Genomic DNA, 72,089 nt, shown 5'->3' on the forward strand with positions numbered 1-72,089 from the left:
TTTCTTTAGGTGTTTGTCAGCCATTCGGCATTCCTCAGCTGTGAATTCTTTGTTTAGTTCTGAACCCCATTTTTTAATAGGGTTATTTGGCTCCCTGTGGTCTAACTTCTTGAGTTCTTTGTATATTTTGGATATAAGGCCTCTATCTGTTGTAGGATTGGTAAATATCTTCTCCCAATCTGTTGGTTGCCGTTTTGTCCTTCCTTATCTTTTTTGATGACTTTTAGTTGAAAATTGATTTTATTTGATATTAGAATGGCTACTCCAGCTTGCTTCTTCTGATCATTTGCTTGGAATGTTGTTTTCCAACCTTTCACTCTGAGGTAGTGTCTGTCTTTGTCTCTGAGGTGTGTTTCCTGTAGGCAGCAGAATGCAGGGTCCTCACTGCGTATCCAGTTTGTTAATCTATGTCTTTTTATTGGGGAGTTGAGTCCATTGATGTTGAGAGATATTAAGGAATAGTGATTATTGCTCCCTGTTATATTCATATTTGGATATGAGGTTATGTTTGTGTGCTTTTCTTCTCTTTGTTTTGTTGCCAAGACGATTAGTTTCTTGCTTCTTCTAGGGTGCAGCTTGACTCCTTATGTTGGGCTTTACCATTTATTATCCTTTGTAGTGCTGGATTTGTAGAAAGATATTGTATAAATTTGGTTTTGTCATGGAATATCTTGGTTTCTCCATCTATGTTAATTGAGAGTTTTGCAGGGTACAGTAACCTGGGCTGGCAGTTGGGTTCTCTTAGGGTCTATATGACATCTGTCCAGGATCTTCTGGCTTTCATAGTTTCTGGTGAAAAGTCTGGTGTGATTCTGATAGGTCTGCCTTTATATGTTACTTGACCTTTTTCCCTTACTGCTTTTAATATTCTTTCTTTATTTTGTGGATTTGGTGTTTTGACTATTATGTGATGGAGGAGTTTCTTTTCTGGTCCAATCTATTTGGAGTTCTGTAGGCTTCTGTATTCTCATGGGTATCTCTTTCTTTAGGTTAGGGAAATTGTCTTCAATGATTTTGTTGAAGATATTTACTGGTCCTTTGAGCTGGGAGTCTTCACTCTCGTTTATACCTATTATTCACTTTTTAAAATGTATGTTTGCTGTAAGAGAACCTGTTCCATAGCCATTTATGTTTGCCACCAAATTAATTATTTTTGATAGACATACAGATATGCACATCTGGCACAGAAGAAAATACATGAAAAAGACGTTGGTACAAACTGTCCTCTGAACTCCAAATCACTTGTTCCATCACAGAATACTGGAAATGGCCAGCCATATGTGATATTCTACAATAGAGAGATAGGAGATGATTATTGCCCATGGTATGCAAAAGATTTCCTACTCCATGAAAGCTTCACATTCTGTCCACAGAGGCAGCACTATGTGGTTCAGCTTTGCCCTCATTATTCTTGAGAAAATAAGGGTCTCCACAGAGGAATGTGGTTACTTCAATTAGGTATCAACTTGATTATGAATTGTTTTCAGGTTTCCTTTTTTATTTTTGCAACAGTCATTTCACCAGTAGATTTTCCTAGTAGTGTTTGTTACCAAAATTTGATCTTGGCCGTCAGAGTTTAGGATATAAAAATATTTAAGAATGGAAGAAGTTAGAAATAGAGAATGTGAAGTAAACTTAGACATACCCAGAGAACCAAGTTAATGCTTTACTTTGAATGAGTTGATGAATACATAAGTTTCATGTGTGAATAGAAAATTCCTTCTAACATGTTTAGCAAAAAGAGGATCCTTCACTTCAGGCATCTTGAAAGGCCATTTTGGAAACACACTTTGCCTTCACCTGACTCCATAGTTTCAAATAGCTTATCTCAAAGATAAACATGATCACACCAAAGAGTTATAGGGTCATGATCATGATCCCTATGGGGAATAATGCATTGCAGTGTTTGCTTCTCAAGGATATATATATATTTAAATTTGCTGATAAATGTCTTTTTTATTGGCTATTTTCTTTACATTTCAAATGATATTTCCTTTCATGATTTTGCATCAATAAGTCCCCATTCCACCCCCTGCCTTAATTCTATAAGGGTTTCCCCCCTCTCCAATTACCCCCCTTCCAGTCTCCCCTCCCTGACACTCTGCTACACTGAGGGGGTCCAGCTTTGGTGGTACCAAGGTCTTCTCCTCCCATTAATGCTCAACAAGGACATCCTTTGCTACATATGCAACTGGAGCCATGGGTCTGACCATGTGAAGTCTTTGTATAGTGGTTTAGTCCCTGGGAGCTCTGTTCGGTTGGTATTGTGGTTCTTATGGGGTTGCAAGCCCCTTCATCTTCCTCAATACATTCTCTAACTCCTCCAATGGGGAACTTATTTTCAGTACAGAGATTAGCTGTGAACATTTGCCTCTGTATTTGTCACACTCTGGTTGAGTCTCTCAGGAGACAACTATATTGAGATCCTCTCAGCATGCACTTCTTGGTTTAATCAATGTCGTTTAGTTTTGGTAGTTGCATTTATGTGAGCTGGAACCCCAGGGAGGACAGGTTCGGAATGGCCTTTCCTTCAGTCTCTGCTACAAACTTATCTCCATGTCCCATCCTATGAGTATTTTTTGTTCCCCTTTTAAGGAGGACTGAGACATCTGCTCTTTGATCATCCTTCTTGAGTTTCATGTGGTCTATTGATTGTATCTTGGTTAATTCAAGCTTTGGGCTAATATCCACTTATTAGTGAGTGCATACCATGTATTTTTTGTGATTGGGTTACCTCACTCAGGATAATATTTTCTAGTTCCATCCACTTGCCTATGAATTCCATGATGTCATTGTTTTTGATAGCTGAGTAGTACTCCATTGTGTAGATATACCAAATTTTCTGTATCCATTTCTCTGTTGAAGGGCATCTGGGTTCTTTACAACTTCTGACTATCATAAATAAGGCTGCTATGAATGTAGTGGAGCATGTATCTTTCTTGTATGTTGGAACATCATTTGGGTCTATGCCCAGGAGAGGTATCGGTGGGTCTTCACAGAGTTCAATGTCCAATTTTCTGAGTAAACTCCAGACTAATTCCCATAGAGATTGTACCAGTTTGCAATTCCATCAACAGTGGAGGAGTGATCCTCTTTCTCCACATCCTCACCAGCATCTCTTTTCACCTGAGCTTTTGATCTTAGTCATTCTGACTGACATGATATGAATCTTTTGTGTTAACTTAAGTATACTATGCTATCATCTGCAAATAGTGAAATTTTGACTTCTTCTTTCCCCGTTTGGGTCCCTTTGACCTCCTTTTGTTTTCTTATTGCTGTGGCTAGGACTTCAAGGACTATATTGAATAAGTAGGGAGAGAGTGGGCAGCATTGTCCGGTCCCTGATTTTAGTGGGATTTCCTGAAGTTTCTCTCCATTTGTTTTGAGATAGGCTACTGGTTTGCTCTATATTGCTTTTACTGTGTTTAGTTATGGTCCTTGGATTCCTTATCTTTCCAAGACATTTAACATGAAGGTGTCCTGAATTTTGTCAAATGTCTACCAAGATGATCATGAGGGTTTTTTTCCTTTGAGTTTGTTTACATAGTGGATTGTGATGATGAACTATCCTGATATCTGTGAGATGAAGCTTACTTGATCATGATGGATGATCATTTTGATGTGCTCTTGGATTCAGTTTGCAAGAATTTTATTGAGTATTATTGCATTGATATTCATAAGGGACATTTGTCTGATGATCTCTTTCTATGATGAGTCTTTGTGTGGTTTAGGCAAAAGAGTAATTGTGATTTCAGCGAAGGAAATGGGTAATTCTTCTGTTTCTATTTTATGGAATAGTTTGGACAGTATTGGTATGAAGGCTTCTATGAATGTCTGATAGAATTCTGCAAGAAACCCATTTTATCCTGGGCTTTTTTGTTTGGGAGACTTTTAATAACAGCTTCTATTTCTTTAGGAGTTTTGGAACAGCTTAGATGTTTCATCTGATCCAGATTTAACTTTGATACCTGGTGTCTCTCTAGAAAATCAGTCATTTCATCCAGATTTTCCAGTTTTGTTGAGTATATGCTATTATGGTAGGATCTGATAATTTTTTTGAGTTTCCTCAATTTCTGTTGTTATGTTTCCTTTTAACTTTCCTTATTTTGTTAATTTGGATACTGTCTTTGGGCCCTCTGGTTAGTCTGGCTAAATGTTTACGTACATTATTGATGTTCTCAAAGAACTAGATCCTGGTTTTGTTGCTTCTTTGTATAGTTCTTTTTGTTTCTACTTGGTTGATTTCCTTCTACTCTGTTTGTAGGCATTTGCTTGATTTTGTTCTAGATCTTTTAGGTGTGCTATAAAAGGTTAATGTATGCTCTCTCCAACTTCTTTTTAGAGGCACTCAGAGCTATGAGTTTTCCTCTTAGCATAGCTTTCATTGTGTCCCACAATTTTGGGTATATTGTGCCTTCATTTTCATTAAATTCTAAACAGTCTTTAATAACTTTATTTCTTTCTTGACCAAATTATCATTGAGTAGAATGTTGTTCAGCTTCCATGTATATGTTGTTATTGAAGACCAGCCTTACTTCGTGGTGATCTTACAGGATGCATGGTATTATTTCAATATTCTTGTATCTGTTGAGGCCTGTTTTGTGAGATATTATTTGGTCAACTCTGGAGAAGGTACCATGTGGTGCTGATAATAAGGTGTATCTTTTGTTTTAGGATGAAATGTTCTATAAATATCTGTTAAATCAATTGGGTTCATAATTTCTGCTAGTTCCTCTATGTCTCTGTTTAGTTTCTCTTTCCATGATCTGTCCATTGATGACAGTAGGGTTTTGAAATCTCCCACTACTATTGTGTGAGGTTCAATATATGCTTAGAGTTTCAGTAAGGGTACTTTTATGAATTCTGGTGCCCTTGCATTTGGTGCATAGATATTGAGGATTTAGAGCTCAGCTTGGTGGATTTTTCCTTCGATGCATATGAAGAGTATTTCCTTTTCTCTTTTGATAAAATTTGGTTGAATGTCGATTTTATTTGACATTACCATTGCTTCTTCATGTTGTTTCTTTGGACCACTTGATTGGAAAATTGTTTTCCAACCTTTCACTCTGAGGTAGTATCTCTCTTTGTCACTGAGGTGTGTTTCCTGTATGCAGCAAAATGCTGGGTCCTGTTTACCTGTCCAGTCTGTTAGTCTATGTCTTGTTATTCGGGAATTGAGTCCATTGATGTTAAGAGATATTAAAGAATAGTAATGGTTGTTTGCTTTTATTTTTCTTGGTAGAGGCAGAATTATATTTGTTTTTCTCTCTTCTTTTGGTTTCTTTGCAAGGAGATTATTTTCTTGCTTTTTCTAGGGTGTTGGTTCCCAACTTGTATTGGAGTTTCCATCTATCATCCTTTGTAGGGCTCAATTTATTAGAAATGTATTGTGTAAATTTAGTTTTGTCATGGAATGTCTTTGTTTCTTTATCTACGTTAATTGAGTGTTTTGCTGGATATAGTAGCATGGACTGGCCTTTGTGACTTCTTACTGTCTGTATGAAATTTGCCAAGGATCTTCTGGCTTTCACAATCTCTGGCGAGATGCCTGTTGTTTGTGTTTTCTAGCAAATCTTTAAGGGCTTCTACTTTTTACCTGTGTTGGTCCATATTTCTTAAAATGAGTTATTTATGTCCTTCTTAAACTTCTCTATCATCATCATGAGGTGTTATTTTAAATTGAAATCTTTCTTTTCTGGTGGCAGAACTGGTCTCTGATGGTGCCAAGTAGTCTTGGTTTATCTTGCTTAGGTTTCTTTGCTTTCCTCTCCCTATCAGATTATCACTGGTGTTAGCTTGTTTTGCTGTCTCTGACATTGGCTTGACTCTTCTTGTAGTTTTTGTGTCAGCACGCATGTAGACCTGTTTTCTTTGAGCCAGATCTGGGAAAGGAGTACTATTCCTGGGTTTGGGTGACCAGAAAGAACCCTTCAGGCAGGTTGCTTGGAGCAAAAGATCTGGTCTTATCTCTATTGTAAGGTATGTCATAGCTCTAGGTGACTTTTGGTGCAGGCAGATACCACCTCATGGAACATTCTCCAAAACTGACCCTATAATGAGTCATAAAGCAAGCCTCAATTGATATATGTAGATTGGTATAATCCCATTGACCTTATTATGTCACCATTGATTAAATCTGGACTTCAACAAGAAAAGAAACAACAGAAAGTCCACATTCTTATGAAAACTCAACAAGTCCGTACTCAATTATGTCAGGGAAAAAATTGAGAAAGAAATTAAAGACTTTCTAGAATTCAATTAAAGCCAAGGGAGAACATACCATAAACTATTAAGACACTATGAAAGCACTGCTAAGAGGAAAGTTGCTAGCACTAAGTGCCATCATAAAGAAATGGGAGATTTAACACACTAATGAATTAATAGTAGGCTTGAAGGATCTAGAAAAAGAAGCAAATACACCCAGAAGGAGTAGACAGCAGAAAAAACTCAAAAGACAGAGCTGAAATCAACTAGAAAAAAGAACAATAAGAAGAATCAGCAAAACTAAGAGCTGGTTCTTTGAGAAAATGTCCAGGCCAAGAATACTGACAAGCCCTTAGCCAAACAAATGTAAAGGCAGAGAAGTAGTACCTAAATTAAGAAAGAAAATTAGAAGAGAAAAATGGAGTCATAACAATATACACAGAGCAAATTTAAATAACTAGCAGGACTTACTTTAACACCCTGCACTGTACAAAATTGGAAAAGCCAAGTGAAATATATGATTTTCTAGACAAATACCAAATGCCAAAACTAAATCAACATCAGGTAAACTAACTACATAGTTCTATTTCTTATAAGTAAATGGAAGCACAGAAACACACACTGATATTCTCTCAAGAAAAAAAAATGTCCAGGCCGGATCATTTTAGTTTAGAATTCTACAGACTTTCAAAAAAGAGCAAATATTAATACTCCTCAATTTTTTCCACAAAATACTAACAGAAGTAACACTGTAAAACTCATTATGAGGCCACAGTCACACTTATACATAAACCTCACAAAGATACAACAAAGAGAGTATATTTAAGACCAATTTCCCCTATGAAGATTATTGTAGATATACACAAGAATAGTACAAAACTGAATCCAACAATATATCAAAGACACCATCCAACATGATGAAGTATGCAAGTGTGGTTCAATATACTTCATCATGTTGTAATCCATGGCATAATTAAAATGAAACAAACAACAAAAAATACAACATGATCATCTCATTAGATTATGAAAAAGCCTCTGACAAAATCATTCATTGGTTTCATATTTGTGGGAGTCTAAAAGAGAATGTCACCAGGAAAATCCTCTGCAAGTTCTAGACATCAAGAACTAAGCATGATTTTAAGATAGTTGGAGTTTGAGGCACTACCCATGGAAATCCAATCCAGGTGTGCAGCAACAAGTAAGGGGCTTAGAATGAGGAAATGAGGCTGTAGAATTGCACTCTAGAGAGATCTCTAAGAAAAGCTGGTGTTAGGGGTTGGGGATTTAGCTCAGTGGCAGAGCGCTTGCCTAGCAAGTGCAAGGCCCTGGGTTCGGTACCCAGCTCAGAAAAAAAAAAGAAAGAAAGAAAGAAAGAAAAGCTGGTGGACAATCTGCCTATCTATACATATGCCTTGATATTTATTGAAGGCCATAGAAGGAAAGAGGAGGGAACTCAGAAAACTGCTAGAAATGGATTGATCTATCCAACATATGTCTGGACATTGTGACGAGGGTTCAAGTGGGCCTGGTTGAGTGTGTAACAAAAAGAAACAGATCTAGGAATTACAGGACTGGAACTCATCTTTCTATTGTAGATACTGTACTGATTAGCCTTGTTCTCAAGAAATCAACAAAGAATTCACCTACATAATATTATTGACAGGATACTAAGTGTCAGAGTGTAAGGATGGTGGTAGTAGCCAATGTTCCTGAAGGTGTCCCAGGAAAAGATTAGTCTGATCTCTGCTTCTAGTACTAGGACCTGCATAGCAAAAATAAACAGGTATCTGTGGGCCCGGGGCACTGGGAAGTCAATGCTACTATGTGCCCAAAGCTAGGTCTGGAGCTGCAGAGATTTTTCTGAGAGAAAATAATATTCCCACCTCATCAGCCCAATCTACTGAACAATGATTGACTGCAGAAGTAGGTTTCAGATTACAGAAATTATGAGGTAGTCTAATTATGTTTGTTATCAACAGATAAGTCCAGTTAATAAGCTTTGTCAACAGAGCAAGGCCAGGGAGTATGAGCATGTCACTTATGTGAGAGGTTCTGGGGAAGTATCATCATACCAATTAGTTCATAGTCTGTGCCCACAGAGTTATGACATAGAAGTGTAGCAATGGCAAAGTGAGTCATTGTTTTATAAATGAATAGAAAAACAGCAAATGAGTTACCTTGAAATCTAATCCTTGGACAGTGGGTATGGCCCTGTCCAGTTAGGTTAGCTTTAGTGAATGTGCCATATCTGATGCCTCTTCCAATGTCCAAGACATTGGAGGGTGGACACAGTTCAGAGGGTATTGTGTACAGTGTTATTCAACATGGAGAGCCAGATATGCTGGTGAGAAGAATGATTATGGTAGGCTCAGAAACACAAATTCTGTCACCAGGTTGTGGCATTATTAAGAAGTGTAGATTTCTTGGTGTGAGTGGTCTTGATAGAGTGAGTGTGTAACTTTTAGGTGAGCTTCGAGGCCTCACATGCACAACCATGGAAATTGTGACATTATTCTGCTGCCTGGGGATCAAGATGCGAAATTCTCAGCTTCTTCACCAGTAACACATCTGCTTTCATCCCATCCTGCTTTCTGCCATGATAATCATGGAGTAAATGTCTGTACTGTAAACCAGTCCAAATTAAATGATTGCTTTATAAGATTCATTACAGTTGAAGGGATCTCTAGCAGACCCAAACAGTACTGAATGGTTTTGCCATTTCCCATAACCTCTCTTGTTAAAGCATTAAATTGTATTCCTAAAGCTAGTCAAAAAGTTATAGTCCTTAATTTTGCCACTGGCTTGCTCCGGAAACTGATCCAGCAATCAAAATTCATTCTTTGGATACACTAACTAACAGTCCAATCAGGATTTACCAACTCAACCTAGGGAAAAAATGTCTCCTTTTGGACTTAAACTCATCCCTGCAGAAAAATACACCTGCCACATACTCTTTGGCATGTCAGCTCTAAAAGCATTCAACTCCCCTTTTCTCTCTGTGGTAACAAATCTCCTTTTTCCTGAGATTTTGTATGTTTTAACCCTACACAGGCCCCCATCCTTTCCTCCTAAGGTGAGCACAATTTTCCCAGCAATAAAGATTGACTAGAACACCAGCTACTGTCTGTCAAGACAGGATCTGTACATGGGACTATGAGAATGGGTTATTTAAATTTTTCCTCATGTTATCATTCACGTTTGATGCCCAAAATGGAACTGAATTTGACATACAATATTGGGTATGTCTGAGGCAGTCTGCTTTAGGAAAAAATCAGGGAAATGATGCTGTAGAGCTGAATGAGCAGGCCTTGCCTTGGGAGTGCTGGGATAGAAATCATGGAAGACTTACAGTTGATCTCAAAGGAAAAAGCAGGAGTGAGATTTTGTGACTGGAAAGGCTTGAGAATTTGGGGACAGGGGTAAGTATGAACTGCTGGAGTGGTTGAGACATATCCACATCCCCAAAAAACTGTTCCTGAGATAAGCAGGATTAGGACTGTCTTCTTCCCAATTCTGGGCCAGGATATCTTGGCATACATGGCCTGTATGACGCCCATATCCAATACCCTTGAGGAATTCTGTGTCCAAATTTCAGATAAAATTTTCTCCCTCCCTATAAAGGTATGTCCAGAAGTACCTGCAATTCTGCTTCATTACAATATAACATTTGATCAACTTAGCACCAGCCATAATATACCCTCTCCTCCAAAACCTCTCTCTACTCTCCAAGGTTTAAGTAGCCTCCAGTAAAAGAGATATCTTTCATTGAAAACTGTCTAGAAAAATGGCTGTTTCTCCTGGAACTGGAAGCCTACCAACATCTTGCAGAACATATGTTCCTGGTTAACTTTTATTCCTTCTTGCTTAGGCTGATGAACAATATTGCTTGACACCTCATAGGATAGAAGCAGGTCCCAGGCCAGCATTAGATCTACACATGTAGAACTAAGTTTCAAAATAATGAAATGGATCTAGTCAGACTGTTTCTGAGGGCACTTAACAAGTTACCCAGTGCAGGAATTTGCCAGTCAGAGCTATAACAGAGTGTAACTGGTTGTGTAGATCTCATCAAACACAAAGGCATATAATCACATTGACAACTAGAACTGTATATATATATATATATATATATATATATATATATATATATATATAAAGTGAATGTAGGATGCATACTAAGGGCAGAAATCATAGAAAAAGCAGCTATCTGCCTTGAATGACTTGAGCAAAGACAGACAATCTCAAAAGAAAGTAAGAGTGTGGAAATAGAGAATACTAACAAGGTTATGAGGCACTTACCAGATGGCTTGGGTTTTTATTGTAGTATCTAGAAGTACAACAAAAACTGTGTTTGTATCAGAAGCATGTTCGACTGTGAGAATACTTGCCAAGAAGTTCCATTACAGAAGTAGGTGGCTAGTAGTAGTTGCAGAGGTGATGGAAAGGACTAGGGGTGGGGTTGCTTTAGAGCCTTTGAGAAAATGTTAGGAGATCTTCAACCCATACTACAACACTAGACCAGGTAGGAGGTCTGGGTAGCTTCATTAGGCATAAATTATGTGTTTTCTATGCTTCCAGTGACAATGAAGATGGAACAAGTGTGCTTTTTTTCTTCAGAAAATCACCAGGGAAACCTATTGCAGGACCTGAATCACCACTGCTAAATATGGGAAGATGAGAAAGGTGTTGGTATATAAGAATTGGGAGAAGACAAAAGAAAAGGCTGTTGTTCAATATATGTAACCACAGTGAGTACTTAAAGTGTATTGACCACACAGCTAGGTTTTCTTTTGTAAGAACTTCCAGTAATATCTAGCATACTAATTGCATGACCATAGCTAGCATTGAGAACATAGTTATGAGGCTGTACAATGATTTTATGGAAACATCAGAAAACCAAATTATTGTATCATTTACCTATATAGAGGTAGGCTTGGATAAGGCAAAGTCTCTAGTGAGTAAGATACAGGGAGTTCGGCAGATAAAGCTAATATACTACATGTGAACATAGAAGAAGGAAGTTTAGACACAGAGTAAATTGTGCAGGTACGATTAGTTTTGGAGGAAATCATCAGGAAAATGTGGTTCAGGATGCACAAGCCTTCAGATATGCCTCCTGTTGTGGAGATGATACACTTTGGTTTGATGCTTTGGAAACTCACCTCATAATTTTGTTGCAGTTTGCATCCCAGAACGCTTTGTCTGGAAGAGAGAAAATAATGCTGGCATAATGCTTAAGAACAGTATCATAGAAGCTGCTATTTTACCTATTCATCCAAGTTCAGACCCTAAATTGTGGAGATAGAAGGTATATGCACTTCTTGGGATACTATCAAGTAAAGATGAAACACATCCAGACCTTGGAATTTGGACTTAGTTCTGACAGTTATCTTTCCTGCTCATCATATGCATCTATTAATCGATTTTCACAACTGGAGTTATGTTTTATACTGTTGTAGCCTTGGAGCAGGTTGTGTTTTGAAAACAAAAGTGTATTAAATAAAGAATGCTAAGGAAAGATATATGTCAATAGAAGAAAGCCAGGACCAATGTGCATGGCACTCTCAGGAGGGGAAATGTAGAGTGTGGAGTTAGCACAGACAGTCATCCATTCAGGGCCAGATGTCTTTAATTCTAAATTCTAGTAGACCTTCAAAGAAGAAATAATATTAATATTCCTCAAAATATTCTATAAAACAGAAATAGAGGAACATTACCGAATTCACTCTATGAAGCCACAATTAGACTGATACCTAAATCACACAAGGACCCAACCAAAAAAGAGAACTTCAGACTAAACTCACTTATGAATATCAGTTCAAAAATACTGATTAAAATTCTTGCAAACTGAATAAAATAACACATCAAAACCACCATTCACTGTGATCAAGTAGGCTTCATCCCAGAAATGCAAGGTTGTTTCAACATATGAAAATTCATTAAGGTAATCCACTATAGAATCAAACTCAAAGAAAAAAATCACATGATGATCTCATTAGATGCCAAAAAAATTTTGAAAAATTCAACACCCCTTCATGTTAAAATTATTGGAGAGATTAAGTATTCAAGGCCCACACCTAAACATAATAAAAGTAATTTACTCCAAACCAACAGCCATTATCAAATTAAATGAAGAGATACTTGAAGCAATCCCACTAAAATCAGGCACAAGATTAGCATACCCACTTTCTCCATATTTTTCAATATAGGGTTCAAAGTGCTGACTAGAACAATCAGACAACAAAAAGAGATCAAGGGGTTACAAATTGGGAAAGAAGAAATAAAGGTATGACTACTTGTTGATGACATGATAATATATATAAGAAACCCCTCAACCAGAGAAATTATCCAGCTAATAAACAACTTCAACAAAGTGGCCAGATATAAAATTATCTCAAATAAATCACTAGCCTTCCTTTCCTTTATACAAATAAAAAACAGGCTGAGAAAGAAATTAGGGAAACATCTCTCTTCACAATAACCAACATAATATAAAATATCTTGGGGTTACACTAACCAAACATGTGAAAGATCTGTACGACAGAAACTTCAAGTCATTCAAGAAATAAATCAGCCCACAGCTCCCTGCTCCCAAACCCCGAGGGAGAGAGAGCTTACTGCCCAGAGAGGAGGGCACTCCTGAGACTACAGGGCAAGAGAACCCCAGTACTGCCCACACTTGCCCACATCCCTGGTCCAAGAAGAAACTGTATAGGGCCTCTGGGAACAGGAAGATAGGGGCACTCAATGCTCCAGTCCAGACACCGCCCGGATATGAAGGGACCTGGTCAAACAGCTCCCTGCACCCAAATCCTGTGGGAGGGAGAGGCTAGACTCTCAGAGGGGTGGACACACCTGGGAAGCCAGAGAAGACTACTCTCTGTCCACATTTCTGACTCTAGAGGAAAATGCCTAACGCCACCTGAACCCCGTGTGAACAGGGTCCCAAGCATAGGCAGAGACAATGTGATAGCAAGAGGCAAGCACAGGAACCAAAGCAACAGAAACTAAGATTACATGGCATCATTGGAGCCCAATTCTCCCACCAAAGCAAAAACTGAATATCCAAACACAACAGAAAAGCAAAATCAAGATTTAAAATCACATTTGATCATGATGCTGGAGGATTCCAAGAAAGTCATGAGGAACTCCCTTAGAGAAATGCAGGAATACACAAATATAAAAGTCGAAGCCTATAGAGTGGAAAGGAAAAATACCTGAAAGAATTCCAGGAAAATATAATCAAACAGGTGGAGGAATTAAAAATGGAATAGAAGCAATAAAGAAAGAACAAAGAGAGACAACCCTGGATATAGAAAACCAAAGGAAGAGACAAGGAGCCGTAGATACAAGCATCACCAACAGAATGCAAAAGATAGAAGAGAGAATCTAAGGAGCAGAAGATTTTATAGAAATCATGCACACAACTGTCAAAGATAATGGAAAATGGAAAAAGATACCGGCCCAAAACATACAGGAAATCCAGGACACAATGAGAAGATCAAACCTAAGAATAATAGGTATAGAAGAAAGTGAAGACCCCCAACTCAAAGGACCAGTAAATATCTTCAACAAAATTATAGAAGAAAACTTCCCTAACCTAAAGAAAGAGATGCGCATAAACAAACAAGAAGACTACAGAACTCCAAATAGATTAGGCCAGAAAAGAAACTCCTTCTGTCACATAATAGTCACAATACCAAATGCACAAAACAAAGAAAGAATATTAAAAGCAGTAAGGGGAAAAGGTCAAGTAACATATAAAGATAGACCTATCAGAATTATACCAGACTTCTCCCCAGAGACTATGAAATCCAGAAGATCCTGGACAGATGTCATACATACCCTAAGAGAGCACAAATGCCAGTCCAGGTTACTGTATCCAGAAAAACTCTCAATTAATATAGATGGAGAAAACAAGATATTACATCACAAAACCAAATGTACAGAATATCTTTCTACAAACCCAGACCTGCAAAGGATAATAAATGGTAAAGCCCAATACAAGGAGGCAAGCTAATCCCTACACAAAGCAAGTAACTAATCGTTTTGCAACAAAACAAAAGAAGACAAGCACAAACATAATCGCATATCCAAACATGAATATAAAAGGAAGAAATAATCACTATTCCTTAATATCTCTCAACATCAATGGACTGAATTCCCCAATAAAAAGACATAGATTAACAAACTGGATACACAATGAGGACCCAAAATGTTGCCGTCTACAGGAAACACACCTCACAGACAAAGACAGACCCTACCTCAGAGGAAAAGGCTGGAAAACGAGTTTCTAAGAAAATTGTTTGAAGAAGCAAGGTGGAGTAGCCATTCTAATATTGAATAAAATTGATTTTAAACAAAAAGTCATCAAAAAAGATATGGAAGGACACTCCATATTCATCAAAGGAAAAATCCACCAAGATGAAATCTCAATCTTAAATATCTATGCTCCAAATACAAGTGCACCTGCATACATAAAAGAAACCTTACTAAAGCTCAAAGCACACATTGAACCTCACACAAAAATAGTAGGAAATTTCGATACCCCACTCTCATCAATGGACAGATCATGGAAATAGAAATTAAACAGAGACATAAACAGACTAAGAGAAGTCATGAAACAAATGATTTAGAAGATATTTATAAAACATTCTACCCCAAAGCAAAACGATATAACTTCTTCCCACCAACTCCTGGTACTTTCTCCAAAAGTGACCATATAATTGGTCATAAAACAGGCGTCAACAGACACAGAGAGATAGAAATAATCCCATGCATCCTGTCAGACCACTACATGCTAAAGCTGGTCTTCAAAAACAATAAGGAAAGAATGCCCACATATACATGGAAGTTGAATAATGCTCTACTCAATGATGACCTGGTCAAAGAAGAAATAAAGGAAGAAATTAAAGACTTCTTAGAATTTAATGAAAATGAAGGTACAACATACCCAAAATTATGAGATACAATGAAAGCTGTGCTAAGAGGAAAACTCATAGATCTGAGTACCTACAGAAAGCAACAGGAGAGAACATATATCAGCAGCTTGACAGCACACATAAAAGCTCTAGAACAAAATTAGACAAAAACACCCAGGAAGAGTAGAAGGCAGGAAATAATCAAACTCAGAGCTGAAATCAACCAAGTAGAAACAAAAAGGACTATGCAAAGAATCAACAGAACCAAAAGCTGGTTCTTTGAGAAAATCAACAAGATAGATTAAACCCTTAGCCAGACTAACCAGAGGACACAGAGAGTGTGTCTAAATTAACAAAAGCAGAAATAAAAAGGGAGACATAACAACAGAGCCAGAGGAAATTCAAAAAATCTTCAGATCCTACTGCAAAAGTCTATAGTCAACACAATTTGAAAATCGGGAGGAAATGGACACTTTCCTAGACAGATATCAGGTAGCAAAGTTAAATCAGGAACAAATAAACCATTTAAACAAATCCATAAAACCTAAAATAGAAGCAGTCATTAAAAGTCTCCCAACCAAAAAGAGCCCAGGTACAGATGGGTTCAGTGCAGAATTCTATCTTACCTTCGTAGAAGACCTCATACCAATACCACCCAAAATATTCCATGAAACTGAAACATATGCGGTGCTACTGAATTCCTTCTATGAAGTCACAATTACTCTTATACCTTAACCACACAAACACCCAACAGAGAAAGAGAATTTCAGACCACTTTTCCTTATGAATATTGACGCAAAAATACTCAATAAAATTCTTGCAAACCGAATCCAAGAGCATATCAAAGCAATCATCCATCATGATCAAGTAGGCTTCATTCCGGGGATACAGGGATGGTTTATTATATGGAAAACCACCAACCTAATCCACTATATAGACAAACTGGAACATAAAAATGACATGATCATTTCATTAGATGCAGAGAAAGCATTTGACAATATTCAACACCACTTCATGGTAAAAGTCCTGGAAAGAACATGAATACAAGGCCCATACCTAAACATAGTAAAAGCCATATACAACATACCAGTAGCTAATATTAAACTGAGTGGAGAGAAACTCGAAACAAACCCACTAAAATCAGGGACTATACAAGGCTGCCCACTCTCTCCCTACATATTCAATATAGTTCTTGATGTTCTAGTCAGAGCTATCAGACAACAAAAGGATATCAAAGGGATACAGATTGGAAAGGAAGAAGTCAATATATCACTATTTCAAGATGATATGATTTTATACTTAACTGATTCCAAAAGTTCCAACAGAGAACTACTAAACCTGCTAAACTTCAGGAAAGTGGCTGCGTATGAAATTAACTCAAATAAATCAGTAGCCTTCCTCTACACAAAAGAGAAATGAGTTGAGACAGAAATTAGGGAAATGACACCATTCACAATAGTCTCAAATAATATAAAATACCTCGGTGTGAATTTAACCAAGCAAGTGAAAGATCTGTATGATAAGAACTTCAAGCCTCTGAAGAAAGAAATTGAAGATCTCAGAAGATGGAAAGATCTCCCATGCTCATGGAATGGCAGGATTAATATAATAAAAATGGCCATTTTATCAAAAGAGATCTACAGATTCACTGCAACCCCCTTCAAAATTTCAACCCAATTCTTCATAGAGTTAGACAGAACAATTTGCAAATTCATCTGGAATAACAAAAAAGCCAGGCTAGCGAAAACTATCCTCAAGTACAAAAAGACTTCCAGGGGAATCACTATCACTGAACTCAAGAAGTATTAATGTGATAAAAACTGTATGGTATTGGTACAGAGAGAGACAGATAAACCAGTGGAATAGAATTGACAACGCAGAAATGAACCCACACACTTATGGTCACTTGATTTTTGACAAAGGTGTCAAAAACATCCAATGGAAAAAAGATAGCTTTTTCAGGAAACGGTGCTGGTTCAACTCGAAGGCAGCATGTAGAAGAATGCAGATCGATCCATTTTTATCACCCTGTACAAAGCTTAAGTCCAAGTGGATCAAAGACCTCCACATCAAACCAAATACACTCAAACTAATAGAAGAAAATGTGGGGAAGAATCTCAAACACATGGGCACTGGAGAGAATTTCCTGAAAAAAAAAAAACCAATGACTTGTTCTCTAAGATCAAGAATTGATAAATAGGATCTCATAAAACGGCAAAATTCTGTAAGGCAAAGGACACTGTGGTTAGGACAAAACAGCAACGAACAGATTTGGAAAAGTTTTTTACCAATTCTGCAACAGATAGAAGGCTTATATCCAAAATATGCAAATAACTCAAGAAGTTAGACTGCAGGTAGACAAATAACCGTATTAAAAATTGTGTTCAGACTCCAGTGAACTAGATTGTTGGGGGGAGGGCGGCAATGGGGGGAGGATGGGGAGGGGAACACCCATAAAGAAGGGGAGGGGGAGGGATTAGGGGGATGTTTGCCCGGAAACCGGGAAAGGGAATAACACTCGAAATGTATATAAGAAATACTCGTTAATAAAAAAAATTCAAAAAAAATAAAATTAACTCAAACAAATCAGTACCCTTCCTCTATTCAATGTTAAAGAGGCACACATGACCGACTGACTATCCCTGGCTGTGAGCAACATGGACATAGACAAACCATGGTTACTAGCTTTTGCCACCTTATAAGCCCAACACCCTTAGCTATCCTGATTCCTGACACACACACACACACACACACACACACACACACACACACACACACACACCAGGCTTTTTTCTGGACCAAAAACATTGAGTGATAGGAGCTGAAAAAAAAATTGTGTTCAGAGCTAAACAAAGAATTCACAGCTGAGGAATGCTGAATGGCTGAGAAACATCTAAAGAAATGGTCAACATCTTTAGTCATAAGGGAAATGCAAATCAAAACCACCCTGAGATTCCATCTCACACAAGTCAGAATGTCTAAAATCAAAAACTCAGGTGACAGCAGATGCTGGCGAGGATGTGGAGAAAGAGGAACACTCCTGCATTGTTGGTGTGAAAGAGGAACACTCCTGCATTGTTGGTGTGATTGCAGACTCGTATAACCATTCTGGAAATCAGTCTGGAAGTTCCTCAGAAAATTGGACATTGAACTATCTGAGGACCCAGCTATACCCCTCTTGGGCATATGCCCAAAAGATGCCCCAACATCTAACAAAGACACATGCTTCACTATGTTTATAGCAGCCTTATTTATAATAGCCAGAAGCTGGAAAGAACCCAGATGCCCTTCAATAGAGGAATGGATACAGAATATGTGCTACATCTTCACAGTGGAATACTACTCAGCTCTCAAAAACAATGACCTTATGAAATTCATAGGCAAATGAATGGAACTTGAAAATATCATCCTGAGTGAGGTAACCCAGTCACAGGAAAACACACATGGTATGTACTCATTGATAAGTGGATATATCCCAAATGCTCGAATTACCCTAGATGCACCGAACACATGAAACTCAAGAAGGATGACCAAAATGCAAATGCTTCACTCCTTCTTTAAAAGGGGAACAAAAATACACTTGGGAGGGTATAGGGAGGCAGTGTTTAGAACAGAGGCAGAGGAAACACGCATTCAGAGCCTGCCCCATCTGTGGACCATACATATACAGCCATCACACTAGATAAGATGGATGAAGCAAAGAAGTGCAGTCTGACAGGAACCGGATGTAGATCTCTCCTGAGAGACACCACCATGATACTGCAAATACATAAGCAAATGTCAGCAGCAGTCCACTAAACTGAAAACGGGACCCCTGTTAAAGGAATCAGAGAAAGGACTGAAAGAGCTTGAAGGGGTTTGAGACCCACTGTGAACAACAATGACAACCAACCAGAGCTTCCAGGGACTAAGCCACTCCCCAAAGACTATACATGGACTGATCCTAGACTCCAAGACTGAACCCCCAGCGAACGTAATTGTTGGGGGGAGGGCAGTAATATGGGGAGGATGGGGAGGGGAACACCCATATAGAAGGGGAGGGAGAGGCGTTAGGGAGATGTTGGGCAAGAAATCAAGAAAGGGAAAACAATTGAAATGTAAATAAGAAATACCTAAATTGATAAAGATGGAGAAAATAAAAGAAATAAATAAATCAAAAAAGGATCTCAGAAAATGGAGAGACCTTCCATGTTCATTGTTTGGCAGAATTAATATAGTAAAAAAGGCCATCCTACCAAAGGCAATCTACAAATTCAATGCAATCCCCATTAAAATTCCAACATAATTCTTCAAATACGGTGAAAAAGCAAGTTTCAAAATCATCTAGATAAGCAAAATAAATGCAAAATAAAAAAAAAACTGTTCTTAACAATAAATGAAAGGCTGGGGGAATCATGATCCCTAAGCTCAAGCTCTGCTAAAGAGCAATAGTGATTAAAACTTGCATGATATTATTACAGGAAAAAAACAAGTTGAACAATTGAATAGAAATAAAGACCCAAATATAAAACTACGCACTTAACACACACGTGATCTTTGACAAAAAGCCAGAAATATACAATCAAAAATAGAAAGCATTTTCAATAGATGGTGCTAGTCCAACTGGCTGTTTGTATGTAGGAAATTGAAAATAGACCCATATTTGTCACCTTGCACAAAGCTTAAGTCCTAGTTGATTGAGGACCTCAATATAAAAGAATATACACTCAATTTAACAGAAAGAAAGTGAGAAAGAACCTTGAGCTCATTGTCACAGGGACATATTTCCTAAACAGAAGAGAACTTCAATGGCTCAGGCCCTCAGATCAGCTACTTTAAATGGGATCTCACAAAATTGAGAAGCTTCTGTAAGCACAGGACATAGTCAATAAGATAAATAAGCAACCTACAGATTGGGAAATAATATTCACTAACCCACAACTGATAGAGGGCTGATATCCAAAATACATAAAGAACTCAAGAAGCTAATCACCAAAAAACCCAACAACCCAATCAAAAAATGGGTATAGAACTAAACCAAGAGTTTAGAACAGAGGAATCTCAAATGGCTGAGTAATACCAAAAGAAAGTTTCAGTGCTTGCTCTATTCCTCTCTTCCCCTTTTGTCCCTTCTCTCCCCATTCCCCTCCCCCCTCTCTCCATGTGCTCCTGACCAACCTCTCCTCCTCTCCTCCTCTCTTATTCTTCCCTTTCTGTCTCTGTCTGTCTCTGTCTGTCTGTCTGTCTGTCTCCTGGTGCCTGGAATAAACTCTATTCTATATTAAAAGAAAAAAAAAGATTCAAAGTCCTTAGTGATCAGAGAAATGCAAATCAATATGACCCTGAGATTCCAAATTACACCAATCACAATGTCACCTCAGGTGACAACACATATTGGTAAGGATGTGGAGGAAGAGCAACACTCCTCTATTGCTTTTGAGATTGCAGACTGGTAAAAAGGCTCTGCAAATTAATTTGGAGGTTCCTCCCAAAATTAGAAATAGATCTACCTAAAGAACTAGCAATAGCACTCTTTGGAATATACCAAGAAGATGCCCCACAAGGCCACAGGGACACATAATCCACTATGTTCATAGTAGCCTTATTTGTAATAGAAAGCCAGAAGATGGAATCAACCCCAATGTCCCATGAAAGAAGAAAGGATACAGAAAATATGGTTCATTTACACAATGACATACTCCTCATTATGAAGAATAGGGATATCCCGAGTTTTGCAGACAATTTGATAGAACTAGAAAATCTCACCCTGATTGAGGTAACTCAGACCAAAAAAGGAGATGCACTTAGTAGTAAGTGTATATTAGCCAAAAAAGTACAGAATATCCAAGACACAGTTCACAGAATCCCGAAAGGTCAACAAGATGAAGGGCCCAAGTGATGAGTCCTCAGTCCCTATTGGAAGTAAGAAGAAAGCAACCACAGAGGGAGAGAGTGAGGGACCTGGGAACAAAAGGAGATGGGGTGAGAGGGGAACATGATCTGCAATTGAGTGGGGGAAAATGACTGAAGGCCTAAGGGCTACCAAATAATGGAAACAGGCTATCTCAGAAGGTAGGAGTTTGGGAGGACACTCCAGAATGTTCCACAGACCTAGGAGGTGAGAGGCCCTCAGGGGTTAAAGGGGAGGACCCTAGATGAAGTGCCCTACAGTGGTGAGAAGAATTTATAAAGCCCAACTCCAGCAGAAAGACAGGGTATTAAGAGAGGTTTGGGGTTGCTATCCCACAGTCAAAACTCTGACCCATATTTGTTCCTGTCTGAAAAAAGAGCAACCATTGGAATGGAGAAGAGCCTGGGTAAAAGAAAATTCAGTGACTGACCCAAAGTGGGATCCAGCTCAAGGGGAGGCCCCAAGACCTGAAACCATTGCTGAAGCTATGGTGCACTCACAAAAAGGGGTCAATCATGACTGTCCTCTGAAAGATACCACAAGCAGCTTCAAAAGTCAGATACAGATATTTGCATACAACCAATGAACAGAAGCTGCTGATACCTGTGGTTGAATTAGGAAAAAGCTGGAGGAAGCTGAGAAGGAAGGCAACCCTTTTCTTACAGGATGAGACCAGCAGTCTCAATTAACATGGACCACATGATCTCTGAGACCCTTGATCATGAACCAGGCAGCATAAACCACCTAATATGAAGCCTGCAACACATATACAGCAGAAGACTACCAGTCTTGGTTCAGTCAGAGATGGTGTACCCAACACTCAAGAAACAGGAGGTCCCATGGAGTTTAGAGTTCTGTGGATTTGGGGGAGTGAAGACATCCTTGAGAATATTGGGGGTGTGAGAGGAGGAGATATGAGATATAGAAAAGTTGCAGGGTGGACTGGGAGGGAAATAAAATCTGGAGTGTAAAGTTGAATAAATAAATAAATTTGAGATTCATGAATGATAAACACATTCTGTCCCTTTAACATTAGGACTCAGGATTTCTGCTCTGAGGGACCTTCTTGGAGCCCTCAGAAAACAGGAGCTGAGGAGCAGTGTGGGACAGGAATCTTTCAGGTTCCATTTGCAACTAAAGCTGGGCCTGTGCCACAGATCTCTATGTCCAGATCCTGCTGAGAGAAACCCAAAGCCCCAGGACAGTTGACATACCTGAGAGCACAGGTAGGACAAACATTTCTGCTCTAGTGACCCTCCCAGAGCCCTTGGGATGCAGGACCTGAGGAGCAGTCTGGAACAGAAGCCTTCTAGTTTTCTGTGTGTACCCTGAACTGCTCTTGTGCTCTCTGAACCCAGATCCCTTTAGCAGACAACTGGTATCCCAGGAGTGTTGGCACACAAGCTTTCAGGAGGGTCAAGAGACAACTAGATGGTGAAAGGCAAATGCAGGAAACTAAGCAGAACCTAGTTCTCCCACAAAAGCAAATATTGGAAATCACAACACACTGGAAAAGCAAGATTTGGATTTAAAATCCGATCTCATTTTGATGATAGAGGACTTCAAGTAGGACATAAAAATCTCCCTTAAATAAATATAGGGCAACACAGGTAAACAAGAAGAAGCCTCTAAGAGAAAACACAAAAATCCTTTAAAGATTTTCAGGAAAACACAAAAAAGGTTGAAGGGATTTAACAATGTCAATCAGTATCTAAAAATGGAAATAGAAATCATAAATCACAATGGGAGTCAACTCTGGAGATAGAAAACCTAGGAGAGTGATCAGGAGTCATAGATGCAATCATCACAAAGAGAATACATTAACTAGAAGAGAGAATTTCAGGTGCACAAAATACCATGCAAAACATTGACACAATAGTCAAAGAAAATGCAAAATGCAAAAAAAGTCCTAATACAAACCATTCGGGAAATCCAGGACACAATGAGAAGACCAAAGCTAAGAATAAAAGGTATAGAAGAGAGCAAAGATTCTCAACTTAAAGGGCCAATAAATATCTTCAACAAAATTATAGAAGAAACTTCCCTAACTTAAAGAGATGCCTATAAGCGTAAAAAAAGCCTACAGAACTCTAAATAGATTGGACCAGAAAAGAAATTCCTCCTATCACATAATAGTCAAAACACCAAATGCACTAAAAAAGAGGAATAATATTAAGAGAGGTAAAAGGAAAATGTCAAGTAATATATAATGCAGACCTAACAATACTGTGCCAGACTTCTCTGCAGAGCCTATGAAAGCTAGAAGGTTTTGGGCAGATGTCATATAGACCTTAAGAACACAAATGCCAGCCCACACTACTATATCCAGGAAAACTCTGCATCACCATAGATGAAGAAAACATGCTATTCCATAACAAAATCAAATTTACATAATATATTTTTACAAATCCATGCTTTAATGGGATAATAGTTTGAAAACTCCAACACACATAGGGAAACTACACTTTGGAAAATCCAGAAAGTAATCTTCTTTCAACTAAACTAAAAGAAGTTAGCCACAGAAACATAATTTCACCTCTAACCCCAAAAAAATAGGAAACACAAGTCAATAGATCCTAATATTTCTCAACATCAGTTGACTCAATTCCCCAATAAAAAGACAAAATCTAACAGGATGGATATGTAAACAGGACTTAGCATTTTGATGCATACAGGAAACACTTCAGTGACAAAGACAGAGACTTCCTGAGAGTGAAAGGCTGGAAAATTTTTCCAAGCAAATGTTCCCAAGAAACAAACTTGAGTAGCAATTCTAATATGGAATAAAATTGACTTTCAAACAAAAGTAATCAAAAAAAGATAAGGCAGGAAACTTCATAGCCATCCAAGGAAAAATCTATGAAGTGATCTCTCAATTCAGTATATCTATGTCCAAGGCCAAGGCACAGACATTCATAAAAGAAACTTAAATAAAATTCAAAACACACATTGCACATCACACAATAGTGGGTGCCTTCAACACAACACTATCATCAATGGACAGATCATGGAAACAGAAATTAAACAGAGGCACAGTGAAACTCACAGTAGTTATCAACCAAATGGATTTAACAGATATCTATAGAACATTTAATCCTAAAAAAAAAGAATATAAATTCTTTTCAGTACTTCATGGTATCTTACTCAAAATTGATCACATAATTGGTCATATAACAGGTATCAACAGATAAAAGATAATAGAAATGATCTGATGTATTCGATCAGATCACCATGGACTAAAGCTGGTCTTCGATAACAACAAAAACTACACATACACATACACACAGAAGCTGAAAAATGCTTTACTCTATGATAACATAGGATGAAATAAAGAAATTAAAGGCTATTTAGAATTTAATGATAATGAAGGCACAACATACACAAACTTATGGGACACAATGAAAATAGTGATAAGAAGAAACGTCATAGCTCACAGTTCCTCCAAAAAGTAACTGGAGGGAGAATATACTTGACATCATACCTGAAACCTCTAGAACATAAAGAAGCAAATACACCCAAGAGGAGTAGAAGGCAGTAAATAATCAGACTCAAGCCTGAAATCAACTAAGTAGAAACAAAAAGAACTGTAGAAAGGGTCAACAAAACCAGGAGATTTTTTTTGAACAATTCAACAGGATAGACAAACCCTTAGTTAAACGAACCAGTAGTTTAAGAGACATTGTCCAAAATTAACAAATTCAGAAATGAAAAGAGATACATAACAGCAGAAACTGAGGAAATCAAAAAATCAGATATTACTGCAAAAACCTATCCTCAAGAAAACTTGAAAATCTGAATAAATGGACATTTTTTAGGCACCTACTAAGTACCAAATTTAAATGAGGATCAGATAAACCACCTAAATAGGTCCATACCCCTAAAGAAATAAAAGGGGTCATTAGAAGCCCCACTCCCCACCAAAAAATGGCCCAGGACCAGAAAGGTTTAGTGCTGAATTATATGAGATATTCATAGAAGACCTAATACCAATAAGCGCCAAATTTTTCCACAAAATAGAGGCAGAAGGACCACTACCCAATTCCTTCTATGGAGCCCCAATTACACAGATACTGAAATCACTTAAAGATCCAACTAATAAGAGAACTTCAGACCAATTTACCTTATGAATATCAATGACAAAGTACTCAAAAGATTCTCACAAACTGAATCTAAGAACACATCAAAACAATCATCCATCATGATCAAGTAGGCTTCATCCCAGGCATGCAGGGATGGTTTAATATAAGGAAAATCATCAACGTAATCCACTATATAAACAAACTGAAAGATAAAAACCACATGATCATTTCATTAGATGCTGAGAAAGCATTTGACAAAATTCAACACCCCTTCATGATGAAAGTTCTGGAAAGAACAAGAATTCAAGGCCCATACCTAAACATGGTAAAAACCATATTCAGCAAACCAGTAGCCTAAATAAAGCTAAATGGAGAGAAATTTGAAGCAATCCCACTACAATCAGGGGCTAGACAAGCTGCCCACTCACTCCCTACCTATTCAATATATTACTTGAATTCCTAACTAGAGCAATTAGACAACAAAACAAGGTCAAAGAAATATAAGACAGGCTGTGAGAACAAAATGCAGCACCAGGTTTATAGTGAACATAGACTGAGCAACGAGACATGCGTCCTTTGCTGATGATAATAGAACCAGTGTTGTCTAAGCTTTTGAAAAACAGAATGTTGTTGGTAAGATCCTGACACTGGACAGAGTTTTTTAACTTGCTATAGCTTGGTTTTCCTCATAGTTGGTTTGATTATAGTTCTGTCTTTAACTCCTGGCATACAGTAAGAGAATATTTACCTTGATTTTGTTTTGTTTTTATTTTACAGGGGCCAAGAGATGAGAGGTAAGTCTTAATTAAGACTTAATTAAGTGCTTCTACTGATTGGCTTGTTGGCAAGATTTGTAAAGTTTTCTTGATTTTTTTGAGAGAGAGCACAGCCCACTAGAAGTGGTGTCATACTTTGTCAGTTGATACACAGTTAATGAGCTATATGAAAAAAAGTAACTAGCTTAGTGAGGGCCTTAGGGTTTTATTACTGTGAATAAATACCATGACTAAAGCAAGTCTTATAAAGGACAACATTTAATTTTGGCTGGCTTACAGGTTTAGAATTTCAGTCCAGAATCATCAAGTGAGGAACATGTCAGCATCCAGGCAGGCATGGTACACGAGGCGCTGAGGGTTCTACATCTTCATCTGAAAGCTGCTAGCATAATAGTGATTTCCAGGCAGCTAGGATGAGGGTGTAATAGCCCAAACACACAGTCCTACACCTATTCCAACAGGGCCACACATTCTCATAGTGCCACAGTCTGGGTGGAGCATATACAAACCAAAACAGTCACAAATATGTCACTGTAGAATGATAATAATTATCTTCCTTCTATGGCCTCTGTGTCAGTTCCTGCTTCAAGTTTCCTGCCTGGAGTTCAAATGTTTAAGTGAAATAAACCCTTTCCTCCAAACTCTCTTTTGGTCATTTTATCTCATTATATTGTTAAAAGAGTCATGTGTTTGGGAAAAACTTTCCAATGGCCTTTATCAGGAAATTCTTTCCAGTAACAATTTGAGTATGAATGTTAGAACATGCAATATAAAGTTAAGTCCAGGTGGTATTAGCTCTGTGATAATAAAACATGAAATACCAATACTGCAGCCTCAAGACTAGGCATGACCTGGATGTATAGGGATGGTAATGTCAACCAAGCTGAGGTGGATAAAGTGTGTTACAGGCAAATATGCTGAATAATGAAAGCATATGCCTGGAGGCCTGTGAGTTCAGAGCAACCCCAATAGGTCTATATTAAGATAGAACTCACTAGTATGTGTAGATTCAGGGAACAGTTGAACAGAACCATTTCTGAGAGTGTAAGAATGTCAAAAGCAGGTGAGGTAATACGGAGATCATCCTCCATAAACCTGGAGGCAGGCAAACTTGGTGTATGTTAGTTGGGCGAGAAAACTTTAGTTCTTAGATGAAGCTATATGGGGCAGTTAGTACAGAATCTGCTAGACAGGAATTCTCTAGAGGAGTATGGGGATGGTGTAGTAGAGATTATTCAGAGAACGCTAACCAAATTTGTTATGAGATATGTGAATTTAGGGCTAGACATATAAACCATGTAGTTGTGGACAGCAATGGCATTGGGTGCTACAGACCATGATCATATAATTTGGTGTATGAGATGAGCTTACTGTACTAATATTTAGGAGTATGCTATTGGTAGAGGCAGGCATTATTCTGATGAATGAAGAAGGGAAAGATGATACAGAATCTGATTGGTCACAGGGATTAAGTTTAAGATGGTGGACCAGGCCAGGAAATGTAGGTCAAGATTACTAGGGAGTTCTGATATAGGATCTGTTTAACAATAGTTGGAGTATATAGATGGTCCAGAAAGATGTGGTACAGGGAAGGTGGAATGGAAATTAAGCCAGTGAGCTACAAGGCAAGTTATCTCTGTACCTCAGAGGATGAAAATGCTATACAATGTTTTATTGAAATTATTTTTAAATTTGTTTTAAGCAAAGAACAGGAACTATTCTTTTAAGAGTAAATGTGTCTGTCTTATGGTTTTGCTGCTGTGAACAGACACCTTGACCAAGGCAACACTATAAGGATACTGTTCAATTTGAGCTGGCTTAGAGAGTCAGAGGTTCAATCCATTCTTATCATGGTGGGAACACAGGTGCATCTAAGCAGGCATAGTGCAGGGAGATCTGAGAGTTCTATATCTTCACCTGAAGACTGCTAGAGTAAGACTGACTTGCAGGCAGCTTGAGTGAGGACCTTAAGATTGTGCCTACAGTGACACACCTACTACAACAAGGCCACACCTTTTAATAGTGCCACTCACTGGGCTAAGCATATATAAACCACTACAATGTTCTAGCAAGTACTTCAGGGAAAAATAAAAGAAATCAGACATAGAAACTGAATGGCTCCTCCTAGGTTTTGGGCATGCTGTGATGAAACCATAGGAGAATTAGAGGATATTCCAGCAGGTGAAACTGGTGAGGAATTTACAGCGCAAATCTTGAGAGTGTTATTATGATAGCTCAGGTGTGAAGCTTTCTGGACATATTCACCAGGAAAATCAATGCGAAAGTTGGTTGACCAGTGGGGATGGGACTGTCCATGTAGGAGGAATTTCTGTGGCTCCCACAAAATAAACATAAGAAGAATTTGCTTATTCTTAGCCCATCATGTGTTTTTCTGTTAGGTTGTGTATGGTGGGGGCAGAAGGGGGTGTCTGATAGGCAAGGGGAGGGAAACACTATGAAGAGATAGTGCCTGACCCACCTGTGTGGTTATGGATAAGTCTAATATTGAAAATGGCACAGATAATATGTAAAGTATGATGATAATAACACTATTATACCATCATGAAAGAACCAGCAAGTTTTATGTGTTGAGATCTAAGCCTAATAGCATGGAAATGAAAAGAAGCTGGGAGGGTATGTGGTCAACTACAAATGATCTGCTGAATATCATCAGGATAATCAGTTTAATATCTGTGCAACATAGCTAGGTTTGGGAATGTATTCAAGGGGTAGACATTCTTAGAACCTCTATAACTTATTTAAAAAGCTGGTTCAGGCACTGGATGACCATAGTAATACCTCGAAGGGTATAATTTGTCCTGGTAGGCAATGTTTTCCCAAGCTCATGAAGCTATAAGTATGCATGATCTCTAGATTTAAGATTATGCATTGGAGTCTGGAGCATGAATGGGTTAGCTTATTTTAGCAACTCAAAATGAAAGAAGCTTCAAGCACCATGTGTCATGAACTATGACTTGCAGGGTAATGGTAGAGCTGTTAAGTGAGGTTAACCAGATTTTGTTTTATGAGAACATGTGAAGAACCATCTCAGAAACTGCATTCCTGGATATAGAAATGGGATTGTAGGGATGGAATACTTAAATAAAACTCTGAAATCTCACCAGATAAACTTCATGCATAATACTCACAACTGCAACTAAGTTTGGCGTTGTGTAGAAAGCATATGCAGAGATGGTGATGAAAAAATCCACTTTAGAAAATCAATTCCTTAACTCTGTCAGCAGGGTTAGAATACAGGGTAAAAAGATGGTATAAGCATAATGGGAGTATTGTGCAGATCATCACCAGAAAACAAGTGTAATATCTGAGTTTCTAAAGCTAAAGCTAGGAGTGTAGAGGTGGTGAAGTCGATAGGTTTTGGAAGTATGCTCCATTGAAAATATGTACAAAGGTTTTATGATACAGGTGGAAGTGTGGAGATAATTCTGACAGGAAATGACCTTGTCTTTTCCAGACCAAATCATGATGCCATGCTTATGTCTAGTTGGAATTGCCCAGATGGATAATGCAAAATACTTCTTATGAAACTGAGCAGGAAATGGCAGGATAGGTGGTATATGACAGAACATATGCATTGGAGTGTGGGAATATCTCTAGTAGGCAAGACAGTGTTCAGTTCACTAGACAAAGACAGTATGAATTACTCATTCATTGCATCTGGTAGTAGTCTAGGAGTGTGGCAATGAAAAGTAATGGAATGACAATTTGAGCATGAATGGCCCCATTAACCTATGTATTTGAAAGCTTAATCCTTAGTTTGCAGAACTGATATATAGTTTTTAAGGGAGATTGTATCACAAGAGGAATATTTTGAGGTTTATAAAGACCCACATATTAATCAATGAAAGCTCCTGAGGGAAATCTTGTTATAGAGTAATATGATCTGTGCAAAAATTAATAGATGTGCAGAGCTCTGGTGGCTGAAAACATTTAAGATCAAAGTACTGAACATGTGAGAGACTAACAGATACCATTTTGAAAGTGAAACTTCATATGTAGTGGAAGTGAATGAATTAAAGGCACAATACAAATAGCTGAGACTAATCAACATTAGATCTAGAATCCCCGAAGAGATCTGAAACGAGAAAATAGGAAAAAGGATAGTCTTTATCAATACACATACTCTAATATCCTGGAGATTAAAGGACAGATTATAATTATGAAGAGCAGTAGCAGGTCTATTGTGAATCTTGCCTGAACAAATGAGACAGTCCTCTTATACTAATAATAATGACAGAGCCAGAGCTATCCAATCTCTTGGAAGACATGAAGATTGCAAGTCCCAGGTAATGGTCACCAAGTTGTTTATCATGCTATTATTTGGTCTTGCTTCGATTGATCATAACTGTGCCTTCATTCTAAATTCTTAATATAAGCTGGCGTTTAATGTTATTATGCAGGAGTCCACAAATGAGAGATTGTGGCATTTGAAGATACACTGTTGTAAAAAGATTGAAATTTTCAAATCTTTGAAATTCTTAAGTCTGTGGTGCTTCTTAATATCTATTGCTTGCAACCTGAAATACCAGGAGTGTTAGAGGTGCTTTGTTCTGAGGGGAAGGTTCAGGGGAAATAAATGTAAAATTTACAACATAGGAGCTCTGTGTGGGATTGTAGGTCTCATACTGTTAGGCAAGATTCTTGGAGAATACAAGATAAACCTGTTAAGATACCTGTACATCTGGAAGTACATACCAGGGTGTGTGAAGAAGACACTTCTAGGGAGCTGCGACAGAATGATCATGTAAATCAAGCCATGATATCTGCCTCCCATGAAGGTTTTAGAAAAAGTGGAAATGGTATAAGAAAGCATTGATCTAAAAAATGAACAAGGCTATCTTAACTACCACAGCAATGGGAATCTAAGGTTGTTATTAGTAAATGAGGTTTTGCTTACTGTCAACAGAATTAAATGAATGCATTTGTGTGGTTGATAGCACAGGGTAACTTGTTACTCCAGGGACTATACAGGAAATGCCACTGAAGTAGCAGTGTTAAAAAATAGCATAGGAATATGAGGCAGATGCCAATGACTGAGGTGCTTTGTGACCCACCAGGTAAAATTATTATGAGATCTGTGTATTCTGAACTCAGTATCTAGAAAAGGTAGTATAAAAATGACACGTTGATGTCCATGAATCCACATATAGGCCTTACAAGATGGAGGTCATACAGGTGATTTTTTATTTGGCATGACTCCCAGAAAAGCTGTTACTAAATCACCATGATAGGATGTAGACATGGTAAGGTCTGGACTATTTTGGAGGATGTACTTCTGCTGAGGAAAGGAAAACCTATGTGAATAGAGAACATGGCCTGTGTGTATGGATGTAAGGAATGGTGGTTTGACTCTTGTGAAATTCACTAGGAAAATGTGGTGCATGTCCAGAGCTAGACATATATGGAGGATGCTCTTGATGCTGGCAGGTATTGCTCAGACAAGCTTACAAGGAAAACACAGTGAGTCCAGTCTAGATCTTGGAGTATTAAGTTGAGACAGATGGCCTACCTCATAAGAGAACTTACCAAAAAATTCAGTGCAGATGATGTTAGACTATGTCTAAGCCTTGGCATGAAGAATGATATTTGTAGGAAAAGTTGCTGACCAGACAAAGAATTTCCATTTTCTGAACATCCAGTGAAAATCAAAGAAAACTGCAGAGAGCAGGTGTGGCATTGGATCTAGGAATCCATAGAACAGAAAGTCCAGTGCAGGTCCTGTGTAAGCGTATCAGAATCTTGTAGTTGAGCACGGTGCTTTGAAGCAAGGTCAGACTTTCAGGCAAAGTAAATACCTTGTGTGATGTTTATATATTTAACAAAGCCTCTTAATATGGAGAGCACAGGTAAACTTTCTACTTGAGGACTTGCCAGGAAACTCACATAAGAACTGTGTTCTCAGCTGAGACTGATATTATGGGAAGAATACTTGTAGTCTACAGTCCATAGAACTCATCATCCAAAGGGATATGCATGGGGACCTGGAGACATCATAAAAAAGGATGTTTACTGTGACAACTAAATAGAAAAATGTTGGTACATGCTGGATATAATGGATTACAGGTTTGGGAGTGCATGCATGAGACTTGGTGAAACTCTCAAGGCAAAGCTGGCATGCAGTCTTTAAGCAGAATTACTCATTACACTGTGGGTATTGTACAGATTTCACATTTCTTGGTTTAAGTCCAGGTTCAGGGATATCAGGCCCAGACTACTCACAGCAGAAATAGGAGTGTCACAAGATGTTCTATTGATCTTCAGAGGCAAAACCATGATTATTCATATTAAGGTAAGCCTTCATGTGATGCTGGGACCATGGACAAACAAAGCTATCATATGATCAGAGCTAGGCTTGGGAATGGGGTGTTTATTCTCAGAAAATTATGTAAACAATGGGCTATCCCAAAATGTTGAATAATATGTGACTCCAGAAGTAGGTCTAACAGTGTCGACATGTTGGGACAGGCTAGTTCTTAGTATCCTCAACACAGGAATGCAGTGACAAAGATGTGTGACCAATTCAAGAACAGGGAGCAAAGATGTGGCACTGGCAGGAGATGTTTTAGGGACCATTATCAAAGAAATCATTGCATGTTCTGTGCCACAGAGTTATGACACAGGAGTTTAGCAATGGCACAGGCAGACATGGAGACAAAAATTTTCAGAGAGTTCTATGGAAAGACGTGTGTTACTATGAGATCCAACCCTTGGATAGAGGGATGTCACTGTTAATTTAGGTTATGTACAGTACATATATTATATGTGAAGTATGATCTAGACATTCACCGCCAGAATTGGAGGGTGAACATGGTACAGGGAGCATTAAATCTGGGGAATTAAAGAGGCAAAGAAATTTATGGTAGTTTGAAGAACGACACAAAGGATCACAGACTACAATTCTAGGCCAGCAGGGTGGAACTATTTGGAAAACTGACATTCTTAGAGTAGGGGCTCTTTTGATGGAATACTTGAGATTTTTGTGCAGAGGACTTTGATTTTCTTCATGGCTCAAAATCTTTTTCTGATGCCTGGAGATCAAGAGTAAAATATCTCAGAAGATGGAAAGATCTCCCATGTTCATGGATTGGTAGCATTAACACAGTAAAAAAGGTCACATACTGACAAATGGATATTAGCCCAAATGCTCAGAATATCCAAGATACAATTCACAAACCACATGAAGCTCAAGAAGAAGAAAGACCAAAGTGGCCATGCTTCAGACCATCTTAGAATGGAGAACAAAATTACTCACAGGAGGAAATGTGGAGACAATATTTGGAGCAGAGCCTGAAAGAAAGGCCATTCAGAGACTGTCCCACCTTGGGAACCCGTCACATATACAGACACCTAACCCAGAGAATATTGTGCATGCCAAGAAATACATGCCAACAGTAGCTTGATATAGGTGTCTCCTGAGAGGTTCTGCCAGAGCATGATAAATACAGAGGTTGATGCTTGCAGGAAACCATTGAATTGAGAGTGGGGTCCCCAATGTAGGAGTTATAAAAAGGACTGGAGTATCTGAAGGGTTTTGCAACCCCATAAGAACAATATCAACAAACCAGACATCCCAGAATTCCTAGGGACAAAACCACCATCCCAATAGTACACTGGGGTGGACCCATGGCTCCTTCGACATATGTAGCATAGGTTGCCTTGCTGAGCATCAATGGGAAGAGAAGCCCTTGGTCCTGCAGACAATCAATGCCACAATGTGGGCGAATGTCAGGGTAGGAAGGTAGTAGGTAGTGGGTGGATGAGTGAGTCAACACCCTCATGGAAGCAGGGGAGGAGGGATGGGATAGTGGGTTTCTGGGGCAGCGACCAGGAAAGGGAGCAACATTTAAAATGTAAATAAAAATATTCAATAAAAGAAATACATTAATTAAAAATAAATGAATAGAAAGTAACCATACAAAAATAAGAAAAGAAAAAGAAAAAAATGAAGAAAGACCTCAGCAGTCCCATATGTTGTAGTATTTGCATTACTGGAAGAAAGACTCTGAGTATATTTATGAGGATGTAGGATAATATTATAAGAATATCACTGGACAAATTCACTGTTCCATTTGAATCCCTAGAGAAGGGCTTTGAAATTAGTGGATTGCTCTAGTAAGCAAGGCACAGGAAATATAAGAGCCAAAGCCAACATGAATTCTCAACTAAGGAATATTCAATGGACAAGAAGAACCTAAAGAAATTTTCAACATCTGTAGTCATCAGGGAAACGCAAATCAAAACAACCCTGAGATTCCACCTCACACCAGTCAGAATGCTAAGATCAAAATCTCAGGTGACAGCAGATGTTGGCAAGGATGTGGAGATAGAGGAACACTTCTCCATTTTTGGTAGCATTGCAAACTGATACAAACACTCTGGAAATCAGTTTTGTGGTTCCTTAGAAAATTGGCCATAGTACTACCTGAGGACCCAGCTATACCTCTCCTGGGCATATACCCAAAAAATGCTCCAACATATAACAAGGGCACATGCTCCACTATGTACCACCCATATTATGTATAATATGCAGAAGCTGGAAATAAACCAGATGTCCTTCCAAAGAGGAATGGATACAGAAAGTGTGGTGGAAATACACAATGGTGTAGTACACAGCTATTAAAAAATGACTTCATGAAATTCTTAGGCAAATGGGTGGAACTAGAAAATTTCATCCTGCCTGAGGTAACCCAGTCACAAAAGAACACACAGGTATGCACTCACTGATAAGAGCTTATTAGCCTAATAGCATGTAATATTCAAGATACAATTCACAGATCATATGAAACTCAAAAAGAAGGAAGACCAAGATATGAATGCATCAGTCCTTCTTAGAAGGGAGAACAAAATACTCACAGGAGGAAATACAGAAACAAATAGTGGAGTAGAGATTTAAGGAAAGGTCATCTAGAGAGTTCCCCACCTTGAGGATCCATCCCATATGCAGCCACCAAACACAGTCACACTGATGCCATGAAGTGTTTGCTGACAGGAGCCTGATATGGATGTTTCCTGAGAGGCTCTTCTAGAGCTTTAAGGATACAAATGAGGATGCCTGAAGATAACCATCAGACTGAGCACAGGGACTCTAATGGAGGAATTAGAGGAAGGACTGTAGGAGCTTAAAAGTTTTGCAACCCCTCAGATAGGAAAACAATATTAACTAAGTATTCCTCCCAGAGCTCAGAGAGACTAATTCACGAACAAATGAGTACACATGGTTGCACCCATGGCACCTGCTGCATATGCAACAGAGGGTGGCATTGCCTGACATCAATTTGAGAAAAAGCACTTGATTCTGTGAAGGCTAGTATCTCAAGTGTAGTGGAATGCCAGTGTGTTGAGTTCAGAGTGTTTGGGAGGAGGGGTAGCATCTTCATAGAAGCAGGCAAACAAGGATGGGAGAGATGGCAACTGGAATAGGGGATAACAATTGCAATGTAATTCCATAAACTATTCAATAAAATAAAATAAGAGAGGACACAGCTTTCAGGTACAGAAGGAGATGAGCTGCTGCTGCAAAATCTCCATGCTGTTGGAAATGTAGTGATAAACTCAAAGGAGGAACTTTTTATCTTAGCCCTTTCTCACCCAATTCCCACTCTCAAAATGGGATGAAAACCTTAGAATTGTTTTCTCAGGAGCTCATTCTTGAAGGACTTCTGTGCTCATGTATCTTTCCTGAGCATGAAGTGCCTCTTTAGGTAGCCTGAGGACATGCCTATGAGTCTGACTGCATCCACTCCCTGCAATTTCCATTTTAGGGTAAGTCACTATGCCTGTAAATTTAGAAACATTAGAATGTGTGTAGGAAAATGTACATTTTTTGTTAAAGAACTCCAAATTTGAAACACCAGCTGTCAATATTTGGCTCAATATTCATAAGATGAAAATTTATAATTATAAAAAATAAGCTATCCAATGTCCTTTTTGTTCATTATAGCCATCTTTATTATGTTATTTACAGCTTTATAGTTAAGCGAATTAATTTCATGTGTTGCTGAATATTTTCATTTGATTAGTTACCAGGATATAGGGTCCAAAATAATACATTAATTTTAGCTCAACTTTTCCCAAATACAAGTGGTTTAAGTGACTTGTAACCTACTCCTAAAATCAGTAGTGAAGGAGGGGAGGAAATATGTTTATCAGTATGCATTGACTATTATGTTAATGATGAACTTTTGTCTATCATGTTTGCAGTCTACTTTGTGTTGAATTTCTATAACATCATGAATTTCTTTTTCTAAAATTTAATAATACTTCGAAGAATAATTGAATTTTTTAGAAAGGCAAAAAAGGCTCCTTTAGCTAAAAATTCAGCACAACCATAACAATTATGCAAATAATGATGTATGATACACACTTAACATCCAGTCCATCATATTTGTAGATTTAGATACGGTACATTACCATCATTTTAACTTAAAGAATTTACAATTCCTTGCCTGGATTATGTTGATTTTAACTTGTATTATCATCTGAAATTCATCCTTCAAAATCTGGAACATCTTTTAATGCTAAAGAACTTAAGTTCAATTATCAGACTATAATTAGTCTTCAACCCCATCAGAGATCTGAGAAGAAATGAATATGACCTGAATATGGAGGAAGCACAATGGCATAGCATCCAAAACTGTAAGATTCATAGAGAAAGTTGACAGCCTGGACACCCCACTACTTTCTATAAAATTGGAGCATCGAATCAGCCCTCTGCCCCAGAATCTTCTGACAGATCGTACCTGAAGCAGGAATTATGAAGGAGTAGATTATCCTATCTTGACAGAGCTTAGCAATCAACTATCCCACATCTGTCTGTACTTTTTTGGAAAGTACTTTTGTCTACACATGAATTAAGGCAATTCTTGCCCAGTGGTTACATTGCCATGATCTAAACAACTCAACTTGGAGATAATGATGCTCAATAGCTTCCTTGAAGTACAATGCAGATACTGTAAAGTGTGTATGTTTGAGAGTCAAATAATCTTCAATAATGAAGTAATATTAAATGCCATATTCTGTTTATGTCTGATGCTTTTGAAGATTATACATACGTGTGTGTGTGTGTGTGTGTGTGTGTGTGTGTTTGTATTCAATACTTATACATTGATTGTAGTTAGCAATGCACTACTTAAATAATCTTTAAAACACTTGTAGGAATCAATGAAATTGAAATGTAATATGACCAGGAGTTTCACTATTTGAATATTAAATCACATTACTTAATCATCCTAAAGAATTTGTAATGGCAGCTATTATAAAGCGTGGATCTAAGCCTCAGTATTCTTAAATAAGTTGCATAGACACAATTCCTATCTAAGAGAAACAACATTAATATTAAATTTTGTGTTAATATACAAAATTTTTATTGCAATCAAACCTTAAATGTGTATCAATACATATATATTCAGTACCATTGTAAGAAATTATAACTTTAATTTTACATGAAATGTAAAGATTTCTACCAAGATTATGGCTATACAAAATTTTTGTAATATTACTATATCTCACCTTTATTTTCTATGTCATCTTCCTTTACTTAAGAAATCAGGAAAAGAAGAATAAAGAAAAGTTAGGAATCACTGAGTCTAAGTTCTCCAGTTTCCTCTCTGTCCAAAGCTACAATATTTGCAAGTTGTCCTTTAAAATGACAACATATCTATGATTCATAAAATAACCACAACCATCCGCCCCAACATACAGGAATTGGGTGATCATATTTTGCTTCATTCTATGTGAATTGGGGCTATGGATTCCCTTCTGGGTGCTTAATGAGAAATAGGAATATTGGATTTATAAAAGTAATGTTAGCTGGCATTATTTGTTGTGCTGGTTCCATGTTCTAAGATAGGTCATGGTTTAGCTAAGTTCCTGAATAAAAGAGTCTAAAAAATAACATGTCCCCAAGGAGTGTTGACACACCCAAGCTCACAGACTCATAGGCTTACAGGCTCAGAGGATGGCCAAACTCCCATCGGAGATAGCAAGGCCAGTTAGCAAGAGATAACCAGATGGCAAGAGGCAAACAAAAGAAAGTACTGAAATAAACCAATGCCACTTGGCATCTTTAGAACTCAGGCCTTCCAAAACAGGAAACCATGGATGCCAACACTCAACGGAAAAGCAAGATTCAGATGTAAAACTATGCCACATGAAGATGATAGAAGGACATAAATAACTTCCTTAAAGAAATAAAGGAAAACACAACCAAAGAGTTAAAGGACTTGACCAAAAACATCCAAAATCTAAAAATGGAAATAGAAGAAATGAAGAAACCACAAAGAGAGACAACCTTGGAGACTGAAAACCTAGGAGAGAGATCAGAAGTCATAGATGAATGCATCACCAACAGAGTATAAGAGGCAGAATAGAGAATCTCAGAAGCAGAAGATAACATAGAAAACATTGACATAATAGTCAAAGAAAGTGCAGTTTGACAAAAGCTCCTAACCCAAAACATCCAGGAAATCCAGAACACAATGAGAAGACCAAACATAAGGATAATAGGTATACAAGAGAATAAAGATTTCCAAATTAAAGGGCCAGTGAATATCTTCTACAAAATTATAGAAGAAAACTTCCCAAACCTAAAGATATAGATGCCTGTGCACATACAAGAAGCCCAGAGAATTCCAAATAGACTGGCCAGAAACGAAACTCCTTCCATCACATAATAATCAAAACACCAAATGCACAAAACAAAGAAAAATTTTGTATGGTGATATAAGTATCACCAAAAGAATACAAGTGATAGAAGGGAGAATCTCTGGTGTAGAATATAACTAGAAAACATTGACATAACAGTCAAAGAAAATGAAAATTGCAAAAAGAACCTAACTCAAACCATCCAGGAAATCTAGCACACAATGAAAAGACCAAACATAGAAAAAATAGGTATAGAATAAAGACTTCCAACTCAAAGTGTTCGGAAGTATCAACAAAATTATAGAAGAAAACGTCACTAACCTAAAGAGCTGCCCAGAAACACAAAAGAAGCCTACAGAATGCCAAATAGATTGGACTCAAAAAGAAATACCTCCCATCACAAAATAATCAAAACATGAAATGCAAAGAACAAAGAAAGAATATTAAAAGCAATCAGGGAAAGAGGTTAAGTAACATATAAGGACAAATTTATCAAAGTTACACCGATTTTCTCAATGGAAGAGTCTGAAAGCAGGAATATCTTGGGCACGATTCATACAGAACCCAAGAGAATAAAAATGACAACCCATGCTGAGATGCACAGCAAAGATCTCAATGACCATTGATGGCCAAGCCAAGATATTCCTTAACAAAACCACATTTAAAAGAAATCCACAAATCCAGTCACACAAAGGATAATAGATGGAAAACTCCTACACAAGTAGGGAAACTGCATCCAAGAAAAAGCAAGAAATTAATCTTCTTACAATAAACCCAGCAGAAGAGAGAAACATAAACATAATGCTACCTTTAACAACAAAAATAAAGGAAGCAACAATCATTGGTCCTTGATACCTCTAAGCATGAATAAACTCAATTCTCCAATAAAAAGACAGACTAAGAGCCTTGATAGTTAAACAAGACCTAGCATTATGCTGCATACTGGAAAAATATCTCAATGACAAAAACAGATACTACCTGAGAATAAAAGTCTGGGAAATATTTTCAAGGAAAATGGTCCCAAGAAATAAGCCAGAATACCCATTCATCAAATAAAATTGACTGTAAACCAAAAGTTATCCAAAAGGTAAGGAAGGACACATACACATAAACGTTAAATTTTCCTAAGATGGATTGGGTGAGTGGGAGTAGGAGCATATTAATAGAAGCAGGTGAAGGGGAGAGGACGGGATATGGGATGAAGGGTATAACATTTGAAATGTAAAGACATAAAATATCCAATAAAAACATCTCCCAAGTTTAACTCTGAACTCTATGCCCCAAATGCATGGGCACACATGCTTGGAAAAGAAATGTTACTAAAGTAACATTCTCAAAACAGTCAGAGTATCTAAGTTCAAAACCTCAGTTGACAACACAAGTTGGCCAGGATGTGGAGAAAGGAACACTCCTTCATTGCTGGTGGGATTGCAAACTGGTACAACCACTCTGGAAATCAGTCTGAAGGTTCTTCAGAAAATTGGATATTACACTACCTGAGGACATCGCTATACCTCTCCTGGGCATATACCCAAAAGATTCTCCAACATACAAAGAGGACACATGTTCCACTATGTTCATAGCAGCCTTATTTATAATAGTCAGAAGCTGGAAAGAATCCAGATGCCCTTCAACAGAGGAATGGATAAAGAAAATGTGGTACATTTACACAATAGAGCACTACTTACCTACTATTAAAAACAATGACCTCATTAAATTAATAGGCAAATGGATCAAACTAGAAAATATTATCCTGAGTGAGATAACCCAGCCACAAATTGGCAGACGTGGTATGCACTCACTGATAAGTGGATATTAACTCAAAAGCTCAGAACACCCAAGATACAATTAAAGATCATATGAAAGCTCAAGAAGAAAAACTTAAATGTGGCTACTTCAGCCCTTCTAAGAAGAGGCAACAAAATACTCACAAGAGAAACTGTGGAGACAAAATGTGAAGCTATGTATGCAAGTGGAATGTACTCATTGGTTAGTTGTTCAGTCCCTGGGAGCTCTGGTTGGTTCATAATTTTGTTCTTGCTACGGGGTTGCAAATCCCTTCAGCTCCTTCAGTCCTTTCTCAAACTCCTCCTTTGAGGTCCTCATACTCAATCCAATGATTAGCTGCAAGCATCCTCATTGGTATTAGTAAGGCCCTGGCAGACCTGCTCAGGAGACATCCATATCTTGCTCATGTCAGCAAGTAGTTCTTGGTAATAGCAATAGTGACTGGGTTTGGTGACTGTGTATGGTATGGATTCCCAGGGGGCCAGTCTCTGGTTGACCTTTTCTTCAGTCCATGCTCCACTATTTGTCCCTGTATTTCCTCCCATGAGTATTTTGTTCTCCTTTTAACAAAAACTGATATATTCACATTTTTGTCTTTCTTCTTCTTGAGCTTCATATGATCTGTGTATTTTTCTCATGTATTCCAAGCTTTTGGACTGATATCCACTTATCAGTGAGTGCATATCATGTATGTTCTTTAGTGACTGGATTACCTCACTCAGTATGATATTTTTCTAGTTCCATCCATTTGCCTAAGAATTTCATGTCTTTGTTTTTAATTGCTAAGTAGTACTCCATTGATTTATTAACCTTTGTAATCTATCTGCTAGACGCTGGTTCCAAATTTTATTGCTATCTCTTTGCTGTTCAGTCTGATGAATGAAATCCTGCATTATTGCTTCTGAACTACTTTCCAGCTCCTGCCTTCAACCTAAAATTTACTCTGTTTGTTGTTTATCTTGACATATAAATTCCTGTACATTTAGTTCCAATATGTTCTCTAGTTTTTGTTACCACGTCTTAAATGTATCTCTCCATTGTTTGGTTTCATCTAAGAAATCCTATATCTTTTGTTCTAGCATCTCTTTATCTCCTGTCTAAAATCTTCATTTCATTTTTCTGTTGCTTATCTTGATGTATACATTCTTGTACCTTTAGTTTCAATATTTCCTCTAGCCCATGTTGTCATGTCTTATATTTATCTCTCTGTTGCTCACTGTCATCTATGCATTTATACATCTTTTGTTCTAGCATCTTTTCCATCTTCTGTCTCCAACCTATAAAATTCTCATTACTTTTCTAAGGATTGTAATTTTTTATCTAGGGCCCTATTTTTTGAGACATAAAGCATCCACGATAATTATCATTGTGATAGTAACTGATGAGGTGTGGTGTCAATTACCTTTAAATCTATTCTTGTTGCATCATTCAAAATATTATCCAATAAAACACAAAAATTATTTATTATCTAATATATATTATCAATTTATAATTATTAGTGCCTGATCTAGAGCATCTTGTACCTTCGTTTCCCTCTGCTGTTCGACTCAGGAAACTGCAGTCCTTTACAATTCTTTTATTTGAAAAGAAAGGCTAACTGTATAAAAACCTGTGGCTTCTATGCTTCTGAACATTGTGTCTTGCTTTGGCTGTGGCTGGCAGTATGCACCAATCTCAAGGAGATTGTATTTCAAGCTGATGGTAGATCAGGTTTGGCTCTTCCATCTCCTTTTTAGATATGAGGGATAGAGGAAATTGAGCATCAGAAAGCTCCCCCTGGCTGTGATTCCCAGTCAGCTGAGAGGCTTTGAAGAAGGATTGGATATGGGAGGATAAGCAATGAAATATAAGGGATCAGGAAATTTAACAGAGATGTGTCATAATGGGGGCTAGGGAACAGGAGATAGCCACCAGAAAGTCCCAGATACCAGGAAAGCAAGAGGCTCCCAGGATCCAAATGGGATGAGGTTAGCTGAAATGTCCAACACAGGGGAGGGAGAACATGTAGAGACCATATCTAGAGGCTAGGCAAGGCCCCCTATTTAAGTATGGGACCACCCACTCATCTACACATTTTAACCCAGAATTGCTCCTGTCTAAAGGAAATACAGGGAGAAAGTGTGGAACAGAGACTGAAGCAAAGGCCCTCCAGACACTGCCCCACCTGAGTATCCATCCCATATTCAGACACCAAGAAGTACTTGCTGAGAGGAGCCTGATATAGTTATCTTCTTAGAGGGTCTGCAAGAGAATGACAAATACAGATATGGATGCTCACAGACAAGCATTGGACTGAGCATAGAGACCCCAATGGAGGAATTAGGGAAAGGAGCTGAAGGAGCTGAAGGGTTTTGCAACCCCATAGGAAGAACAACAATATTAACTAACCAGATGCCCCAGTGTTCCCAGAGTCTAAACCACCAACAAAAAAGTACATATGGAGGCATCCATGGCTCTAGTTGCATAAGTAGCAGAGGATGGCCTTATCTGGCACCAGTGAAAGGAGAGGCCCTAGATTCTGTGAAGGCTTGATGCTCCAGTGTAAGCAAATACCAGGGCAGTAAGGTAGGAGTGGGTGGGGTAGCACGCTCAAAGAAGCAGAGGGGAGTGTGGAGTGGGGATATGATAGGGAGTTTGTGGATGGTCAACTGGGAAATGAGATGACATTTGAAATGTAAATTAGTAAAATGTACAATAAAAAGTGAAAATAATAAACTGCAATTTTCAGCTGTTTATCCTCAGTTTTGAGGGCTGCTTCTCAGGCAGCTGGGCCCCAGGGCCCTTGTTCCTTCTTTAAACTCGGGGAACCACAACCTTTTTGAGGCACTGACAGAGCCTAATTCCCAGCTCAGGGCTGAGGTGCTGCTTCTGATTGCCATGGTTTGCTTGTGGCTTGGAGAGGGAGCTTCATGGTATCTCTCTGTAGACCACTTTGATCAACTCAGCATTTAAAATGCACTGCTTCAGCTGTAGACCACAGACTTGGCTGTTTCTATTGCAGGAGGTGAATGATTATCTCAAGTTACTTGGGTTCTAAGCCAGACCTGGATGATGCAACAATTTGTTATTGGAATTTCCAAGCCCAATAAGCCCATATAAAATACCATGCAATCTTTTTGTTTTGATTATAAGATATAAGCTTAGATTGGGCAGATCTAACACTATGCTAACTTTGTTTCCAGGCACAAAACCCTTTACTACTTGCATTTTGTCCTGGCCACATATTTCTGCTCCATGATGGCTCCATAATCTTCTACCTTCTCTCCTTCCCTTGTTGTCTCCAGTCTACCTGCTCATCTCTCAAAGTCCTCTTGTCCCACATTTCCTCTCAACTGTCCAATCACAGGATCTAGTCTTTATTGAGCATTTAAACTGGGGAGAAGCTTCACAGAAGAGCACCTGAGTACATTTTCAGCAGCCCCTCCAGGAGAGTAAAAACAGCATCAGGACAAAGGACAACACAGAATCAATCTTGTCTGACATATCTCAATATTATCAGTTTGATTTCTGAATTTGTAGCTTTCAAAATTTCTTTACCTGCCACAATTCACTGACCATTCCAATGACTCTTATCCCCAAGCTCCTAAACCTAGGTTCTTGACCCCTCTTATTTCACAACATCTGCTCTTTTTTTCATTTTTTAAAAGAAATTATCCACATGATTACCAGGGAAACATTAATTTCATTTCAATTTCCACAGACCTATACCTTGACCTTATCTTGCAACTCCCTAGCTTGATTCCCTTAGTGAAAAACCACATGAAACTAAGACTTCCTCTGTCACCTATACATGCCCTGGCCTCACTATGGAGGAAGAGTTCATGAGTCAGATCTGATCATAAACTTTATTTAACTTAACATAATTTCACACACCAGTGCCATCCCTTCTTCCCAATCTAACCTCCTTGAAAGACAGCTCTTGCACCACCGTTCCTTGTCATTCCTGAAAACAAACTTGCATGTAACATCTCCGCAAAATAATTTCCATCTTTGGGGAAAGGATTAGGCAAAAATTTTGTTTTTTATTTACTGTTTATTTATTTAATACAGTGCTGATTTTTAGGATTGCTTGTTAGTACAACCGTTCAGTCTCATATTTATTTATTTATTTATTTATTTATTTATTTATTTATTTATTATCTATCTATCTATCTACTTTACACTCCAGATTTTATTCCCCTCCTTGTCCACCCTACAACTGTTCCACATCCCATACTTCCTCCCCATGCTATTTTACCACTAGGATGTTCCAACCCCACCCACTCCATCACAACACTAAACTCCCTGGGGCCTCCAGTCTCTTGAGGGTTATGTGTGTCTTCTTTGACTCAACCCGACCTCGCTGTCCTCTATTGTATATATGTTAAGGGTCTCATTTCAGCTGCTGTATGCTACCTGGTTGGTGATCCAGTGTCTGAGAAATCTCAAGGGTCCAGGTTAGTTGAGACTGCTGATCCTCCTATAGAGCCGAACTCCTCCTAAGCTTCTGCCAGCTTTTCCCTAATTCAACCACAGGGGTCAGCAGCTAAAGTTCATTGGTTGAGTGCAAGTATCTGCATGTGACTTTGTCAGGTGCTTGGTTGGGTCTTTCAGAGGGCAGTCATGATAGGTCCCTTTTTTGTGAGCTCTGCATAGGCTTGGCTGTAGTGTCAGAACTTGGAGCCTCCCAATGAGTTGGATCCCACTTCGGGCCTGTTGCTGAACCTTCTTTTCATCAGGCTCATCTCAATTTCCATCCTTGCAGTTCTTTCAGACAGGAACAATTATGGGTCATAGTTTTGACTGTGGGATTGCAACCCCATCACTCACTTGATGCCCTATCTTTCTGCTAGAGTTATGCTCTACAAGTTCCATCTCCCCACTATAGGCTATTTTACCTAAGGTTCCCTGCATTTATGTCCCAAAAGTCTCTTACCTCTCAGGTCTCTGGTATATTCTGGAGCCCTACCCCACACCAATCTCTTACCTCCTGAGGTTGCCTGTTTCAGTACATTTCTGCTGGCCCTTAGTACTTCAGTCCTATTCCCCCACCTAATACCAGATCAGCCTCCTCTATTCCTGCCCCTGCCCATTTTTAACATTAATTAATACACGACTATGATGCATTATGTAGAAGGCACTAACCTATGGGTATATCAGTATTTCTTTAAAAGTAATTTTATTTCAATCCTTCTTGAGCAGAATAATGCAATGGGTTTTCTATACCTATTGAATTTCAATCCCTTTTCCACTTCTGCAAATATTCCATCAGTTTCACCTCATAGAATGGGTCTTAAATCCATTTAAATTATGGCGTTTACTTACATAACACTTGTGACACTATTATACCAGTACAACTCCAAGCAAATCACTGCTGTAGTTCTCAGGTTTGGCATTTGTTTGATATTAACAATAGCAAGCAGTCTAATTTTCATTAATATAAATATAAATCAGTAGTGGGTGAAACTTTATTTAACAGGAGCTCTATTTCTTCATGTTCAACTACAAAAAATATTTTCTCCAAAGATTTTCATACTTATATATCACTGTAGAGAATCATGAATGGCCTTGAAATAACATTTTTTGTTTTATCTCAGGAAGAATACTGTTTATAGAATCCTATTCATTATGGCTCAAAATAATGTATCCCATTTTGGTCCTCTGGGAGTTTATTGAAAGCATAAGATGTTTGGTCTGGGAGGTATCTCCCAATTTAAATTCCTTGCAAATATGTTCATATTTACTTTGATTCTTCTTTGGTGGATTTCCATAAGTTTTTTTGAGTATTTTTATTGGATTTATTTTCATTTAAATTTTGATTATAATCCCCCTTTCCATTTTCCCATCCATAAACACCCTATCCCATCCTACATCCACCTGCTTCTATGAGGGTGTTCCCCCACCCACCCATTCCTGCCTCCCTGCCCTAACATTCCCCTACACTGGGGCATTGACCCTTGGCAGGCCAAGGGCTTCTCCTCCCACTGATGCCCAAAAGGCCATCCTCTGCTACATATGAGGATAGAGCCATAGGTCAATCCCTGTGTACTCTCTGGATGGGGATTTTGTCCCTGGGAGCGCTGGTTGGTTGGCATTGTTATTATTATGGGGCTGCAAATCCCTTCAACTCCTTCAATCTTTTCTCTAACTCCTCCAATAGCGACCCTGTTCTCAGTTCAAAGGTTAGCTGGGAGCATTCACCTCTCTATGCTCTCAGAGTGCCACTCAGGAGACAGCTATATCAGGCTCCTGTCAGCTTCTACTTCTTGGCATCAGTGAGATTGTCTGGGTTCAGTGAATGTACATGGTCTGGATCCCCAGTTGGACCAATCGCTGGATGGCTTTTCCTTCAGTCTTTGCTTCAAACTGTGTCTCCATATTTCTTTCTATGAATATTTTTGTTCCCCCTTCTAAGAAGGACTGAGGCATCCACACTTTGGTCATACTTCTTCTTGAGCTTCATGTGGTCTGTAGTTTGTATCCTGGGTAATGTGAGATTTTAGGCTTATAGCCACTTATCATTAAGTGCATACTATGTGTTTTGTTTTGTTTTGTTTTTGACTGACTTACCACACTCAGGATGATATTTCTTACTTTTATGTAGGCCAACTACACAATATTGCTGTCAGGAGGCTTCCCCTGGAATGTAGTAGATGAACATATAGTCAGTGAAAAAGCAGACCTCATCATATACAAGAAAATTGAGATAATACCATGCATCCAATAAGATTATCACAGACTAAGACTGGCCTTCAGTAACAACAAAATTTACTGAATGCCCACAAACACACAGAATCTGAACAATGATAACTTAGTCAAGGAAGAAATAAAGAGAAAAAAATAAAGAATTTTTAGAATTTAATGAAAATGAAAGCACAAAACATCCCAAATTAAAGGAGAAAATGAAAGGAGCACAAAGAGAAAAATTCATACCTCTGATTGCCTACAAAAAGAAACTTGAGACAGCATAGACTAGCAGCTTGACAGCACACCTAAAAGCTCTAGAATAAAAGGAGGAAATACAATCAAAAGGAGTAGACAGCAGAAAATAATCAGACTCCGAGATGAAATCAATCAAGTAGAACCAAAATAACTACACAAAGAATCAATAAAACCAGGAGTTGGTTCTTTTGGAAAATCAACAAGATAGATAATCCCTTAGCCAGACTCACCAGAGGACACAGAGAGAGAGTCTGCAAATTAACAAGGTAAGAAATGAAAAGGGAGGCACAACAGCAGAATCTGAGGAAATTTAAAAAATCATCAGATCCTACCACAAAAGCCTATATTCAACAAAACTGGAAAATTTGGACAAAATGGACAATTTTCTAGACAGATACAAGATAACAAAGTTAAACCAGGTTCAGATAAACCATATAAGCAGTAATTGAAATCTTCTAACTAAAAAAAAAGCCTAGGACAAGATGTGTTATTGAAGAATTTTATCAGATCTTCATAGAAGACCTGATACCAATACTGTCCAAACTATTTAACAAAATAGAAACTGAAGAACCACTACGCAATTTCTTCCATGTAGTAACATTTATGCTTATAACTAAACCACACAAAGACCCAACAAAGAAAGAAAACTTCAAACAAATTTCCCTTATGAATTTAGAGGCAAAATTACTAAATTAGATTCTTGCACTTTGAATTCAAGAAAATAACAAAATGGTCATCTATCATGATCAAGTAGGCTTCACCCCAGGATTACAGGAAAGGTTCAATATATGGAAATCCATCAACATATACAACTGAATAAACAAAATCAAAGGAAAAATGCATGAATATCTCTTTAGATGCAGAGAAACATATGACAAAATTCAGCACCCCTTCATATTGAAAGTATTAGAAAGATGAATTCAAGAACCATACCTAAACATCATAACACCAGCAAGACAGTAGCTGACATCATATTAAATGGAAAGAATCTTGATGCAATATCACTAAAATCCGGGACTAGATATGGTTGCCCATTTTCTCCCTACTTATTCAAAATAGTACTCAAAGTCCTAGCCAGAACATTCAGACAACAAAAGGAGGTCAAAGGGATATAAATTGGAAAGGAAGAAGTCAAAATATCACTATTTGCAGATGATATGATACTATACTTAAGTGACCCAAAATTTTCACCAGAGAACTCCTAAACCAGATAAAAACTTCAGCAAACTGGTTGGCTATAAAATTAACTCAAACAAATTAGTATCTTTCCTTTACTCAAAAGGTAAACAGGCTGAGAAAAAAATTAGGGAAACAACATTCTTCACGATAGACACAAATAATAGAAAATATTTCAGTGTGACTCTAACTAAGCAAGTGAAAATCTCTATGACAAAATCTTCAAGTGTTTGAAGAAAGAAATTAAGGAAGATCTCAGAAGATGGAAAGATGGCGTATGCTCATGGATTGGAATGATTAATGTTTTTGAAATGTTCATTTTGCCAAAAGCAATCTACAGATATAATGCATTACCAATCAAAATTCCAACACAATTCTTCATAGAGTTTGAAAGCAATTTGAAAATTAATTTGGAATAACAAAAAGGACCAGAGTAGAAAAAACTATTGTCATCACTATAAAAACATCTAGGGAATCACCATCCCTGACCTCAAGATGTATTACAGAGTAATTATAATAAAAACTGTGTGGTATTGGTACAGAGACAGGAAGGTAGATCGATGTAATAGAATTGAAGATCCAGAAATGAACTCACACACCTATGGTCACTTTATCTTTGAAAAAGAACTAAAAACTTAAAGTGGAAAAAAGACAGAATTTTCAACAAATGGTGCTGATTCAAATGGCAGTCAGAATGATGAAGAATGCAAATTGATCCATTCTTATTGTCCTGTACAAACCTCAAGTTCAAGCTAATCAAGAGCCTCCATAAAACCCAGATACACTCAAATTATTTGAAGAAAATGTGGAGAACAGCCTCAAACTTACGGGCACTGGGGAAATTTTCGTGAACAGAACACCAATGGCTTATGCTCTAAGATCAACAATGGCCAAATGAAACTTCATTAAATTGAAAAGATTCTGTAAAGCATAAGGTTTTATATAAGCCCTTTAGTATTTGTTTGTGCCTGATGTTCTCCTCGCAGAAATGTGGTTACATTTCATTGCTCAGTCATCAACAAACTTGAGAAAAGATTTTGCCAGGCAAGTTTCCTTTACTTTAGCAATCTCTATTTGAGATACATATTTACCTATTACTGCCTGTGGGTAAAATCTGAAAATATTTCGTAGGCTTCAGATTTGGGATATGAAAAATATTTTAAAAAATGAACAAGTTAAGAGATATAGAGGATGAAAAAAGCTTAAACACACCCAAGTAAAGCTTGATAAAGAACAAATTTATTTATAGTGAGTTGAGGGCCAAATGAGTTTCCTGTAGGAATAAGAAACTTCTCTGGGACCATTTTAACAGATGTGATAAAGGCAGAAGGCCCCATTTCAGGCATCTAGAAGTGCCTCTATGGAAATACACTTGGTCTTTACATGACTCTCTGGTCTTAAATAGCTTATCTCAGACAGAAACATGACCACACCAGAGTGACATGGTGGATATCCTGAGATCTACTGGCAACACAGCAGGTAAATGTTTACTTCTTTTTTTATCTTTATTAACTTGAGTATTTCTTATTTACACTTCAATTGTTATTCCCCTTCCTGGTTTCATGCCCAACATCCATCTAACCCCTCCTCCTCCCCTTCTATATGGGCTTCCCCTCTCCATCCTCCCCCCATTACCACCCTGCCCACAACAAACACGTTCGCTGGGGGTTCAGTCTTGGCAAGAACAAGGGCTTCCCCTTCCACTGGTGCTCTTACTAGACTATTCATTGCTACCTATGAGGTTGGAGCCCAGGGTCAGTCCATGTATAGACTTTGGGTAGTGTCTTAGTCCCTGGAAGCTCAGGTTGGTTGGCATTATTTTTCATATGGGGTCTCAAGCCCCTTCAACTCTTCCAGTACTTTCACTGATTCCTTCAACGAGGGTCCCGTTCTCAGTTCAGTGGTTTGCTGCTAACATTTGCCTATGTATTTGGTGTATTGTGGGTGTGTCTCTCAGGAGAGATCTACATGTAGTTCCTGTCGGCCCGCACTTCTTTCCTTCATCCATCTTATCTAGTTTGGTGGCTGTATATGTATGGGACACATGTGGGGCAGGCTCTGAATGGGTGTTCCTTCTGCCTCTGTTCTAAACTTTGCCTCCCTATTCCCTGCCAAGGGTATTATTGTTCCCCTTTTAAAGAAGGAGTGAAGCATTCACATTTTGGTCTGTGCATCTAGGGTAATTCAAGCATTTGGGCTAATAGGCACTTACCAATGAGTGCATACCATGGGTGATTTTCTGTGATTGGGTTACCTCACTCAAGATGATATTTTCTAGTTCCATCCATTTGCCTATGGATTTCATAAAGTCATTGTTTTTGATAGCTGAGTAATATTCCATTGTGTAGATGTACCACATTTTCTGTATCCATTCCTCTGTTGAAGGGCATCTGGGTTCTTTCCAGCTGCTGGCTATTTATAAATAAGGCTGCTATGAACATAGTGGAGCACCTGTATTTGTTATATGCTGGGGTATCTTTTGGGTATATGCCCAAGAGTGGTATAGCTGGGTCCTCAGGTAGTTCAATGTCTAATTTTCTGAGGAGCCTACAGAATGATTTTCAGAATGGTTGTACCAGTCTGCAATCCCACCATCAATGGAGGAGTGTTCCTCTTTCTCCACATCCTCGCCAGCATTTGCTGTCACCTGAGGTTTTGATCTTAGCCATTCTCACTGGTGTGAGGTGTATTCTCAGGGTTGTTTTGATTTGAATTTCCCTTATGACTAAAGATGTTGAACATTTCTATAGGTGTTTCTCAGCAATTCAGTATTCCTCAGCTGTGAATTCTTTGTTTAGCTCTGAACCCCATTTTTTTAATACGGTTATTTGTCTCCCTGTGGTCTAACTTCTTGAGTTCTTTGTATATTTTGTATATAAGCCCTCTATCTGTTGCAGGATTGGTAAAGATCTTTTCCCAACCTGTTGGTTGTAATTTTGTCCTAACAACAGTGTCCTTTGCCTTACAGAATCTTTGCAGTTTTATGAGATCCCATTTGCCAATTCTTGATCTTAGAGCATAAGCCATTGGTGTTTGGTTCAGGAAATTTTCTCTAGTGCCCATGTGTTTGAGATGCTTCCCCACTTTTTCTTCTATTGGTTTGAATGTATCTGGTTTGATATGGAGGTCCTAGTTCCACTTGGACTTAAGCTTTGTACAGGGTGATAAGCATGGATCGATCTGCATTCTTCTACACACTGACCTCCAGTTGAACCAGCACCATTTGCTAAAAATGCTATCTTTTTTTTTCCATTGGATGGTTTTGGCTCCTTTGTCAATAATTAAGTGATCATAGGTGTGTGGGTTCATTTCTGGGTCTTCAATTCTATTCCACTGGTCTATCTGTCTGTCTCTGTACCGATACCATGCAGTTTTTATCACTATTGCTCTGTAATACTGCTTGAGTTCAGGGATAGTGATTTCCCAGAAGTCCTTTTATTTTTGAGAATAGTTTTAGCTATCCTGGGTTTTTTTTTGTTATTCCAGATGAATTTGCAAATTTTTCTGTCTAACTGTCTGAAGAAATGGTTTGGTATTTTGATGGGGATTGCATTGAATCTGTAGATCGCTTTTTGTAAAATGGCCACTTTTACTATATTAATCCTGCCAATCCATGACTGTTTGCTTCTTAAAGCTTCTTTCTTTTTTTTTTTTTGCTTTTTTTTTATTTATTATTTTTTTTATTAACTTGAGTATTTCTTATATACATTTCGAGTGTTATTCCCTTTCCCGGTTTCCGGGCAAACATCCCCCTCCCCCCTCCCCTTCCTTATAGGTGTTCCCCTCCCAACCCTCCCCCCATTGCCGCCCTCCCCCCATAGACTAGTTCACTGGGGGTTCAGTCTTAGCAGGACCCAGGGCTTCCCCTTCCACTGGTGCTCTTACTAGGATATTCATTGCTACCTATGGGGTCAGAGTCCAGGGTCAGTCCATGTATAGTCTTTAGGTAGTGGCTTAGTCCCTGGAAGCTCTGGTTGCTTGGCATTGTTGTACTTTTGGGGTCTCGAGCCCCTTCAAGCTCTTCCAGTTCTTTCTCTGATTCCTTCAATAGGGGACCTATTCTCAGTTCAGTGGTTTGCTGCTGGCATTCGCCTCTATATTTGCTGTATTCTGGCTGTGTCTCTCAGGAGCGATCTACATCCGGCTCCTGTCGGTCTGCACTTCTTTGCTTCATCCATCTTGTCTAATTGGGTGGCTGTATATGTATGGGCCACATGTGGGGCAGGCTCTGAATGGGTGTTCCTTCAGTCTCTGTTTTAATCTTTGCCTCTCCCTTCCCTGCCAAGGGTATTCTTTTTCCTCATTTAAAGAAGGAGTGAAGCATTCACATTTTGATCATCCGTCTTGAGTTTCGTTTGTTCTAGGGATCAAGGGTAATTCAAGCATTTGGGCTAATAGCCACTTATCAATGAGTGCATACCATGTATGTCTTTCTGTGATTGGGTTAGCTCACTCAGGATGATATTTTCCAGTTCCAACCATTTGCCTACGAATTTCATAAACTCGTTGTTTTTGAAAGCTGAGTAATATTCCATTGTGTAGATGTACCACATTTTCTGTATCCATTCCTCTGTTGAAGGGCATCTGGGTTCTTTCCATTTTCTGGCTATTATAAATAAGGCTGCGATGAACATAGTGGAGCACGTGTCTCTTTTATATGTTGAGGCATCTTTTGGGTATATGCCCAAGAGAGGTATAGCTGGATCCTCAGGCAGTTCAATGTCCAATTTTCTGAGGAACCTCCAGACTGATTTCCAGAATGGTTTTACCAGTCTGCAATCCCACCAACAATGGAGGAGTGTTCTTCTTTCTCCACATCCTCGCCAGCATCTGCTGTCACCTGAGTTTTTGATCTTAGCCAATCGCACTGGTGTGAGGTGATATCTCAGGGTTGTTTTGATTTGCATTTCCCTTATGACTAAAGATGTTGAACATTTCTTTAGGTGTTTCTCAGCCATTCGGCATTCCTCAGCTGTGAATTCTTTGTTTAGCTCTGAACCCCATTTTTTAATAGGGTTATTTGTTTCCCTGCGGTCTAACTTCTTGAGTTCTTTGTATATTTTGGATATAAGGCCTCTATCTGTTGTAGGATTGGTAAAGATCTTTTCCCAATCTGTTGGTTGCCGTTTTGTCCTAACCACAGTGTCCTTTGCCTTACAGAAGCTTTGCAGTTTTATGAGATCCCATTTGTCGATTCTTGATCTTAGAGCATGAGCCATTGGTGTTTTGTTCAGGAAATTTTTTCCAGTGCCCATGTGTTCCAGATGCTTCCCTAGTTTTTCTTCTATTAGTTTGAGTGTGTCTGCTTTGATGTGGAGGTCCTTGATCCACTTGGACTTAAGCTTTGTACAGGGTGATAAGCATGGATCGATCTGCATTCTTCTACATGTTGCCCTCCAGTTGAACCAGCACCATTTGCTGAAAATGCTATCTTTTTTCCATTGGATGGTTTTGGCTCCTTTGTCAAAAATCAAGTGACCATAGGTGTGTGGGTTCATTTCTGGGTCTTCAATTCTATTCCATTGGTCTATCTGTCTGTCTCTGTACCAATACCATGCAGTTTTTATCACTATTGCTCTGTAATACTGCTTGAGTTCAGGGATAGTGATTCCCCCTGAAGTTCTTTTATTGTTGAGGATAGCTTTAGCTATCCTGGGTTTTTTGTTATTCCAGATGAATTTGCAAATTGTTCTGTCTAACTCTTTGAAGAATTGGATTGGTATTTTGATGGGGATTGCATTGAATCTGATGATTGCTTTTGGTAAAATGGCCATTTTTACTATATTAATCCTGCCAATCCATGAGCATGGGAGATCTTTCCATCTTCTGAGGTCTTCTTCAATTTCTTTCCTCAGGGTCTTGAAGTTCTTATTGTACAGATCTTTTACTTGCTTGGTTAAAGTCACACCGAGGTACTTTATATTATTTGGGTCTATTATGAAGGGTGTCGTTTCCCTAATTTCTTTCTCGGCTTGTTTCTCTTTTGTATAGAGGAAGGCAACTGATTTATTTGAGTTAATTTTATACCCAGCCACTTTGCTGAAGTTGTTTATCAGCTTTAGTAGTTCTCTGGTGGAACTTTTGGGATCACTTAAATATACTATCATGTCATCTGCAAATAGTGATATTTTGACCTCTTCTTTTCCGATCTGTATCCCTTTGATCTCCTTTTGTTGTCTGATTGCTCTGGCTAGAACTTCAAGAACTATATTGAATAAGTAGGGAGAGAGTGGGCAGCCTTGTCTAGTCCCTGATTTTAGTGGGATTACTTCAAGTTTCTCTCCATTTAGTTTAATGTTAGCAACTGGTTTGCTGTATATGGCTTTTACTATGTTTAGGTATGGGCCTTGAATTCCTATTCTTTCCAGGACTTTTATCATGAAAGGGTGTTGAATTTTGTCAAATGCTTTCTCAGCATATAATGAAATGATAATGTCGTTCTGTTCTTTCAGTTTGTTTATATGATGGATCACGTTGATGGTTTTCCGTATATTAAACCATCCCTGCATGCCTGGGATGAAGCCTACTTGATCATGGTGGATGATTGTTTTGATGTGCTCTTGAATTCGGTTTGCCAGAATTTTATTGAGTATTTTTGCGTCGATATTCATAAGGGAAATTGGTCTGAAGTTCTCTTTCTTTGTTGTGTCTTTGTGTGGTTTAGGTATAAGAGTAATTGTGGCTTCGTAGAAGGAATTCGGTAGGGCTCCATCTGTTTCAATTTTGTGGAATAGTTTGGATAATATTGGTATGAGGTCTTCTATGAAGGTTTGATAGAATTCTGCACTAAACCCGTCTGGACCTGGGCTCTTTTTGGTTGGGAGACCTTTAATGACTGCTTCTATTTCCTTAGGAGTTATGGGGTTGTTTAACTGGTTTATCTGTTCCTGATTTAACCTCGATACCTGGTATCTGTCTAGGAAATTGTCCATTTCCTGAAGATTTTCAAATTTTGTTGAATATAGGTTTTTATAGGAAGATCTGATGATTTTTTGAATTTCCTCCGAATCTGTAGTTATGTCTCCCTTTTCATTTCTGATTTTGTTAATTTGGACACACTCTCTGTGTCCTCTCGTTAGTCTGGCTAAGGGTTTATCTATCTTGTTGATTTTCTCAAAGAACCAACTTTTGGTTCTGTTGATTCTTTCTATGGTCCTTTTTGTTTTACTTGGTTGATTTCAGCTCTGAGTTTGATTATTTCCTGCCTTCTACTCCTCCTGGGTGTATTTGCTTCTTTTTGTTCTAGAGCTTTTAGGTGTGCTGTCAAGCTGCTGACATATGCTCTTTCCTGTTTCTTTCTGCAGGCATTCAGCGCTATGAGTTTTCCTCTTAGCACAGCTTTCATTGTTTCCCATAAGTTTGAGTATGTTGTATCTTCATTTTCATTAAATTCTAAAAAGTTTTTAATTTCTTTCTTTATTTCTTCCTTGACCAGGTTATCATTGAGTAGAGCATTGTTCAATTTCCACGTATATGTGGGCATTCTTCCCTTATTGTTATTGAAGACCAGTTTTAGGCCCTGGTGGTCCGATAGCACGCATGGGATTATTTCTATCTTTCTGTACCTGTTGAGGCCCGTTTTTTGACCAATTATATGGTCAATTTTGGAGAAAGTACCATGAGGAGCTGAGAAAAAGGTATATCCTTTTGCTTTAGGATAGAATGTTCTATAAATATCCGTTAAGTCCATTTGGCTCATGACTTCTCTTAGTCTGTCGACATCACTGTTTAACTTCTGTTTCCATGATCTGTCCATTGATGAGAGTGGGGTGTTGAAATCTCCCACTATTATTGTGTGAGGTGCAATGTGTGTTTTGAGCTTTAGTAAGGTTTCCTTTACGTATGTAGGTGCCCTTGTATTTGGGGCATAGATATTTAGGATTGAGAGTTCATCGTGGTTGATTTTTCCTTTGATGAATATGAAGTGTCCTTCCTTATCTTTTTTGATGACTTTTAGTTGGCAATTGATTTTATTTGATATTAGAATGGCTACTCCAGCTTGCTTCTTCTGACCATTTGCTTGGAAAGTTGTTTTCCAGCCTTTCACTCTGAGGTAGTGTCTGTCTTTGTCTCTGAGGTGTGTTTCCTGTAGGCAGCAGAATGCAGGGTCCTCATTGCGTATCCAGTTTGTTAATCTATGTCTTTTTATTGGGGAGTTGAGGCCATTGATATTGAGAGATATTAAGGAATAGTGATTATTGCTTCCCGTTATATTCATATTTGGATGTGAGGTTATGTTTGTGTGCTTTCATTCTCTTTGTTTTGTTGCCAAGACGATTAGTTTCTTGCTTCTTCTAGGGTATAGCTTGCCTCCTTATGTTGGGCTTTACCATTTATTATCCTTTGTAGTGCTGGATTTGTAGAAAGATATTGTGTAAATTTGGTTTTGTCATGGAATATCTTGGTTTCTCCATCAATGTTAATTGAGAGTTTTGCTGGATACAGTAACCTGGGCTGGCATTTGTGTTCTCTTAGGGTCTGTATAACATCAGTCCAGGATCTTCTGGCCTTCATAGTTTCTGGCGAGAAGTCTGGTGTGATTCTGATAGGTCTCCCTTTATATGTTACTTGACCTTTTTCCCTTACTGCTTTTAATATTCTTTCTTTATTTTGTGCGTTTGGTGTTTTGACAATTATGTGACGGGAGGTGTTTCTTTTCTGGTCCAATCTGTTTGGAGTTCTGTAGGCTTCTTGTATGTCTATGGGTATCTCTTTTTTTAGGTTAGGGAAGTTTTCTTCTATGATTTTGTTGAAGATATTTACTGGTCCTTTGAGGTGGTAATCTTCACTCTCTTCTATACCTATTATCCTTAGGTTTGATCTTCTCATTGAGTCCTGGATTTCCTGTATGTTTTGGACCAGTAGCTTTTTCCGCTTTACATTATCTTTGACAGTTGAGTCAATGATTTCTATGGAATCTTCTGCTCCTGAGATTCTCTCTTCCATCTCTTGTATTCTGTTGGTGAAGCTTGTATCTACAGCTCCTTGTCTCTTCTTTTGGTTTTCTATATCCAGGGTTGTTTCCATGTGTTCTTTCTTGATTGCTTCTATTTCCATTTTTAATTCCTTCAACTGTTTGATTGTGTTTTCCTGGAATTCTTTCAGGGATTTTTGTGATTCCTCTCTGTAGGCTTTTACTTGTTTATTAATGTTTTACTGTGCTTCCCTAAGTGTGTTCATGTCTTTCTTGAAGTCCTCCAGCATCATGATCAAATATGATTTTGAAACTAGATCTTGCTTTTCTGGTGTGTTTGGATATTCCATGTTTGTTTTGGTGGGAGAATTGGGCTCCGATGATGGCATGTAGTCTTGGTTTCTGTTGCTTGGGTTCCTGCGCTTGCCTCTCGCCATCAGATTATCTCTAGTGTTACTTTGTTCTGCTATTTCTGACAGTGGCTAGACTGTCCTATAAGCCTGTGTGTCAGGAGTGCTGTAGACCTGTTTTCCTCTCTTTCAGTCAGTTATGGGGACAGAGTGTTCTGCTTTCGGGCGTGTAGTTTTTCCTCTCTACAGGTCTTCAGCTGTTCCTGTGGGCCTGTGTCTTGAGTTCACCAGGCAGCTTTCTTGCAGCAGAAAATTTGGTCTTACCTGTGGTCCCGAGGCTCAGGTTCGCTCGTGGGGTGCTGCCCAGGGGCTCTGCAGCGGCAGCAACCAGGAAGACCTGTGCCGCCCCTTCCGGGAGCTTCAGTGCACCAGGGTTCCAGATGGTCTTTGGCTTTTTCCTCTGGCGTCCGAGATGTGTGTGCAGGGAGCAGTCTCTTCTGGTTTCCCAGGCTTGTCTGCCTCTCTGAAGGTTTAGCTCTCCCTCCCACGGGATTTGGGTGCAGAGAACTGTTTATCCGGTCTGTTTCCTTCAGGGTCTGGCGGTGTCTCTGGCAGGTGTCCTGCTGCTCCTGGGCCCTCCCCCATGGGAGCCCAGAGGCCTTATACAGTTTCCTCTTGGGCCAGGGATGTGGGCAGGGGTGAGCAGTGTTGGTGGTCTCTTCCGCTCTGCAGCCTCAGGAGTGCCCACCTCACCAGGCGGTTGGGTCTCTCTCTCACCGGGTCTGGGAGTAGAGACTTAAAGCTTCTTTCTTAACAGCAAAATCAGATGAAAAGTAGAGATTGGTTTGACCATAAACATCACTATGTGGTTCCGTGTCACAGAAACAAATTTGAACATAGTGTTAACTGACAAAATTGAGACAGAGATCTCATAGAAATATATCTGCATGTCCACAAATGGGTATTTCATGCAGTTGATTTTGATGGCCATTGCAATGAAAACCAGAACCATGGGCTTCATAAAAATGACCCATACTATCAGGTCTTGTGCATCCAAAAATCCAGTTGAAATATTTCAACTGAATCAATAGAGTATACACAGCATCTTGGTTAGTGTCCCAGAGATGTTGAACTGTTGAGAGTAATATGCTTCTCACAGTCCAAAGACAGAAACAGTAAAACATGGTTGTCAAAATCTCACAGCATAAACTGGTTGCAATGAGTATTTGAAACATGAAAGCTGATAATCTGATAAGGAAGCCACACAGCTTTTAGATGCACTCCTTTCCATTGGTAAATCTTGAACAAGTGTTAAGTCAAGGCAGGGACACATAAGAATCTAGAAAAAAAATTCACCACCTATGGAAGACAAATATCTCAGACTCTGTCCATGTTTTCACATAGTTGTATTTAAGTAGTCTATGAATTAGTAGTTTTCGCCATGCTACAAGTAACAGTATATGAAGCCTGGAAATACATGACAATAAGAGGATTCCCATCTCCAAATGGTTTTCATTTGAAATTTCATTGTATCTGCCAAATACTAAATTGTATCCACTAAGAATTTTAACATTTGAAATTAATAGAAAAAATGTATTATCATATGTAAGATATGTTTTATTATCTTTGCATTCAATGCATAAATGCAATAAATAAATCAAAGCAACAAAAACAAGAATTTTCCAATATCATTTCTAAATTACCTTCTAGGACTATCATATGACTATTGCAAACTGAAGTCTGCTAAAAGAAAAAGGAAAATGACAAGTAATCGATATGGTATAATGATGCATTCACAAATTCTATATAAGAAACATGTATAGTTTTATATATGTATACATGCTTTGACAGACACTTGAACACAAACCAATACACTTTCAAATAGGAACACAAAATTTGCATGCCAAAAGGTGAATATGTTTCTTGTATATTTTTTGAAATGCAAAATTTTTAAAAATCTTTACAAAATTTTAATTAAAGGCATAGGGACAATGACTTTCAAAATATATAAATTTCTATACCAAAGCTAATCCTCTGTGGAAGAGTGATTGCTATACTTGTGAAGAGACCTGGAATCATTCTTCAGCAGCAATGGCCAAAATCTGTGCATAAATCATGAGGGCTTGTTCACATTTCCATAATTTACTCATAATGTATTTAAATGTCCACTTTCAGAAATTGAACCTAATTTGATTTTTGCATATAAACTATCCCGACTTTTTTGTGTCTAACTTTTAGCAATGCATATATATATATGTATATATATATATATATATATATATATATCCCACATGTAATATATGCATAAATTCATTTAGATTTGTCATAAATTCAAAATTTTGAAAATGGTTAGTGTTAATGTTCATTGAAAACCATGATATAAGGGATGCCATATGTTACTTGAGAAGAACACCAAGGGGCCAAATGTTTACAGGAAACAGGTATGTAGTAAATCTCATTGCCACTGTCCATGCAGAAGTTTGTACTAAAATCAGGATCTATTTGTTAGGAAAATTTCCATCCCAGGTACCCACTCTACACTTACCAAGGAATGTGCTTCCCAATTTGGAGAAGACAGTAGCTATAACACTTGAAAAGTTATAGCCAAAAGTTATGATTTCAATTGATGGTTTTCCCAGTAATTTCCTATTCAAATCTTGTTATTTATCAAGGCAGATCTGAGGCAGTAGACTGTAGGAGCAGTGAGGTTTCATTTATAACAATACAAAGGTAGAAACACTGCTATGCCAAACAAATAAGCTGTTCTAGCAGACTTGTTCTCCCCTTGTCTCAATCCTATGGAGTAGATGCATGTGTTTCATACTGACCCAGTTTGAAAGCCCACAAATATTTTACCTTTGTGTATCAAGGGTGAGGTGATCCATTTGTAAGATGCTGTGATCATAAATATCTTCAAACCAACCAGAAATGTTGAGCAGAAATGAAATCACACAAGAGGTGAATCAACTTTAAGAAAAGAAATTCTTTTAGACAGACATTTCCATTAAGAACAGTGTCTCACCAACCAACTGCTGGGTCACACAAACCTTTACAGTTCTGTCCTGTGCTTTGATTATTTGGAGTCTCATTTATACACACTTCATGGAGTTTAACATGTATTATATGCCTAAATCTCCAGTCAGAACTACACAATCATTATGCCCTTGTTATACATGAAAGAGAGAGTGAAATTCAAATACTCATGTTTAGGAAACTATACGAATGTACCAATAAGAAAAAGCTGAAGAGCTATTTTAGACAAGCACGGCTTGTTCACACTTAATAGTCCCAGAGGTGCATATGTGTAAATGGTACCAACAAACTTCTAACTCTTATGTCAGTGGTCTTTTTTGCCTTCTTGGGCTTGTGAAATGGAACGCTATTACTAATAACTAAATAAAATATCAAATACTTGTTTTTATCTTTTCTTCTAATTGCAAATTTTAGTTACTGCCCAGTGTAAGAGAGTGATTTTAAAAAGAAAAGAAACATGCATACCAAAAAGGAACACTAAATAGATCAAAATAACAGTGTGGAATGTTATACTTATATACTTTTTCTGAAATGGAAAACTTTTTAGAAATTTATAAATATTTTAAAATTAAATTGACAGTGATGCTGACTTCCAAAAGATGTAGATACCTGGGCCAAGGCAATTTCTCAGTTGAAAAGTGATTGCTGAAACCCCAAAAGATCCTGAATTCATTCTTTTGGGCCCATATCTAAAATTTTCATGGAAACCATGAGGATTTTTGATATTTTCATAAATTTCCCATGATATAGACAAGTATAGACTTTCAGGATGTGACCGTTTTTTTATAATTTCATATCAATTTTCCTGACTACATTGTGTTTATCTCTGAGCAAAAAATAAAGACTCCACATGTAATGTAGGCAAAAATTCATTTAGATCTCTCTTCCATTTACAAGTTTGAAGGTAGTAAATGTTAATGTTCATACAAAATTAATTCCTAAGGGATGACATAGAGTACATGAGAAGAATTCAAAGGGGGAAAATGTTTGCAGCTACCAAGTATGTGGTAAATTTCATTGCTACTGTCCATGCAAATTTTCTAAAGGTACAAAAACAGGATCTTGCTGTGTAGAAATTTTTTCTCCCAGGTGTCCAATACTGGATAGTTTCTGTGACATGTGCTTCCAAATTTGGAGAAAATCGCAACTATACCATTTAAAAAGTTACAACATGAATATAGATTCCAATTGATTGTGGCCCCAGAAATACCCTATTCACACCTTCTTACTTACAAAGACAGATCTATAGCAGTAGTCTGCAGAAGCAGTGAATTTTGATAACAACCAAAGACAGGTAGAAAATGCTGCCTTCCACACAAATATGATAGCCTAGTTGTATCTGGCCCTTCTCATGTCTGAATCTTATAGTGTAAATGCATGTGCTTCATACAGACCCAATTTGAAATACCTCATTTAACTTATTTGCAGATTTACCTTTGTTTCCCAACAGTGAGGCATTCCATTTGAAAGATGCTGTGATCATAAATATCTTCCAAATAACAGGAAATGATGAGTACAAGAGGAGCCACACAAGAGGTGATTTACCTTCAGGTAAAGAAGTTCTGTTACACAGATGTTTCAGGTCACAACAGTGTCTCATCAAGCAAGTCCTGGCTCACACAAACCTTTACAATTCTCCACTGTACTTAAATTAGCTGAAGCCATATACACTTCATAGAAATTATCAAAACTGATATCCTTAAACTTCGACTCAGATCCATGCAGTCATTATCACTTTTTTATATATAAGAAAAGATAAAGGCTAATTATCAATGTTAACCCTCAGAAAACTATAGATGTAAACTGGTCATCACAAGTTGAAGTTCCCTCTTACACAATTATGGTTTCCTAGCACTTGATTTTCCAAGATTTACATACATGGAAACGCTATCAACAAACTGCTAAACCTTATCTCACTGGTTGACTTGGCCTTCTTTGTCTTTTGAAATAAAGTTACTACTAATGACTACATAAAATATCAGATACTTGCCTCTATCTCTTCTTTGAAATCCAAGTGTTAGTGACTGGCCAGTGTAAGAGAGTGACTTTAAAATTCTTCTTTTCATAACTACTAGAGTTGTATTACTCATTATGAGCAATGATTCAGAATCAAGGCATATAATTTTAAAGGGCTAGAGAGGCTAATGTCCTTCTCATATGTGATAAGGTTTAGGGAAAAGATTTAATTCATTTTTAGTTTAGAAAGATTTCTCATAGAATTATCATAGATTGATTGTAGTTCTCCCCTTTGATATTTCAAGATCACTCCTTATTTCCATACACTTCCAACTACCTATGTATTTGCTAAGGACCAAAAAACCATATAAATGTCTTGAAACCTAGTTATTTACAGTAGGAAAAACATGAAACCCATAATTATAGAAAACAAAGTCTCACTAGATATTAATAATTGCTGTCATTGTTCCCTGTTTGTCCTGGAATGCAGTAGATATACCCAGTGATGTTCTTTTGGTAAAAATGATTTTCTTTTTTCTAGCAGGCATACAATGCAAATAGATTCTTGGATAGTGGTGATTCTTTGTGTTCACTACTTTCTGACAGTACTGGTATTATCTGGTATGAACTTGTGTTCATACTGTCACAGTCTATGGGATCACAGGAAATAACATGATAAACAGATGTCATTTAGGACTACATACCTCAATGTCTCTCACACTGTGGATTGTTCAGTTGTGGGTCCCTTTGTTAATTATCATCTACAGCAATCAAAAACTTTTGTCATATGCATTGAGTAAGGCCACAATCTATGACTAAATAAGGATTACATTAAGTGTGATCTTATTTCAATATTCCTTGGTTAGAATTTTAGGAGTACATTTCACCTATGGCAATGATTTATCTAATATCAGGTACCTGTCCAGTTAAGCAGTATTATCCATGGCTTTTACCTTTTGAAGTGGACCCTGACAGAGTCCAGTATAAATGTTGTGTGCTGTTCCCATAGCCCTTGTAGAACTTACACAAGTGAACATTCCACACAGGTGAATGAATTTCTAAAGATTTGAAGCTATATGGTTTTTCTGGTTAAATTTCTCCTGAAGTAACTATTTCAATATCTTAAAGTATCATGATCATTAGTAAGTAAAGTTTCAAATGAGTCAAACTAAACATATTAATCTATTTCAGAGAGTTCTCCGGAAAACATACCAATCAAAATACAGAGTTGTGCTTCCAGTCTCAGTGGACATATCTAAAAAATTATGCTTGTAGGTAAGGCTCAGAAAATACTGTCAAGATCGAGTGGAAAGATTGTAAGCAACATAATATCATGGAGTTACATGTCATATTTTATCCCTAACTTAAATCAGAAGCAATACCAATATAATCTCACAATTATTACTGCTCAAATATAAGATGTAAAAGAATGATACCAAGGACCATGTCAAAATGGGAGGAAACAAAAATCAGGAGGCCCCAAGTCTATTAAATATATTATAGACAACTCAGGAAAGTGAAAGGTGGGAGAGGTGGTATTATCCAAGAAAAGGAACACCAGTTCCAAATGATAAGCCTTGAAAATATTTACATAGGTGGCATTCATTACTAGGACCAGACAGTAATGTGTATATATGTATGCATGTGTGTGTATATACATATATGTGTGTATGCATATGCACATAATGCATATTAATATGCAGATGCAAATATACATAAATACATACATACACACATGTGTGTGGGGTGGGTTTAAATCCATGTATATTCACACAATAACTTTTAGTGTAACACTGGGAAGTTGTCAGAAAAAATTGAGGACTATCAGAAAGATTCATTATATAATTTCAAATATAAATGTAACGTCTGTGCTCTTCCACACTTGAAAACATAAACTAGGATGAATATTTCATATATGCCACCTACCCTCTGTAAATCAGATTAGTTTAATAAGATAAACTGGCCCATAATCTCTAATAAATCAGTAATTGAAAATCTCAAAACCTAAACAAGCAAAGAAAAAGAGGCATATTAATTGCAGATTTCATGAGAATTTCAAAAAATGTTAGGAGTGATTATCTCCAAATTATTTTATAACATGACAACTGAAGTAATCTATTTTAATTTTTTCAATACTACTATATTCTCAAACTCATAACCCAAAAAGATCTAAGTAAAATTAAAGACAGTGTTTTCTATGTATTAGATGGAAATATTTTTACCAAACTGCAGTGTAAATCAATAAGGACATAGAAAAAATATTATCTAGTGTGATTATGTTGCCTTCATTACAGAGATGCAGAGATGTTCAACATATGCTAAAACTCCTGAAGAAAAAGGGATGCAAGGGACTTACCTCAACATAATAAGAGGAATATACCAAAAGCCCACCATTAACATAAACCTAAATCGTGAAAAACTGGATAGAAAAAATTAGATATTCCATGACAAAATGAAATTTGAATAATATCTATTCACATATCCAGCCACGCAGAATGTAACAGAAGGATAATCCATACAAAGGGGCTAACTACACACGTGAAAACATAGGAAATAGTCACACTAACTAATTGGAAGAACACACATACCCCGAGAGAGAGAGAGAGAGAGAGAGAGAGAGAGAGAGAGAGAGAGAGAGAGAGAGAGAGAGAGAGAGAGGAATGAGATTAAGAGGGGCAGAGAGAGAAACACACATACAGATAAAAAGCAGTACAATCATCACCATAATAAACAACAGAAAAAAACAGGAATTAACATTCACTGGCCATTAATATCTTTCTATTTCCCACATATTCTGATAGATTCTACTATCAGAATGGAAAGGATATCCATCCTTTAGGTGCATACAAGAACCAGACATATGGATGTGGATTGATTTCATGGAATTTTGGTCAATTTTATTGATCAATGTGTTTGGTATTATTTCAATTTCATGCTGTTTATTAATATTTACCTGTAATAGTATGAAATCAGGAATAGTGAAACTTCCAGAAGTCCTTTTATTGTGCAGTATTGTTGTAGGTATACTGGGATTTCTCTCCTCTCTTCTTCTGCTTTGTTTTTCTATATTAATGTGAGTATTGTTATTTCAAATTCTGTAAAAAATTACTATGGAGTTTTATGGGATTATGTTCTGTTTCTAGTTTACTTTTGGGAACATGGTAATTTTTACTAGATTAATCTTTCTGATCAATGAGTAAAGGATTACTTCATCTTCTGATATCTTGTTCAATTTTTTATAGATTTGAAATTCTTGTCATAGAGGTATTTTATTGTCTCGGTTATAGTTAAACCGTGATGTTTTACATTAATTTTTGGTACAACACAGCATGTTTCTTATTTAATTTCTTATTCAGATTTTTTATATATGGCAGCCAGAGGGATTCTGTTTTTTGTGAGTTAAATTTATATCCAGCCACTGTGCTGAAAGTGTTTAATACACAGAATATTTTCCCAATAAAATTTCTGTCATTGCTTATATATAATATCTAATCATCTGCAAAAAGAGGATCTTGACTTCTTTATTTCCAAATTCTACCACATTTTTCTTCTTTATTTGTTTTCTTGCTTTCACTAGAATTTCAAGATGATTGAATAGATAGGGAGATGGGGCAGCCTTTTATTGTCTCTGATTGCAATGGAATTGACTTAAGTTATTCTCAATTTAATTTGTTATTGGTTATTACCTTGCTGCCTAATATTCCTCATCTCTCCAAGAACTTTATCATGAAAAGGTTTGGATTTTGATATAGGAATTTTTTAGCATGTCAATGATCATGTGTTCTTTTTCTTTCAGCTTCTTTATATGATCGATTATTTTGATAGATTTTCCTATGTGGAACCATGTGTGTGTAACTTTTCCTACCGTACCTGAGCGCCAGAATGATCTGTGATACCAGCCTCTACCCAGATTCCCTTGAATCAACAGATAAAAGACAAACACACACACACACACACACACACACACACACACACACACACACAAACATACACACGATATTGATTTTTAACTTGACTTTTTGGTATAATTGCTTAGCATTATTAAACCCCACAGCTACCTTGCCCTTATGCATAGTTTTTGCTCTGTAATTCCCACCTGCCCCAAACTGTAGATGCTCAGTTACTTCTAGCCCCTACTAAAAACTTCTAATTACCAGTAGTAGTGGCCACAGGCTACTGCACCACACAAGATCTCACATGGGTCTTGCCTTTTTACTCTCTGAGGCATGGTGAACATTGCTCTCCTCTCCGTGGAAACTTTTTTGCCCCCAAGGACCTTGTAGTCCTGCCTAACCCTTCTGCCTAAAAATTGTCCAATGACAAATCAAGATCCAATTGAGGAACAGGCCCATAGCATCAAAACTATCCCTTCATTGGCATCCTGGTGTATCTGCAATGAAACCTTACTTTAATTTGGTGAGTGATCTTTTTGATGGATTTTTGGATTTTTTTTGCCAGTATTACAGTGAGTAGTTTTTTATCAATCAGAGTTTTTTTCTTAGAAAAGTTTTCTGAAATTCTCTTCCTTTTCTGAGTCATTGTGTGGTGTATAGTCTAGGCAAATTATGGCCTCATAAAATTTATATGACAATGTTTCTTCTGATGCTGCCAAGTATGATGGAGTCCTAATGGGTTCCATTAACTTGACCCAGTCTAGAAATATCTGAGCAAAGAGTAACATAGGGGCAAATTTCCCTTCATGGTAATAGACTACAGCAAATGCTGTGGCCTTTCTTAGGGACTGATTCATATGTGAATGACAGGTTCTCTGTAGGCATTGCCAATCTTGTGCAGCTGGTGCTGGGTTTTACAAAATGGCAAAGCTGAGGCACCTATAGAGAGCAATTCATTAATCCATATTCCTTAGTGATAGCTATTTCAGTTCATGTCTCCAGGATTTTTCTGAGAGTCATAATCTAGGTAATTTTCATAGTAGACTGTGAAGCTCCAGCAGTCCATTCTCTCAAAAGCTACCTAGAATTCAGCCGAGTTGTTATTCAAAATATGTGGAGTATTAGCTGAAGACATACAGCTAAATCATTTTCTCTTATTGGTGAGCTCACCAGCTGGTCTATTGCAAGTGCGTTCCTCACTGTGGCCATGCTAGATATGTTCACATATATTTGGCAAAATTTCACAAGAACTGTGAAATATTAGATACCAAAACAACATAAGAGTGTGTGGGCACAACACTATAGATACTACCTCTGAATGCTAAGTCTGGATCCTATCTTTTCCCTGAATTTCTCCACTGTCCAGACGAAGTAAACTATTTCAGGACTGTGCTGTTTTTTTACAGCTTCTGCATCTAACTTCCTGAGTTGGTTTCCCAAGCCACAGCTTGCCCTTGACATCTCTATAATCCCAGTTCTATTACTGATGGCAAGGTTATGTACCAGGTTTGTATGTATGGCAAGTTTTATGTATATATTCAATATAGTGGACTTATCACCCATCAATGCCTGACTGCAGACACCTAGTTCCCCACCAAATTTCCCAGGGATTTCACCCAATAGAGATCCCACACTTGAAGTTTCCATAGTAGGAAGCTTAGCTACATAATGCAGATTACATATAGATGTACAGCCTGAGCAATTCTAAACCTTGCCCTCCAGTGCCATCTCCTACTCTGAGGCATCTATAATGTCACACAACACATTCAGTGGAATTCCCTGTATATTATTACCAAATATGAGCCCTAATTTCTGTGTGTACACTCCAAGTCTTTTCTCCAACATCAATAGATTGTGCAACCATAAACTTTTTCATAGTGTCACCACTTGGTGTCTACATATTCCTCTAGCCCACAAGGGCTACATCAAACTTTCTTGGAGAATTTTGATGTACGCAAGCCTAACTGTGACAACATTATCTTTTTTAGATTCATAGGTCATAAGCACACTGGCCTTTCCAATTAATCACCCAAAATCCAGGGATATAACTTCATGGCAAGCTATTATCAAGAAACCCTGCAACAATTTTTCATTTTAATTTCTACAAGAAACAAGAACAACTATGTTGGTATTATTCTTCCATACCAAGGTCTATATGCACTCAGACTGTTTGTAAAGTGGCACAAGCATATCAGCAGGTAAATAAAAATGCTGTGATTTAAATGATTGTTTATTACTCTAAATTCTACAAACTATAAACTATATATAAAACGCTTTCCTGAAAAATACCTCTATGCATCCCTTTGTGCACAGATTTCCCAATAACCCTTTTAGTACACTCCCTGTATCTGTTTCAGTCATAACCTTTTGTCTTTTCATTTCTCTTTTTCTTCCATTTTTATTAAATTGGGTATTTCTTATTTACATTTCAAATGTTATTCCCTTTACTGGTTTCCTGTCCATCAGCCCATTAACCCCTCCCTCTCCCCTTCTATATGGGTGTTCCCCTCCCCATCCTCCCCCAAATGCTGACCCCAACCAACAATTCCCTACACTGAGGGTTCAACCTTGGCAGGACCAAGGGCTTCCCCTTCCACTGGTGCCCCAACAAGGCTATTCACTGCTACATATGAAGTTGGAGCCCAGGGTCCGTCCATATATAGTCTTTGGGTAATGGTTTTGTCGTTCAAAACTCTGGTTTGTTGGCGTTGTTTTTCTTATGGGGTTATAAGCCCCTCCAGCTCTTTCAGACCTTTCTCTGATTCCTCCAATGGGGGTCCCATTCTTGGTCCAGTGGTTTGCGACTGGCATCTACCTCTGTATTTAAAATGTTCAGCTGCATCTCTCAGGCAAGATCTATATCTGGTTCCTGTTCATCCATCTTCTCTAGTTTTGGTGGCTTGTATATATATGGGCCAAATGTGGGGCAGTCTCTGAATGGCCACTTCTTCAGTCTCTGCTCCAAACTCTGCCTCTCTATACCCTTCTATGGATAGTTTTGTTCCCCTTTTAAAGAAGGAGGGAAGCATCAGCAATTGGGACATCCTTCTTGAGTCTCACGTGGTCTGTGGATCTTTGGTAATTCAAGCATTTGGGCTAATATCCACTTACCAATGAGTGCAAACCATGGGAGTTTTTCTGTGATTGGGTTAACTCACTCAAGATGATATTTTCTAGGTCCATTCATTTACCTATGAATTTCATGAAATCATTGTTTTGATAGCTATGTGGTACTCCATTATGTAGATGTACCACATTTTCTGTATCCATTTCTCTGGGGAAGGGCATCTAGGTTCTTTCCAGCTTCTGGCTATTATAAATAAGGCTGCTATGATCATAGTGGAGCATGTGTCTTTGTTGTATGTTGGAGCCTATTTTGGGTATATGCCCAGGAGGTGTATAGCTGGGTCCTCGGGTAGTGCAATGTCCAATTTTCTGAGGAACCTCAACACTGATTTCCAGAAAGGTTGTTCAAGTTTGCAATCCCACCAACAATGGAGGAGGATTCTTCTTTCTCCACATCCTTGCCAGCATCTGCTGTCACCTGAGTTTTTTATTTTAGCCATTCTGGGTGATGTGAGGTGGAATTTCAGGTTTGTTTTCATTTGCATTTCCCTGATGAGTAAGGATGTTGAACATTTCTCTAGGTCCTTCTCAGCCATTCAATATTCCTCAGCTGTGAATTATTTGTTTAACCCTGTACCCAATATTTAGTAGGGTTATTTGGCTATCTGGAGTACAACTTTGTGAGCCCTTTGTATATTTGGATATTATCCATCTATCAGATGTAGTATTGGTAAAGATCTTTTCCCAATTTTTTGGTTGCCATTTTGTCCTAATGACAGTGTCCTTTGCCTTACAGAATCTTTGAAGCTTTATGAGGTCCCATTTCATGATTCTTTGATCTTTGAGCATAAGCGACTGGTGTTCTGTTCAGGAAATGTTCCCCAGTTCCCATGTGTTCAAGAACCTTCCCCACTGTTTCTTCTATTAGTTTGAGTGTGTCTGGATTGATGTGGAGGTCCTTGATACCCTTGAACTTAAGGTTTGTACAGGGTGATAAGAATGGATTGATTTGCATTCTTTTCCATGCTGACCTCCACTTGAACCAGCACCATTTGTTGAAAATTCTACTTTTTTCATTAGAATGTTTTGGCACCTTTGTGAAGCATCAAGTGACAATAGCTGCATGGGTTCATTTCTGTGTATTAATTCTATCCCACTGTTCTCGTTGCCTGTTTCTGTAACAATACCATGCAGATATTATCATTATTTTTCTGTAATACTGCTTGAGATCAGGGATGGTGATTCACCCAGAAGTCCTTTTATTGTTGGGGATAATTTTAGATATCCTGAGTTTTTTGTTATTCCAAATGAATTTGTTCTTTCTATCTCTCTGAAGAATTGGATTGGAATTTTGATATGGATTGCATTGAATGTGTAGATTGCGTTTGGTAAAATCACCTTTTCTACTATATTAATTCTGCCAATCCATGTGTATGGGAGATCTCTCCATCTTCTGAGATCTTCTTCAATTTCTTTCATTAGAGACTTGAATTTCTTATAATATAGATCTTTCACTTGCTTGGTTAAAGTCCTAAGTATTTTTTATTATTTGGGACTATATGAAGGGTGTCATTTCCATAATTTCTCTCTCAGCCTGTTTATCTTTTGTGTAGATGAAGGCAACTGACATGTTTGAGTTAATTTTATACCCAGGAACTTTGCTGAAGTTGTTTATCAGGCTTAGTAGTTCTCTTGTGGGACATTTTTGGTCACTTAATTATACTATCATATCTTCTGCAAATAGTGATATTTTCACTTCTTCCTTTCCAATCTGTATCCCTTTGACCTCTCTTTGCTGACTGATTGCTCTGTCTAGTACTCTGAGAACTGTATTGAGTAAGTAGAGAGATAGGGTTCAGCTTGTCTAGTCCCTGATTTTAGTGGGATTGCTTCAAGTTTCTTTCCATTTAGTTTAATGTTAGTTGCAGGTTTGCTGTATATGGATTTTACTATGTTTAGGTATGGGACTTGAATTCCTGTTCTTTTCAGGACTTTTATCATGAATGGGTGTTGAATTTTGTCAAAAGCTTTCTCAGCATCTAATGTAACGGTCATGTGGTTTTTGTCTTTCAGTTTGTTTATATAGTGGATTACATTGAAGGTTTTACATACATTGAACCATCCCTGCATACCTGGTATGAAGCCTACATGATCATGATGAATGATCATTTTGATGTGTTCTTGCATTCGGTTTGCAAGAATTTTATTGAGCATTTTTGTAATGATATTCATAAGAGAAATTGAACTAAAATTCTCTTTCTGTGTTGGTTCTTTGTGTGGTTTAGTTATAAGATTAATTGTGACTTCAAAGAAGGAAATCGGTAGTGCTCTGTCTGTTTCAATTTGGGGAATAGTTTGGATAATATTGGTATGAGGTCTTCTAGGAAGGTCTGGTAGAATTCTGCACTGAACCCATCTGGTCTTGGGCTCTTTTTGTTGCGAGACTTTTAATGACTGCT

At 37.9% G+C, this 72,089-nt stretch overlaps 1 pseudogene; it reads right to left on the reverse strand.

The window, feature by feature from the left end:
• Positions 1-1,755: 1,755 nt before the first annotated feature.
• On the reverse strand, positions 1,756-60,567 carry LOC100912112 (uncharacterized; annotated as a pseudogene).
• Positions 60,568-72,089: the final 11,522 nt, after the last annotated feature.

Source organism: Rattus norvegicus, chromosome X (assembly GCF_021556685.1).
Source record: "Rattus norvegicus strain SHRSP/BbbUtx chromosome X, alternate assembly SHRSP_T2T, whole genome shotgun sequence".
NCBI lineage: Eukaryota > Metazoa > Chordata > Mammalia > Rodentia > Muridae > Rattus > Rattus norvegicus.